This window comes from Rhamphochromis longiceps, linkage group LG4 (assembly GCF_057381845.1).
Source record: "Rhamphochromis longiceps isolate RC_006_pf linkage group LG4, R_longiceps_female_GT1.1, whole genome shotgun sequence".
NCBI lineage: Eukaryota > Metazoa > Chordata > Actinopteri > Cichliformes > Cichlidae > Rhamphochromis > Rhamphochromis longiceps.
In genome coordinates this window covers 37,574,691-37,646,534 of record NC_140560.1, presented here as the reverse complement: position 1 = coordinate 37,646,534, position 71,844 = coordinate 37,574,691, and the positions used below count along the sequence as shown (strand labels likewise).

Genomic DNA, 71,844 nt, shown 5'->3' with positions numbered 1-71,844 from the left:
CGATCAATTGCATTTTCATATATGATCGTTTGCTGTGATTATTCTGAGCTTTTATTTCTTTGCACGGTGCTTTGTTATGTCAAAGTGTAAAAATACTTTATAAAAACTTTACTTAGTAAATGTGTTGAAATTGTTCTAAATATAATATCAACAAACTTCTGTCGCGGACTCTCTGAAGCTCATCTTTGGAAACGTTGTGATGTAGTGCAGCAAAAACTATGATAACTATTAACCATAAAGATGAAAAACAAACCAGGTGATCGTGAAACAGGACTTTTACAGGTTTGATCCCCTGAACCCGAAGAACAGCAAAGACGTGACACTTAATTTTGGTGAAACCACCACTAGATGGCGCTGTGGCGGCGCTGCTGCTGTTTTAGACGAGAGCAGCAGAGTGTTAGGATGCCTGGGTCGTCGACCCAGGGTTTTTGAGTTTACGATATTATTTATACTGTCTAGTTTTTGGTTTCTTTAAGTTCTGTCTTATGGCTTATGTCTCTGTCTTCTTTAGTTGCTCTGTCTCCCCTATCACCTGCATCCCCTTGTCTAGTTCAACCATCTATGTGTATCCTAAGTTCCTATATCCCCGTGTTCAGTCAGTGTTTGTGTCTGCCCTGTTCCCACGTCTCTGTTCCCTTTGTAGTGCCTGCATGTGAGTCTGTGTCTTTGTTCAGTCTGTGTTATGTGTTTCCTGTTTTACTTTGAAAGTCCATGTCTGATGTTAATGTGTCTGGTTTTGCTTCCTCTTGTCTCGTTAGGCCTGATTTGCCCCAGCTGTGTTTCCCTCCTGTTACCCATTCCCTGATTGCTCCCTCTGTGTATTTAAGCCCAGTGTTTCTCTGTGTTTGTGTCGCGATCTACTGTTTACCAAGCTGTGTGTTCTGTCTGTCCTCCGGTATTAGTTTATTTTTTTGATCGTTTCCAGTTATGTTATATTTGAGTTTAACATTAAAACGGTTTTTGAGTTTACATCTGTCTCTGGAGTCTGCACCTTGGGTCCTTTTCCTGTCTGCACACAGCCGCACCTAACACAGAGAAGCTGCAGACTCCAGACAAACAGCTCAGAGTTTTGCACTTTAGTGTAAAAGTCAGTTTGACATTTAACAGATTTTTTCTTGTAACTACGGATCAATTATTCTTTGTTCATTGCCCATTAAATCACCTGCTGAATAGAAAAGTGCAGTTCAACCACCGATATTAAACAAAAACTGTTTAACACTGAAATTATCCAATAATCTTTGCAACATCTATAAAAACGAACATTATGGTGCAACAGAGTCTCCTAACAAAATCCTCAACATTCAGGAAAATGAAGAAGTGCAGAAAAAAGGTTTGACAAACTCATCACAGTGTAACTTAAAGCACAGTGCTGCCTCTCACTGAGGTCAGTCAAGTCTGGGTGAAACGGGGTCCATGCAGCTCGTAAGCATGTATGCAAATGTTCATTACTCAGTTGTTTTTAATCATGCTAACAGTTGAGAAGACTGATTCACGACTGCATGTGGATCAAAACATGGTTAAGGCAACAGCAACTTTGGTAAGTCCTGGAAACGTAGTCTTTGGCACAGTCTGCATCCAGAAGGCAGCAGGATCAGACGCTGCACATTGCTCCTGTATATCAGCTTGGAAATACACAAGTCCCATTTGCAGAGAACCTACATCCACCCATTTACAGGCATTCCTGTAAGAATGCAGGGATATTCTTCAACAGAAAGGGATTCTTCATGAAAAGGTGGAGCTGAGCTTCCAAAGCGAAGCCATCAAAGTGATCCTTAAAGTTTTCCGTCAGTTTTTGTGCAAATGCAGCATGTGAGGTGATGTTAGCACCCTGGATTTCTTTCCCTGAGGGGAAACGTGCACCGTCCTGCTGAAGATGCTGTTTTAAAATGTCAAGTTTTCTCTGGACAGCTGTTATCACACACAGAGCTGTTCTTTCATGATAATCACAAATGGAAATCACTGAGGTGTGATGTCAGCAACAATGTTCGTCTGCTCCTCCAGAAACTGCAGGAGCAGATGGCCTCGTGACTTTGTGGGCTTTACATGTTTTACCTCTTTAGTAAACTTCTGCAACCTTACGGGTTGTGTGAACACTGCGCCGTGTTTGATAAGCAGCAGTCGTTGAACCGGACCTTGTATGGTTGATGAACGAAGGTGCAGTAAAGGATACGCTGTGGAGTTCCCGACAGCAGTGTGATCGTGCTTTCTTCCTGCTTGATTCAGTTTTATATGATGGATTATGCATAAAATAGATTTGGGCTGAAAGGTTTATTGCTTTATTACATATTCAGGTTGTGTACCATGGTTTTAAAAAGTAACTAAGTAACTAATTACTTTTGAAAAATAAGTAATCAGTAAATTAATGGGATTACTTTTTTTGGAGAAGTAATCAGTAATTACCAACTAATTACTTTTTTCATGTAACTTGACCACCACTGGACGTAGCCCCAGCACTTAGTTACCTGACATTGCTGTGTAGGAGTAAGTCGCTCACCTGTGCTAAAATACGAAGCAGGTGATGCTGATGAGATGAAGAAGCAGAGAAAGTTAAGTTGAGCGACGGTATTCATGGCCTCTCTGTATCCCTCAGAGTGAGGAGCATAGAACAGATAACACAGTGATGTGATAGCAGGTCCGGGTTGTCCTCTTTTAGTCGAGTAACTGCTCCTTTGACCCATCAGTGGAGACAACGTTTGTCAGATTGATCTCAGTTAACATTTCTTTTGTTGCTGAGTAAATGTCCTCTCCTCTGTGACGCATAAAACATCCTCCACAAAAGCAGTTGGTGTTGCATTACCGCCAACAGCTGGCTGGGAGAGTGGACCAGCATGATGCTAACCTGCACAGCTGCATGTGGCGCCAGTTCAAAGGTCACGGCACCTTTTTCTACGTGATTTAACCAAGTACAATAAACCATTTTAACCATGTCAAACCAACACATTTGGCATTTGGTGGTTTGATGTAATCAGATTACCTTGGATCAATGTAGTATACTTACATTGACTTGAAGTGATTTATTTAAGTATGTAGAGTGAAAGTTTTAATTCATTCAACACAAGTTAAAAGCTTCAGCAGAACTCAATGAAATCCTGTTGTTTGAACAACTACTTTGTTAATCAAGGCGATTAGTGCTAGTCTTGCTTAATGAACCAATGTGGGGGTTGATGATTTCATAGAGACAAACAACCATTTGCACTTACATTCATGGGTAACTTAGAATCACCAATAACTCTAATTACACACTGCAAACCAGCCAGACTGTGGATTTGAACCCAGGCCCATCTTGCTGTGAGGCACCAGCACCAACCATCACACCACCAAGCTGTCACGCCAGGCTTAACACAACCAGGAAAGCTGTGACTGATGCAGCATTTTCTGTATGTTTTTGTCCTTGACAGGTTAAACCACAATAAACAGCAAACACATGGTGTGGGTGTGAACTTGTCTGCGTCTTAAAACTCCAGCGATTTTCCTGCAGTTTGACATCTTATGGCGCCGGTGAGGTCGGCTGCCGTGCTGGATGCTCTGCCCTAACTTCTCCACTTTTTGCAGTTTTTCGTCACTTTTTGCTATATCTGCGATAATCTTACATGGGCATCATGCAAAACACACAAATCCGCTACAGTAGAGACACTTTGGTTTCTATTGGTCTGCAGTACACGAACATTTCACCATGTTTAACTCCGGACCCAACCTGGCCAAAGGAGATCCTGAGAGAGAACAAAGGACGCGACCCTAAGCGACGGCCTCGAGGTAAAAGAGCCGGCATCAGGAACAGGCTACGGGCTCGCGCACACCGCGCACCCATGCCCAGTATCCTGTTAGCCAATATTCAATCCATCGAGAACAAGCTTGATGACCTCAGAGCCAGAATCAAGTTCCAGAGAGACATTCGGGACTGCAACCTCCTCTGCTTCACCGAGACTTGGCTGAACCCAGCGATACCAGACCACGCCGTGCAGCCGACGGGGTTCTTTTCGGTTTACCGCATGGACAGGACAATGGAGTCGGGGAAGAAAAGAGGTGGTGGAGTGTGTTTGATGGTGAACAACAGATGGTGCGACAGCACAAACATCTCCCCACTCACACGCTCTTGCTCGCCCAATCTGGAGCTTTTGATCGTTAAGTGTCGCCCTTTCTATCTCCCTCGGGAATTCACTGCGGTCATTGCCTGCACTGTTTACATTCCTCCTCACGCGGACTCGGACACTGCCTTATGTGAGCTACATGAGGCTCTCACACATCAACAAACACTTCACCGAGATGCCGCACTCATTGTTATGGGAGATTTTAACAGAGTGAATCTCAAACGGACATTTCACAACCTTCACCAGCACATCAACTGCCCCACCCGGGGCACGAGGACATTAGACCACTGCTACACCCCGTTCAAGAACTGTTACAAGGCTCAACCCCTGCCGGCATTTGGAAAATCGGACCATTCCGCCATCTTCCTCATACCTGCTTACAAACAAAGGCTAAAGCAGCAACCACCAATCAGGAGGGAGGTCGCTCGCTGGACGGACCAATCGGTGGCCGCGCTGCAGGACGCACTGGATGACGCAGACTGGGACATGTTTCGGCGCAGCTCTGATGACATCAACATGTTTACGGAAGCGGTTGTGGGATTTATCGGGAAACTAGCGGACGACACAGCAGAAAGAACTATCATCCGAACGTTTCCCAACCAGAAGCCGTGGGTGGATAAAAACATCCGCGACGCTCTGAGATCACGCACCGCTGCCTACAATGAAGGGCTTGTCTCCGGTAATATGGACCTATACAAGGCTGCGTCCTACAACGTGCGCAGCGCGGTCCAAAAGGCAAAGCGGAGCTACGGGGAAAAACTAGAGTCACAGCTACGACAGTGCGACTCTAGGAGCCTGTGGAAAGGACTGCGGACTATAACGGACTATAAACGACCAGCTTCTTCAATGATGAATGCCGATGCTTCACTGGCTGATGAGCTGAACACGTTTTATGCTCGCTTCGACGCCGCAGCAATTAAAACAACAAACGGCTGCGCGCGCTCGGAGTGCACCAGTGAAGAAAATGCATTCGTCATCACAGAGCATGCCGTGAGGAACACCTTCAGGAGGGTGAACACCAGGAAGGCAGCAGGACCAGATGCAATCCCTGGCCGGGTCCTTAGAGCCTGCGCTGATCAACTAGCACCGGTGTTCACGGAGATCTTCAACCTCTCCCTGGCCCAAGCTGTGGTTCCCGCGTGCTTCAAACGGTCCATTATTGTCCCTGTTCCAAAGAAACAACAGCCCGCTTGCCACAATGACTACCGTCCAGTAGCACTGACTTCAATTGTGATGAAGTGTTTTGAAAGACTGATGAGAGATCACATCACTTCTTCACTTCCTCCCACCATCGACTCACTTCAGTTTGCTTACCGGACTAATCATTCCACAGACGATGCCATATCTCACCTGCTCCACACATCCCTGAGTCACCTGGACACTGGCAGAGGGAATTATGTTAGGATGCTGTTCGTGGACTACAGTTCAGCATTCAACACAATAATTCCCTCTAAGCTTTTCACCAAGTTGACGGATCTAGGACTCAGCTCATCACTGTGTCAGTGGATCCTCAACTTCCTCACAGACAGACCCCAATCAGTGAGGGTGGGAAAACAAGTCTCCCCCTCCATCTCACTCAGCACTGGAGTGCCTCAGGGCTGTGTTTTAAGCCCCCTGCTGTACTCACTGTACACTTATGACTGTGTAGCCACATCAGACACCACCTCCATTGTCAAGTTTGCTGACGACACCGCTGTTGTGGGCCTGATCTCCGACAACATCGAGACAGCCTACCTGGAGGAGATTAGGAACCTGGAGACCTGGTGCCAGGAGAATAACCTCCTCCTAAACATCAGCAAGACTAAGGAGCTGATCGTGGACTTCACTACAAAGCAGGCGAGGAATTACAAACCCCTCATCATCAGTGGCACGCCAGTGGAGAGAGTGGACAGTTTCCGATACCTGGGTGTCCACATCACTCAGGACCTGTCATGGTCCTGTCACATCAACACCCTGGTTAAGAAAGCCCGTCAGCGTCTCTTCTTCCTCAGAAGACTTAGAGACTTCCATCTGCCACTGAAGGTGCTCAAGAACTTCTACTCCTGCACCATCGAGAGCGTCCTGACGGCAAACATCTGCACCTGGTTTGGGAACAGCACCAAGCAGGACAGACGAGATCTGCAAAGGGTGGTGCGCTCGGCAGAACGCATCATTCAATCAGAGCTCCCTGACCTGCTGTCCATCTACACCAAGCGGTGCAAGTCCAAAGCTAGGAAGATTATGATGGACCTCTCCCATCCCAACAATGGACTCTTCTCACTGTTGAGGTCTGGGAAGCGCTTCCGCTCCCTTAAGGCCAAAACAGAGAGAATGAAGAGGAGCTTCTTCCCCCAGGCTATTCGGGCCCTGAACCAGGTGTAGGACTGGACTCTCCCACACACGTCACCACACATTTCCTATAATCCTATAATTCCTATAATTTATAATCCTTATCTTTATAATGTCTTCTGCTATTTGCACATTCTTTACTGTAAATTTCTAAGTTAATTTGTAAATTTTTGTAGTAAATTGTAAATATTGTAAAACTTTTCTTCTGTCATTTAATGGTCGGGCATTGTACAGCTACAAGCATTTCACCCCCATGTCATACTGTGTATGGCTGTGTGTGTGTGACAAATAAAATTTGAATTTGAATTTGAATTTGAATTCTTATGTGATCTTGTGAACTTTGTGAGTCCAGCAACGAACCACTCTGACTAGATTGTATCCTGTCATCTCAACAAGAACAAATGAAGTTGCTGAGTTTCATGCAGATGCTACATGATTTAATTATGTTCACCATAGAAACATGAAATTATTTAGTTCAAATTACAAGTTTGAATCTTGTACATGTAACAACCACCCAGTAGGCTGCTGGGGGACTCCCATGATGCACTGGGTGTTTCTTCTTCACTCACTATGTGTTAATACACGTGTTTAATCATTAGTTATTATTCATGTCCAGTGTTGGGACTAACGCGTTATTAAGTAACACGTTACAGTAACTACGTTATTATTGTGGTAACGAGCACGGTAACTAGTTATTATGCCAAAATCAGGAACGCGTTACTCGTTACTGGGATTTAGATAGGGTCGTTACTCGTTACTTCGTGTGGTGGCATCGCGGAGCTTCCACAGATTCAGTAACATTAGCAAGTGGTGGAGGCCAGCAGGAAAAGAGACCTGAGGCGGCCGCAGGTCCAAGTGTGAACTGAACTTCAGGTAAGAAGTTATGACCTGCAGTCTCTCTGGGTCAGATATGAACCAAGTTTAGGTGGAGTTTATTTTCGTTATGCTGACTTTTTCCGTACTGCGTGCTAGCTAGCATGACGGAGTTTCTATACAGCTGGGTGGTCTGATGTTGAACTTTATTTTGTTCATAAGTTATTAGAGTTGCCAACCGTCCCGTCTGGTATTCAGAGAAAATATTACGCGTTTCTTATTGAGGTGAAAAGGAACAGTTTGTCCCGTAATTCAGTTACTGTCACGGTCTGGCTGGCAGACCGTGGGGATGTGGGGAAGGAGGACCCAGGCGCGGAGCTCAAAGTTCAAGCAGTGCGTTTATTTACAGAGGGTGATATCAAACAACAATAAATCCCCGTGTTTTTCCCCAGACTCCCGTGTCGTGTCCTCCAAGTGCTCTCTGCTCCCGTGTCTGCACTCCCGGTGCTCGCTGCTCCTTAAGCCTTCCACGCTCCTCCTGCGGGAAACAATAGCGGCAGCAGTCAGGACACTGAACAATGGCAGGCATACACTACACGACCAAAACCTAAACTGGGTAACTAACGTGGAGTCCCAAGCAATGATCCCGCGTCGGTGGGAGCTCCAAGACTCTCTTAAGTAGCTCCCCCGACGAGGCCTGATCAGCAGCAGGTGTGTGGCTTCGGGTGTGGCCAGTCCCCTTGCAGGGCCACACCCTCCAGGCCTGACGCCGCCTATAAACAAGTGCTCAGCCACCCACACACACACACATATACACAAGCACAGAGAAGGGGAAGCAACACCAAAATACACAACAATAACACAGGTCCATGACTGCCCAGGGGTCCTGGGTCGCCCAGTCCCAGGACCCTGACAGTTACAATGAAAAAGGCACAAAGCTGGAGTTATTCTGTGTCTTTGCTGCACAGCTGCCTCTTCTTCTCTCATTCTCTCCCCCTCCCTCTCCCGTTTCTACTTCAGTCATGAAACTGATCAATGATCAGCTGATCGGCTCTCTTGTTTGTTTATCGCTCACTTTGCGCCATAAAGAGGAAACCAGCGGATGTCGCGCTAAACAACAGCAGCACGTTTGATCAGCTGTTGTTAGAATTTATTTAATATTAATTTCTAGTATCAGCTGATGTTTGCTGGAGCCACAGCTGTAAAGCTGCTGGTCATGATATGGTTTGGATATGTGGTGAGAGGGAAACATGAAGATGAAACCAGGAGATGTCCTTACTGAACCATCAGAGCTGAACAGGTGATGGAGAAACAGGTTTACCTTTTAGGTGACATGAATGAGTTGAAGTTATGAACTGTTTCTGAGAGACAAATAACACCAGGATCCTTTTTTAGGTAGCTGACAGCTGGTAACTGTGCAGGGGCGGGTCTAGCAAAGTGCTGCCAGGGGGGCAGGTAGGGCATTAACAGGGAGAGGGGGGCACAAAGAAATACTTTTCTTTCTTATTCTCATTTAAAATGTCTAGCTTTTAAAAAATAATTATCTGAGTTTTACAACAAACGATTGATAGATTGATGCATATATACCATCAGAACAGTGTACATCACTGTCACAACAGTGTTTGTTTTCATTCAAAGGCTTTATGATTTTTCCTATAATGGTGGGCCGGTCTCTAGTCAAAGTGCCCGGGCCGATTTATTTGTCCCAGTCCAGCCCTGTATGCAGCTCATCTGCAGTCTGCTGTTACCTACATCTTCCTATTCAGAAGGCAGAATTTCAGAGTTCTGAGTACAATCGAAAGCACCACGACTGCAGTTTTTGTGTTGGATGTAAAAGGCGCACATGACACTGTGACGTAGGCTAGAATCATGGCAGCAGTCAATGACGGTCCAGGCGTGGGATTTCTCTCGTGGAAATGTGCACATTATCTTTTCCTTTCTATTGGTAGGTGGCACAGTGCACTGTGGCAAGTAAGCAAGCTAGAAGACTGGCAAAGTTATGGAAGCAACACATTAACAAGAGAATTCTGAGTAAAACCAAAGTTACTTTCCCTAAATAAATGGTAAATGGCTTGTATTTGTACAGTGCTTTACTCGTCCCTAAGGACCCCAAAGCGCTTTACACAACCAGTCATCCACACATCCACACACTGGTGATGGCAGCTACATTGTAGCCACAGCCACCCTGGGGCGCACTGACAGAGGCGAGGCTGCCGTAACTAGTTACTTTGAAAGTAACGAGTAACTTGATGTAACTAAGTTACTATTTTAAAGTAACTTACCCAACACTGTTCATATCTGGCTCTTCCACAGCACGTCTTTGATGTCTTCTTTCTCTCAGCTGGTCACATGGCTGCCCCTCCTTGAGCCTCGGCACATCCTGTGGCTGCAGAATTAGCAGCAGCTCAGGAAACAACACCTACAAAGTGTTTTCAGACCCACAGAGCTGCAGAGCATGATGGGACCCGGTGATGAACTGGAGCAAAGGTCATGCTAACATGTTTAACAGGGAGGACGGTAACAGAGGGAACGATCGGGACAGTGAGCTGCAGTCATCACAGAAACACTGTTTACACAGACCCACAACATTGTGTCAGTGTTGTGTAATCTGTTCAACACAGAACAGAGACGTGATAAGAAAACCTGATGAAACATGATGAATCCTCAAGTGTCAGTGAGAATAACAGAGAGGGAAAAGTGAGTCGTTGGTCATGAGAAGTGGGGCTCAGGAGGGAGCAGGTCACCTGACAACCGAAAGGTCGCTGGTCTGATCCCTGCTGCTCCAGCATCTCTGCTGGTCATGTTACTATGGTAACCCAGAGGAGTATTAATTTATTCATTAAATGAGACAATCAGTCAAAAGTCAATCAGTCATTTTTAATCAGCAGAGTTTTTGGGATCATCACATAAATTTAAAACCAAAAACGCTGAACAAGTTTCTACAGTGTTTCCACTTTTCCTCTCTCACTTCTTCTTCTTCTTGGTCTCCTCTCTGGGCAGACATGCTTTCACTTCCAGCAGCTGAAACATGAAACACGAGTTACACTTTGCATGTTCACAGCGATGCACGCGTTTGTAATTTTACAAGATTGTAACTGATGATGCTGTGACAACATGTTCTGTTGAAATAACTTCACCACAGCTGACACAGAACAATACAAACACATATTTTAAAGCCCCCGTGCGTCACTTCCTTCTATAGACTCTTCATATTAGTTCATCCATCCTCTGCTGTGTTTCCTCCTTTCCACAGTCCAGTCGTGACTGTTTACTCCTGCTCTTTGTGTCCTGCTGCTTCCTGTTTTACTTTGGTGAGCTCGTGCTCCTTGTGCAGTGTCTTAAATTTGACTTCCTTTGTCTCTTAATCGGTTCAGCTGTGTTCCCGTGTGTCTCCACTTCCCTGATCACCCTTCAGTATACTGGCTGTGTTTCTCTCTGTCCCTCATCAGAGCATTGGTGCAGCTGTCCTTGTGTCTCAGTGTTTTTTCTTCGGTATTTTGTGTTTTTGCACTTTTGCATCCATCTAAATAAATCACTCGTTTTCTGTTAAGGTCTTTCCTGCTGCTGTCTGCATCACTCTGCGCATCCCTCAGTCTGCACATCACTCCTGACACAGTGCAGCTTTTTTCTGTTTTTTTTACATTAGCGTTAATCATTTTAAACCAAATAAATTTTTCACCACAGAGCGTATAAAAGATGGACACGGTGCTTTCTGTATTGTAAGGTAAAGACCCTGCAGTGATACAACATATGACTGTTAGCCACCTTAAGCTAGCCTGTTACCTTGGTAACATCTGTCTTGTCTTTAGTAATTAGCTTTAAACATGATAAAGTTTGATGGTACCTTCAAGACATTTAGTCAAACATTTCTCTATGAAGAAACGTTTCAGACGATCTCATTGGGAACATAATCCGTAGTTATCAGTAGTAAAAGTTGTAGTCGTCACTAAACCCCCAAACCTCAGGGACGGGGTTATCCTCTGAGGAGCATGAATATAAAATCCCATCGTTGGTACTTCAGTCTGGACCAAAGCGACGCGCCAACAAACACCAACTCACACCGACAAACTACAAGAAGCACAAAACACATGAAGTGTAACAGAGTCTGGTTCAGATGTGTTGTAGTGACCTGTGACGCTGTGATGTGGTCCACTTGTTTCTAAAGCAGCAGAAGATCAGAACAAGGAGAATGAAGGGCAGACTCCTCAGGACGAAGATGACAGGCGATGATGAAGGAGCTGAAATTCACACAAAACAAAGTTCAGCTCTTCATTCGTTCTTTATCATCACCGTAGTTTCACTACAACAAAAGCTTTTCTAGCAGATTCACAGGCTCACATGTTTCTAAACCTTCAAACTTACAGACGTCTGTAAGTTTGAAGGTTTTCAGCTGACAGACATTCAGGTCGTTTCATCGCTCTGGTTTGGATGATTCAATGTTTATTAATCGTCCCTTCAGACGACCAAAGGCTGCCACATGTACGGTAACAGCACAGACACGTGACTAAACTTTTATGTGACAGCGTTTAATCTGTAAAAGACGACATTCACATATTTTGGAGGCGCGCTGGTCACCTGTTCACTTACTGGAGTCTGTGTGGTTGTTGTTGTTCATCGTCTTCTCTCCGACTGTGATGATGGTCCCATTTCCTTTAGCCTCAGTTAAAGATGGAATCTCCACAGTCACTTTACAGATGTACGATCCTGAATCCTCTGTTCTGATGTTTGAAATGTTCAAAGATGAGCAGGTCTTTGCCTCCTTTTTCAGAGACTCTGGAGATTGATTTATGTTGGTCTCCTTCTTAATGACTGTTTGATTTTTCAGCCAGGTCACTCCACTTCTTTCAAACGTTCCTGCCCAGCAGCAGGTGATGTTTACTGTCTCTCCCTCCATGACAGAAACATCTGGACTCTGGGTCACAACAAACGTGCCAGACAAAACAGCTGCAAGAGACACAAACCTGTGAGTCAGCACAAGAGACCAGCATTTAAACGCATCACAGTGAGTGTTATGTCATAAATAAAAAATAAACATCATCAATAAAGATGATCATATTTTCAGGTTTTCTTTTAAACGTTTTTTAAACGCAGTTGTCCTGCTGCTCAGTGCTCTGAGCACCGACACAATGAGGGAGAGTCACAGACTTCCTACATACATTCATTTATCACTTATCAATAACATCCTGCATTACTTGTCACCATAGAAAGAACATAAGTGTAATACATTTTTATTAGTCCTTTATTTATCTCATTTCCAAGAGAGACCTGGCGTCATGGCAACAAAAGTCAACACACATGTACCACATAAGTATATAACATTTAACACAAATACAACATCCTGTACAAACATGTGACAAATACACAATAAGATGAGAGCGACATGAAAACAATATTAAGCTGTTTCTACTCACTCCAACATGAGATGGTGCAGAACGAGGTGAGAAGCAGGCTTCTTAGCACGAGCTTCATGTTTGCAGACTGTTTCATTACCGTCACTTCATCTCTGAGTCTCACCCACCACACACGCAAACATACGTCCACAGCAGAAACATCCTGTGTGCTGTTATCTTTAAAACAGCTGTGCAGACCCACAGCTTCTGTTCCTCCCTCAGACAGCACTCAGCTGTAGAGAAGTGGTGGTTTCTTCTCACAGCTGATGAAGGCGATTCAAAAACACACTTTATTTTGTTCCTAATACCAAGAACATAAAATCTGATCACAGGAAAGTAGAAGAGCAGAAAAGAATGAGTAAAAATATATTTATGATGAAGACGTCTCATTAAAGTGGTGAGCTGGTCTTTGTCTGTTATCTTGGTCACTGATGGCTTCAGACACCATGAGTGACGTCATTCGCCATTAATGAGGTGAGTCGGACTCTGTCAGACTCAGGACTCCCGAATAAGTGAGCTTCTCCAAAGCCCGCTGTAATCTTGCACGCCTGCTTAAAAGAGAGCTGATATTAAATCTATTCATCTCCTGCATTTCTCTCTGATTTGGCCCAGATCACCATCTCCGTGTCGCCACCATGGGGCTTTCAGCTGCTCTGCTCCTCCACCTTCCTCCTGATGTAAGGAATATCACGTCCTTCTCTCGTTTTTAAGTGTAGACTCAAAACTCGCCTGTTCAAAATAGCTCATCCCACACAAACGCTGCACTCTGCTATTTGAAATCTGTTTTACGATTTTAGGATTGTGTGAACTTCTTGCTTTGATGTTGCTTTTATTATTCTGCTGTGTACAGTGTCATTGAGTCTACTTATTATTTCAAATAAAATGTATAATAATAATAATAATAATGATAATGATATTAATAATAACAATAATAATAATAATAATAATAATGATAATAATACATCATTGACACAAATATCGCCCCTGCAGGGATGACACCAGTTTTCTTTAAGTGCGCTGTTCCAAAAATACACAAAGGCCTCTGCTGTGACACTCACACCTTTGATAAAGTCTCACAAGTGTCAGCTTCCTTTTTATAGACATAAAAATATGGAAATGTACTGATGCATGATCTGAATTATAAATTTCTGACTGTCTGAGGCTAAATTTCCCCGATTCAAATCGAATCGATCCTAGAAATCAGTGAGAGTACCCAGCCCTAGTGACACATCCACGTCTCATAGTTGGCCTTGATAGCTGGGGATCAAACGGCCACGCCTCCATCCTTGAGCACACATTGCACCAGACTGCCCCTGTGGGTGGTGGGCCTACGGGAGGGTGGGCTCATCTCTCCTGGGTGGGTGCTACTTACCCAAGCAGGTCATACTGGTCCCCTCCATCATGGTAAGGTGGTTTCAACGTTAAATAATTACCATTTGGACATATGTGATAATAGAATACATAAATTCATATATTACTTAAATAATATATGAATTTATGTTGTGGATGGATGAAACAACATTACATATTCTACAGCTGCTATAGTACTAGTACATTTCACAATGTTTTAACAATACTGAGGAGAAGGTCCCAACAATCCAGGACGACTCAGATATAACTGCTGCAAACGACACTTTATTCTCGTCTGCTTGTACTTTTCAGCGTCTCCGTCAGCTGATCCGATCCACTGCTCTCTCCTTCGGCGTGATTAGGTGATGCTCACTGGCGCTGACACCTAGCGTCCCTGAAACCACACCCTAAACCTGCTGCTCCACCCATCCAGGGGAATGTTGTCAATGTTCTCGAGCAGATTTTATTTGTGAAGAAGTTCATGAAGTCATGCTTAACTCCACAGAGCTCTGGCTCTTTGTCGGCCTGGCTACAGAGCTGAAGAGAAACCTGGGATAATTATTTTTTTGTGATCAGTGATTTATAATAAGATGTTCTAGTTTTATGGAGAGCTTTTTTATAGAGCAACAAACTCTTCCTATTACCTGCTGCTCTATAAAAGCAACAGAAAACAGATTTCATTGATAAATTAAAGTCAACAGAAAGAACTTTGTATGAAAATGGAACATTGTTTGAATTTACATCAGTTGTCACCACAACCCAGCAGAGTTTGTTTAGTTCTCTTTTGGTACTTCTGCATATTTGATGAAGCTGAAATCTGTGGTTAGTTTTCATAAAGGGACATTTGTGTAAACCTCTCCCACACAGGCCTTTTTCAAACACGTAGCCTAAAGCAGATGACTCGTAAGCTGGAGAGGAAATGGCATCTCACAAATTTAGAGGATCATCATTTAGCCTGGAGAAATAGTTTGCTGCTTTATGAGAAAGCCCTCCACAAAGCCAGAACATGAGTTAACTTCAATAATTACTTCCTCCAAACCATCAACGTGTCTTTTAGACCCCATTCCTACAAAACTGCTCAAAGAAGTCCTGCCATTAATTAATGCTTCGATCTTAAATATGATCAACCTATCTCTAATGATCGGCTATGTACCACAAGCCTTCAAGCTGGCTGTAGTTAAACCTTTACTCAAAAAGCATCTCTAGACCCAGCAGTCTTAGCTAATTATAGGCCAATCTCCAACCTTCCTTTATATCAAACATCCTTGAAAGAGTAGTTGTCAAACAGCTAACAGATCATCTGCAGAGGCTTATTTGAAGAGTTTCAGTCAGGTTTCAGAGCTCATCACAGAAACATCACAACAAACTCATGACAGACATTTAGGAAGGACATCTCCAAGCTTGTTCCATCTGCACCAGCTCCAACTTTATACTTTTGCATTTTTAAAAAATCTTCTGTTTGGTAGCACCCTGACGTTTCTCCTTGTGTTTTATCGTTCTGTGATTTATAAAGGTTAAGATGCTAATCTACTAATAAATGTGCTCAGTGTTGGGAAGGTTACATTTTAAATGTATCCCACTACAGATTCTGTTACGTTACTCAATGAGAGTAACTATTCTGAATACTTTGGATTACTTAATATATTATCATGCTTTTTACAGCTACATGAATGAACTATTGCTGTGTGATTTATTACTGTTAATGAAGGTTACTCTCCACACCAACACCAACTAGATGTTTAAACTTTAATATAAATGAGTAACAGTAGGTGGACGTTAGGTAAGGCTGCACTTTTTGCAGCGATCTCGTATAGAAACTATTTCTGCATCGGTCACATGTTTTCTTTCTGCTTTTTTGCAAATAATAACTTCACATTATTATTTGCTGCTAGCATGTTGTAATGCAGCCTTCAGTAATAGTAATAAATTACACAGCAGTAGTTCATTGGAGATACTGAAGTGGCAGATAACCCAGGTAGCTACCACAACTAAAACAAGCTAGCTGCAGCAGGCTAACGTTAGTTTACAGCCTAATAGAAAACTGTTTTGATCTCTTCCTTAATAACAGCTGTACCGGGGGAGAAGGTTTTTATAAACCCATTAAGGCTTAAAGCATTATTAGGGGCGTGGTCTCTTTGACTGACAGGATGGCAACACAGACGACTGTAGCTGCTACCTGTCTGCAGGAGGAGACGGAGGTGATCGAGCCCAAGTGTGACAGTGTCGCTCCACCAGAAGGCTGACTGATCAAACATGTCCAGAGCTCCAGTCAGTGAATAAAGTTTTTCTGTTCCTGACCACAACCGTGACAGAGCCTAATTACGTCGGAGGTTTCTTCCTGTTAAAGGGAGTTTTTCCTTCCCACTGTCGCCAAACCTCTTCCTCACAGGGGCGTCTGATTGTTGGCGTCTGATTGTTGGGGTTTTGTCTGTATTATTGTTGGGCCTTTACTTTACAATGTAAAGTGCTTCGAGGTGACTGCTGCTGTTATTTGGTGCTTTATGAATAAAACTGAATGAGCTGAGCTGCTGTTGCTGATTCACACTCCTAAAAGCAGCACAAAGGAATTCAGCGAGTGATTCAACAGCTAAAATTTAAATTTAGTATCTGCTGAGTGGTTACACTGACCATGAATAACATCACTGTAAACATCACCACAGTGCGGCAAACCGACCACTTTAGCATTAAACTACATGTATTTTCATGGAGCCCTTTAATAACTCAGAGATAGTGTACATGAAAATGTTTAGCAGCATGTTTCACAATGTGAAACAACAACAGGATGCAGCACGTGTAGATCCAGTGTGTTCACAAAACTCTAAAAGACAGACATGTCAGCTTTAATGTCAGCTTTAAATTTAATGAAGCTTCTTGCAGTCCAAACATAACCTCTGTTCTTCCTCTCATGTCCTCTTTCTCACGTCGCTCTTCATCTCCGAGTGTTCTCAGTCTGCTCCGAGTGTTAAAAGAATCAGTGAAAACTTTAAACATGAACAGAACCTGCTCTGCACCAGCTGATGGGCAAAGCATGAGTTACCATGGCGATCTAACAAATCACAACATGCAAAACACAAACAGGTCATCAGCAACATGTGGCTGCTGTACTCCATGCTGTTTTACTGTTTAGAGTTAGATGCCATGCTAAAACCTCACATCCTGTGTCTGCAGAGCAAACAGATACACAGTTTTACCTGCAGAGCAGAGCTGCAAAGGTCGCGCTAACATGACACACAGCAAAGAGCACATGTTTCACAGGGAGGGCGGCAACAGAGGGAAGGATCAGCACAGTCAGCTGGGGTCGTCACAGAAACACTTCACACAGAAGAAACCTGCTGATTGGACGTGATACAGCAGCTCGTACACTCACAGTGTGAGGGATGCATTGAACTCTGGTCCAGGGATATTTCAACAACACGACTGGAATACTCGGGGATCAACCCACCGACTCTTCAACAACCCACCTCCTGAGCCACAGCCGCCCAAAACACCTAAAGATCACCATTATCTAACAATGCCAACGTGAAGTTGATCCAAACTGACGGTGATAATTATCTGTAGTTTCAGTTATATTGTATTCATAAATTATATTTTGTAAACAAGTTCCTGCTAATTCAGTTCACTTTTATTTATATAGTGCAAAAGCACAACAGTCTCCCCAGGGCACTTTATACTGTGAGGTAAAGACCCGACAGTAATACAGAGGAAACCACAACAATCAGATGACCCTGTGTGAGCAAGCGCTTTGGTGACAGTGGGAAGGAAGAACTCTGTTTTAACAGGAAGAAACCTCCAACGTAATAAGGCTCAGGGAGGGGCGGGGCCACGACCGCTTGTGGGTAGGATTATGTGGATTTGTTTAATGAAAGAAAACCTAAAACCACCCTTCAGTTTTCCTTCACCCCGCCATGAAGAGGTGATCTGCAGTTAATAGATGATTTCTTACTTTTCTTTCTTTTTTAATACTGTTATGTCCTCGAGGGCCTGAGGCAGGTAACAATAGTAAGACTGCAAAATAAAAGGCCAAACTGAGTCGTTTGTGACATTAATATTTATTAAAAAGGACGAACTCGCAGAGAAAGCTACACAAACATACGAGCTAAACAAAAGGACACAAACTAAAATATCGAGAAAAAACAAAGAGATGGTTCAACAAACCACAGGAAGAAACTTCTGCTGCCGGCTAACTGCTCAGTAGTAGAAACAGAAACACCACAAACCTCACAGTCAACCCACACGAACAGCTCAACACTGACCAGGCAGCGCTTCATCAGCTCTTACACTTTGTTGTACTTGCTGGGTGGAAGGTTTGTGTGTGGGGGGGCGGGTCAGAGTGAGGATGAGCTTAGAGGTGGAAATCAGACACTTTCTGTTCAGATGATTTAATGAGCAATCATTCAAACAAGCTCATATTTATTATTGAATTACACTCTGGGTGTGTTTACGTGAGTGAATAAGCTGTTGTTGGGAACTATTTCAGCTTCAGTTTGACATTTTGTGGGACAGCTGTTCGTTATGTTTATGGAATAATCAAATATAAATTTAACACAAAACCAAAAACACTGAAAAGTTTGCAAAGTTTCTACAGTGTTTCCACTTTTCTTCTCTCACTTCTTCCTTCTTCTTCTTCTTGGTCTCCTCTCTGGGCAGACTTTCACTTCCAGCAGCTGAAACATGAACCACACCATGAGCTACAAACACGTAGACACAGAACAATAAACACCTGCATGTGTGTACACCGTCTCAGACGGCCTTGTTGTGCGTCCTGTGTAGTTTCCTCATTAATAAGTTCCTAATATCTGCCCATTGCTTTGTATTACTGATCCCTGTGAGTCCAGCAGTGTCGCTGTTGAGTTCAGTGCTGCTTCCGAGTCCTGCATGTTGGATCATAATGATGCCAGCCACACAGCAACATTTGACTGTTAGCCACCTTAAGCTAGCCTGTTACCTTGGTAACATCTGTCTTGTCTTTAGTAATTAGCTTTAAACATGATAAAGTTTGATGGTACCTTCAAGACATTTAGTCAAACATTTCTCTATGAAGAAACGTTTCAGACGATCTCATTGGGAACATAATCCGTAGCTATCAGTAGTAAAAGTTGTAGTCGTCACTAAACCCCCAAACCTCAGGGACGGGGTTATCCTCTGAGGAGCATGAATATAAAATCCCATCGTTGGTACTTCAGTCTGGACCAAAGCGACGCGCCAACAAACACCAACTCACACCGACAAACTACAAGAAGCACAAAACACATGAAGTGTAACAGAGTCTGGTTCAGATGTGTTGTAGTGACCTGTGACGCTGTGATGTGGTCCACTTGTTTCTAAAGCAGCAGAAGATCAGAACAAGGAGAATGAAGGGCAGACTCCTCAGGACGAAGATGACAGGCGATGATGAAGGAGCTGAAATTCACACAAAACAAAGTTCAGCTCTTCATTCGTTGCCCTGCAGCAACCAGAATTATTGTCTGAAGGCCAAGAAAACGCCTAAAAGATTCCAGTTCCTAAGTGGATCATTTGCTATACTGGACTTCTTGACTGTCATTTTTTATTCGATCTTTATTGTTATTATTGTGATTTATTTTTATTTTGGTTTTTTCTAGTTGAGTTATTACAATGAGAATGGACAGCACCGGGCACAGGAACGAAAGAGAGGTTGGGCGTTACCAGCAGTTTGTTTGATCACCTGCACAGAAAGACAACAAGCAAAAAAGAAAACAGCACAGCGACGACCAACACAGACCAACTGACGTAACAGTAAATAATAAATACTGAATGTTACTGAGCAGCACGCAGGACTGATAGAGCACAGGTGTCAATCTCTGGCCCGCAGGCCAAATTTGGCCCGCAGCCTAATTACATTTGGCCCGCGAAGCCATACCAAATTACTATCAGAGCTGGCCTACTGGTATTATACAGCTAATGTATATATTGTTTAGTATTAAGCTTTGCTTGTTCCATATTCAGTTTTTCAGCAAAACCTGTTTGAGTCCATAAGAAAAGATTCATTCTTATATCTGGAGGAAGATTTTTTTTCATATAAATGTTAGCCCGCGACTTTGTTCCAGTTTTGAATTTTGGCCCACTGTGTGTTTGAGTTTGACACCCCTGGTTTAGAGGCTCAGCCAACCAAGACAGAGTGTCTGTGACCTGTGTGTGTGAGCGCGCTTATGTTCGTAAGATTCCTCCATGTAGGTGTCTAATAGTCCCCGCCCCCCAGGTCATGAAGCAGGCACGGAGGAGACCTGGCCCCCAGAGAACGACAGCCCAAGAAGAACCACCTAGAAAGGAGCTGAGGAGAGCTCTGGATGGGAGTCACCGAGCAACCATGATGCAGAAGCTGCATCGATGAGCCTGCGGTCTCTGCTGGCAGCCAGTTATGCTAGAGTGACCTGAGCCCTCGGGCCCAGAGACCTGAGGTCCGAGGTCCCTCCACGCCCCAGAAGGTGCCCTACCGAGCCATGTAGCCAGCAAACCTCTGCCAGATAACAGCTGGAGTCAGCACGGCCCGTTCACAACCCTCGATGTCGACATGTATTTAAAATTGAGATGTGGGCACCGGCACCAGAGATGACAGATGTCTGCCCACCCCCAAGGCACAGTCGCAACTGAAGTTAATGTGATGTCACAAGTGTGCACCACTGCCCTCTGTGGAGTGTGGGAGACGCTCCACAGAAGGCAGTGTCCATGCTCACACTGAGACGGACCTCATGTCTTTACCTCCCTAACTCAGAGTAATGTTATGGCTCGACTCATGTATGATAAGACAGCAGCCGAGCTTTGTAACGTTGGTGAAGAGTGTGTTCATTAAAGGATGAGCACTGTGGAGTTTCCAGTACCAGTGTGGTCGTGAGTGCGTCGCCTCCTCTCAACCACTGAGTCTAACCCACGTTACAGTGTGTCAGCTCTTCCTTCGTTCTTTATCATCACCGTAGTTTCACTACAACAAATGTGTGACAGCGTTTAACCTGTAAAAGACGACATTCACATATTTTGGAGGCGCGCTGGTCACCTGTTCACTTACTGGAGTCTGTGTGGTTGTTGTTGTTCATCGTCTTCTCTCCGACTGTGATGATGGTCCCATTTCCTTTAGCCTCAGTTAAAGATGGAATCTCCACAGTCACTTTACAGATGTACGTTCCTTCAAACGTTCCTGCCCAGCAGCAGGTGATGTTTACTGTCTCTCCCTCCATGACAGAAACATCTGGACTCTGGGTCACAACAAACATGCCAGATGAAACAGCTGCAAGAGACACAAACCTGTGAGTTATTATCATAAATAAAGGCGCCATGGTCAGGTTCTCTTTTACACAGATCATTTCACCACATGAAAAACATCACACCCAGACTTACAGACATTAAGTCATCACTCACGACCAAAGAAATCGATGAGAAAGAAATTTCAGAAACAACTTAGCTTTGGAGTTTTCAGTGTAATGAGATAAATACGATATTAAATCAATAAGCTGTGTTTCTACTCACGCCAACATGAGGTGCAGACAGAGGTGAAAAGCAGGCTTCTCAGTAAGAGCTTGATGTTCTCACACCTTTTCATCACCGTTGCTTCATCTCTCACAGCTCCTCTGTGGAGACCCACAGCTTCTGTTCCTCCCTCAGACAGCACTCAGCTGTAGAGAAGTTGTGGTTTAGACCACACACCTCTGTCTTCTCACGGCTGATGAAGGCGATTCAAAAACACACTTTTATATATATATAAGTATAACATCAGAAAAGAATGAGTGCAAATATATTTATGCTAAAAAAGCCTGATAAAAGCTGACTTTGAGTTGGCCTCTGTATCATACAGATGTGGTTTCCACTCTGACACAGCGAGCTCCACAGCGGCACCTGCTGGCCACTTTTAGCGACATAGACAATGCAGCGTTCTGAACAAGACTACTTGTTATACCAGATTATCAATCATTGTGATCAACACGTGTTGGATCCCAAAGAAAGAAAGCGCTGAGATGGGGAACAGCGATGTCCAGATGAAGCCTTGAAGCTTTCAACTGCTTCCAAATAAAAACGGTGTTTGTTCTGGAGATGTGCACACATCGCCCCCTGCTGGCCAAAACATTTACTGTCATTTGAACCATTTGTGATGGACTCCTGGTTCTACTGTACCAGTGTGAGCACAGGAATGGTCGCTGCCTTAAAACCACCTTAAAACCAGTATAGGAAGAAGGAAAGCCAGTGGAGGCTTTGGGGAATGTCCTCGAGTGGTTCAGATTTTATTTGTGAAGAAGTTCATGAAGTCATGCTTAACGCCACAGAGCTCTGGCTCTTTGTCGGCCTGGCTACAGAGCTGAAGAGAAACCTGGGATTAGTTTTATCTAGTTTTATGGAGAGCTTTTTTATAGAGCATCAAACTCTTCCTATTACCTGCTGCTCTATAAAAGCAACAGAAAACAGATTTTATTGATAAATTAAAGTCAACAGAAAGAACTTTGTGTGAAAATGGAACATTGTTTGAATTTACGTCAGTTGTCACCACAACCCAGCAGAGTTTGTTTAGTTCTCTTTTGGTACTTCTGCATATTTGATGAAGCTGAAATCTGTGGTTAGTTTTCATAAAGGGACATTTGTGTAAACCTCTCCCACACAGGCCTTTTTCAAACACATGTTTTAAAACAGATAACTTGTAAGGTGGACAGAAATGGCATCTCACTAATTTAGATTTTGTTCATTCAGCCTAGAAAATAAATTTGCTGCTTTATTCATAAGAAAAGTTGCGAATCCAAATCCAAATTACCTCCTCAGTTCTGCAGAGGCCTGGTAATGAACTAATCATTTGATTCATGTGTGTTGACCCAGGGTGAGATCTAAAACCTGCCCTAGAGGCCTTGGGGTTACCACCCCTGCCTTAGGCAGTATCATTAGAAGACATAGCATACATTTTCACTGCTATGCAGATGACACCCAGCTCTATCTGTCCATGAAGATAGCACATATCAATTACTTAAGGTGTGTGAAAGTCTTAAAGATATAAAGACCTGGATGACCTGTAATTTCCTAGTTCTGAATTCAGACAGAACTGAGGTCATTGCACGTGACCCTAAATGTCTTAGAAACTTGGTTTCTAATCAGATATTTCTTGGTTCATGGATGAATTGATTCTATGCTTGAGTATTTTGAGGTTGTTGTTTTATCATTTTACCATATTAGAGAAGCTACTGTGTGAACATTGGATTGTCACACTAAAACCTCATGGTTGCAAAACTAGCAGTGGAAACAGAAACAGCAGCTACACGGTTCTTTCAATTGTAATTTGATTAAATTCACTTCAGTTCATTAAACTTGATTTGAATTTAACTGAACTGAATCGACAATGTTGCGTAGAGATCAGGGGCAGAACTCCTGGACCAGACAGGGTGTGTTCCAACTACAGGGAACTCACACTCCTCCTTCCTAGTGGGTGATGGGATCCCCCATGCTGCCCTTTGTCACCGATTCTGTTTGTAATTTTTATGGACAGAATTTGTAGGTGCAGCCAAGTGGCGGAGGGCTTTCACCTGGGTGGTCTCAGGATCTCATCTCTGCTTTCTGCGGATGATGTGGTCCTGTTGGCTTCATCAGGTGAAGGCCTCCAGTTTGCCTTGGAACGGTTCGCAGCAGAGTATGAAGCAGTGGGAATAAAGATCAGCACCTCCAAATCTGAGGCCATGGTTTTCAGCCGGAAAAGGGTGGAGTGCCCACTCCGGGTCAGGGATGAGTTCCTGCCCCAAGTGACAGAGTTCAAGTATCTCGGGGTCTTGTTCACGAATGATGGGAGAAGGCAGCAGGAGATCGACAGACGGATTGGTGCAGCGGCTGCAGTGATTACCGGTCTGTTGTAGTGAAGAGAGAGCTGAGTATAAAAGCGAAGCTCTCAATTTACCGGTCGATCTACGTCCCTACCCTCACCTATGGCCACGAGCTGTGGGTAGTGACCGAAAGAACGAGATCTCGGATACAAGCGGCAGAAATGAGCTTCCTCCGAAGGGTGGCTGGCCTCTCCCTTAGAGATAGGGTGAGAAGTTCGGCCATCCGGGAGAGGCTCAGAGTAGAGCCGCTGCTGCTCCACATCGAACATTAAACCCAGACTGGAACATTTCCAGAATTGCATGTTCATCCAGGAAGGACTTTAGTTGGGTAGTTTAGATAAAGAAGGCATCATAGAGAAGTTTGACAAAACAGAACAGTTTACATGTTTTCATCAAGAAATGGACAACCCACCCATCCATCCATCGCACGGCAGCGCCTTGCAGGAACGCACAGTTTAGTAACAAAGTCAGTTAAAACAGGTCAGAAAACACTGCATCACCAATTTCCAAGTTGATGACGGATACAACAAGATCCAAAGTGTGCACATGTTCCTCAGAAGAACTATCTACTGATTGAAATAGATTAAAAGAGTCCACTAAATCTAAAGAGTCCTTCACCAGAGGCTTCTTAGGACAACAAATGTGGATATTAAAGTTCCCGACAATTAAAACTTTGTCACATCTTAGCACAATTTCCCCCTAGAGATCACTCAAGAAGTCACTTGAACACAGTCGCTAATCCCATGGGGATTTTAAAAACAGAGTCACATGGTCACAGTTCTCAGAAGGTTCTGGACTCACCAGGAGACATCCAGGATTCAGTAATGATTGATATGATTGATCTGGCATTCACCAGACCCATCCAGAGGGCAAATACATCCAAAACAGCAGAGGTGAGGGGAATGCACACCCGATGCCACAAGTTCTGGAGATGTGCTCCTCACCAGCGCAGGTGTAGTGGGTAGGAGCGTGGAGGTAGAATCGCTGGATACCAGTCAAAGACAGGTATCCAGCCAGGAGTTCACCGGATCCAACTAGCAAGGATTTCTTTTGGGCCAGGATAGCTATGACTTCACAGTCAGAGCTGCTGTCTGTCACACTTCATCCAGGGAGGTGATCCTGGAGGTTGGTAGATGAAAACCAGTATCCCTGTCATAGTCTGTGTGCAGGCAGGCAGGAAAAGGACCCAAGTGCAGGACTCTTGGAGGCAAAAGTGAACCTAAAAAACCCTCAGCTTTATTGCTGGCCAAAATACAAAACTGAAATAACAAAGGAACGGAGCACACCGGCAGAAATGGTGGTACGACATGACAACGACCACTGAAGGACACACAGTATAAATACAGACAGGAACACAGGGGAACGAGGAGCAGGTCAGGAAACACAAGGCACAGACCTTCAAAGTAAAACAGGAAATCCATAGACAAAACTCAGAGGCACTGAACTAAACTTATTTTACACACTAGAGATAACAAATTAAAATAATAATACAGAAAACATTGAGTCACCGACCCAGGGCTGTGACAATCCAAGAATGGGATGGAACAATCTGGCCCCTCATGGTGGAACTGTACTAGTTTGACAGCAGACAGATGAAGCTCCAGAACTGTTTGCCAATCGTACACCAGCAGAGACTTCACATTTTGCAGGCCACACAGAAACAACAACAAAATGCAAAGTGGAGAGGGGACGCCATGGTAGAAAGCACGTGTTACACGTGGTGTCATCTTTACTGCAGTTGTTCAGGTCAGAGAATTTATGTGATCAAATTCTGTGATGATACAGCCCGAAGAGCTTAGAACACGGGTGTCAAACTCCAGGCCTCGAGGGCCGGTGTCCTGCAGGGTTTAGATCTCACCCCAGGCCAACACACCTGAATCACATGATCAGTTCATTACCAGGCTTCTGGAGAACTTCAAGATATGCTGAGGAGGTCATTTAGCCATGTGAATCAGCTGCGTTGGAGCAGGACACATCTAAAGCCTGCAGGACGCCGGCCCTCGAGGCCTGGAGTTGGACACTGTGGCTTAGAAAGAGAGCAAAACATGTTCCAGAATGTAAAAACTGTGTTTAGCCGACTTTCTGCACTCACAGGACACTTTAGCTGATGAAACTATTAACACATGGTGTGTTACTACGATGTCTTCATGCAGGGATGTAACTGTGAGGTTAGGGGTGAGGAACCAGACGTGTGGAAATACACTTTACTTGACGCACTTTTTTTCACCCCTCAGACTGGTGAAGTGTTGTGAGGAGGAAACAAATAACTGATTGTGATGTAGAGGTGAGACAGAAACGCCAACATGAGCTATACTAAGCTATCGACGTGCTCCAGGATTCCTATTTATGATGAAAATCCAGAAAACATGGGTAAGTGAAGTTATCCTACTCAGGGTGGAGGATCACTGGGTGGAGTTTAGTTTGATATTTGGGATAGTAATTAATTCCTGAAACAAACCAGCAGCAGCTCATCTGGACAGATGTTTGGTTCAGAGATGTTAGATTGTTCCTTTATGTTCGGTTTGAAGCCTGATTAGTACCGAGCAGCATTTAGAGACGTTTTCACTGGAGACGAATGCAGTGACTGAGTGAGCTGCTGTAGACGAGGGAAGTTTATTTAGAATCAGAATCGCTTTATTAATCCTGAAGGAAATTATGGGTTACAGCAGGCAGCACGCTAATGGTGCATGCACACTTACAAAGGAACCCTCTGAACAAACTTTACACAAACATCAGACTGGGAGACGTCAGAGAGGTAGGCTGACAGGAAAAAACAACGAAAATACATAACATGAGGTGAGAGGAGGAGAAAAACACTCCACTCAGACTGAGCTCCTAGTGGGAGAACAGAAAAAACACCCCAGCTCAAAAAGCACATGACTGTCGATGCACCCCAGAGACACAAGACAGCAACAGGGGCGGGTAAAGGTGAGAGCCGGTGTAGACGGCGCGTCCGGTCCTGCAGCATGTCTGCGCTGGTCCAGTCGACCGCCATCTGCCCGGGAGGAGACAAGCATCGAAGGCGTTTGGAACGGGAGGATGAGTGTGTATCAGTGTGTGTGTCCTGAGTTTAGCTGAGACCGTGTCCTTCGCCCTGCCGGGCTAAGTAAACAGTCCTCCAGCCGACCCAGGTGGCCTTGCGTCGGGGAGGAACAGACTAAACACCGTCGTTATCAGGGTGAATTTGTTTTGTTCAGCCTTGAGGCCGATATGGCTGCATGGACAGCACAGTGACTGAATGCCTCATCAGCCTGTTTAGTTTCAGATCTGTGTGTTACCATTAATGATCTCATATATATTTGGACAGAAGCCATTTAATGATTCATGAACAATTCCTTTAAATTCAACATGTATTCTGATGATAACATTACATTTAACACAAGTTCACATCGATCCATATGAGGACTCGACCGGCTCTCTTCAAACTCTGTCAGCATGCTTAACTAACCATAACTCTGATAGTGTTTGGGACCAATACAAACAGCACTGCAGAATTATTTCTACAAGAAACGAAATCAGCTTCTCAGTATCTTGCTGAGGTACAAAATCTGTCAGTTAATTTATATTTCTGTGATGTCAAAACGATGCTTCAGTGCCCTAAATTCAAAATGTCAAACTATATATAGCAACAAAATAAAAAGAGTTCATCTCTCCAAGTGAGACCTTTAAACAGAGCTGCACCAACCTTTACAAGCAGATGTAGACAAGAAGTTAAGAAGGTAGAATTTTGTGGAATCGACTCTGGAGTTTCTATTCTCAGTTACAAATAAACCAGCCAGTTAAGAGAAGTAAACTGAACCGTGTATTGTGTGTTCAGCCCTGTGATTTGTAGCAGCTCTCATTTCTAGAAATCTGCTGAAATGTATTAAGCTGCCCAAAACCATGAATCTCCAGAGTTGGGACCAGGAAGCAGAGTTGCAGTCGCCTCTCTGCAGCTTCTCTCCTCCTGTTACCCCCAAACCCCGTCCCCTCAGGGCAGGGGTGTCCAACTCGAGTCCTGCAGAGGTACCGTCCTGCAGCTTTTAGACACATTCTTGTTCTGACACACCTGAATCAAATGAATAGCTTGTTGCCAGGTCTTTGCCAAACAAGAGGTAATCCAACCATTTGATTCAGCTGTGTTATAGAGATGCATTAAAAAGCAGCAGGACCGCAGCTCTGCAGGACTGTGTCAGCTCGCACACCTAAAAAAAAACGAAACCAAAAAACTGCAAAAACATTAAAAAATACCAAAAAAATCACAAAGAAAGAAAAATATAACGTCCTGCACCAAGTGATAAAACAGTGAAATATGGATTATTGCATCAGGCCTCTCTCTTCTAAATGGTGTTGGCTCTTTCTGTGGTAGTGGGTCACTTCCTGTTACAGCACACAGTGGTGTTTTTGTAGCCATTTCAATGAAAAACGTACTGATAACTTCTTATTTCATAGTGTAATCATCACGTACTTTTTTCCAAAGCACAGTCTCTGTTGATTCGCTCTGTTTTAGGGATTCACTATGGTAGTTTATCTTGTAGCCGACTTGCTAGCAGCTTGGCCTCTTCATCAGTCCCTCCTGCACTTTTGACACCCCTGAGTCAACTATCAGACTCTTCCAATCACAGGATGAGGAGGAGGAATGGCAACAATCCTAAGACCGGTGTTTACCAATCTATATTTCACTTCAGAGAAATCACACCACCAAAAAAACTCTGGATCATCTGGATCAGAGTTTTCTCAGACTGACTTTTTCTTTTCAAATATTTATCTATTGCCATTACGTGCTGCGCTCTCTCACAGCATGACTATTATTTCATTTCTCTTTCATCTTCTTCTGTTTTACTGGCAGTTTGCAACCCATTTAATTAGAGCAGGTGGTTGTACTGCCCTCTAGTGGAGGGATTAAGTTCAGATGAGGATTTATTGGCATGGCTCAATGGCCCGAGAATAGGGATTGGGCTCAAGCGCAGAACCAAAACCGGAGGCTGAATGACTTTTAACAGTTTTTTTTACGTGTTTAGTTTTTAGAAAAATTACTTAAAAGCAACATTTTTAATGTCAAACAATATCCACGTCTGACCAAATGCAGCATATCTGCTTTAAAGGGTTTAACAGCTTTTCGATTAAACATTTTGGGTTCAAAAGATGAGAAGTGACCCACATCAGGGTTGAGACTGATAGATCGATGAATTTGAAGTAATAACTGTATTTGAAGTGAGTGATCATGCTAATTCTCACTGACGTTCTTCCAACAGGTGAGCTGAGGATCGTCCTGTATGGACAGAGTGGACAGGGTAAAAGTACTCTAGGAGGCATCATCCTGGGCAACAGAGAAATATTCACTTCTAATAAGGACTCAAAGAAGTGCCGTAAGGAAAGAAAGACCATCACGGGTCGAGACGTGGTTGTTGTTGACACTCCAGGTCTGTTTAAAGTAGCTGATGATGGAGAGGAAGTGGTGGAAGAGATCAAGCGGTCCATCAAACATGCTGAACCTGGTCCTCATGTGTTCCTGTTCGTGGAGAGGTTTAAAGAGATCTCACAAGAGAAATTAGACGCACTGAAGACTTTTCAGGACACGTTTGGTAAACAGGCAGTGGACTACACTATAGTGGTGTTCACCACTAAAAGGAAGGAAATCGACGCCGCTTTCAAGCAGGAAACACTGAAATCCCTCAGAAGATTAACCGATCAGTTCCAGCAAAGATGCTTTGTTTTTAACATTAGAGACGAACAACAAGGGTCTCAACTCGACGAGCTGCTGGGGATTATAAACAAGATGACGGGAGAAAAATGTCAACCTTTCTACACGTCTAAGATGCTCCAGGAGGCTGAGGAAGCTCTGAAAACACGAAAGGAAACAAAACCAAAGCCAGAAGAAGAGTGGCGCTCTTTTTATGACCGGTGTGGTTTGATTGGAATGGCTGTCGGCTGTGCAGCAGGGTATTTTATTTGTGGTGGCGAGCTGACGCCTACAACAGGAGCTGGGGTTGGAGCTGTAGTTGGTATGATGCTGTTCGTGGGAATAGCGTTTTTAGGCGTACTTGCTAAAATTAAACTTCAGGCATGATGCAGATAGATTTCAGACAGCGTCAGTGATTTTGTTGCTTACGCTGATCTGACCAAATCTAGTCTAGAAACCATAAAGATGTATGTTTAGGTATTTTACTTTATTTTTGAGTAAAGTTCTTTATTCTAAAAGTTATTTGTTCAGTCGGCTGCTGATTGGTTGAGCTTTTCAAAACGAGTTAAACGCAGTTAAATGTTCTATTCCAGGAACAGTTCATAAGACAGAACCAGCGATTTGCAGCATAAACAACTAAATATTTTCTAGTTACTGCTGTTGCTTCAGTGTACGTGCAGGGAGAGGGTTCAGGGTTCAGCCTGGGTTTGCTTGAGACACACGTCAATAAATAAGCAACAAGATGCTTCAAATAATATTTCTCAAATTTTGGCTTTCACAGTCTTTCCTTTTGGGAGTCTGAAGCAGTTAAAATAGGATAAAAAGAGGTGGACGTGAATCAAAGCACTTTTACAGGACTGTTTCCTGATCCCAACTCTGGCAGAACTTTGACGGCATACTGAGGGAGGCTGGGAGTCCGAGCGGATGGTTGGTGCCTATTGTAGTGTTAATCCCCAAACCAGATGGTGTGCACCGAAGGTGAAGGGAGCCATCAAGCTGAAGGATCCTGTTGGGCTTGGGGACTTGGAGGCAGCTGCACATACTGGCAGAACAAGCAGAACAAGGCTCGGTCAGTGGCTGAACCAAAAACTGGATGCTGGAAGATTTCAGTTGGGCCACAGAACAAGACTTTCGACTTTCTTTGCGTGTCTTGAAGCATTTATAGCAAACCGTCAGCCAACTAAAAAGGGGAAAGCAGTGCTCTGCTCGCACAGTGTATAGCAGGATAGGATGGTGTTAACCTCAACTGAGGGTAAAGTCGGGCAGGTGAAGGAATGCTTTGAGGACCTCCGTAGTATCCCCAGTCTGGGGATAAGGGGGATAACTCGCCCCTCGCTGGTCACTGAGATAGTCAAACATCTCCACTGAGGTGACCAAGACTCAGCTCCTAATGGCTCTGGATGTTATAGGACTCTTGGTTGATACGCCTTCGCCCATGGAGATCTGAGGGGGTGTCTCTGGGCTGGCAGGCTGGGGTGCTGCAACCACAGGGAGATCGCACACCTCAACCTCCCTGGGATCTAAGACTCAAAGCTACATACAGAATACAGGAAGACTGGACGCCCCCTGGGTGAGGTGAGCAGACCCAGAACACGCTGAAGAGTTTTCATCTCTGGATGAGATCGATTAGGTGGCTGGAGAAAGGTGCTTCAACTTTCACATGCTGTAAAAAAGTTTGGTGTTGTAAACATATATATAAACATAATCCATTACCTGTATTCTAATGCATGTAAGACAGCATTTATACTCACATACACATGTAATCCAGTATTTGTACTCTTGTATCAGTATATGTTAGAGCATGTTCTGTAGTCCAGAGCATGAGCACATATAACACAGTCACATCTGTCCTGATGTGAACCCACAGGCTCGTGCTGAGGAGTTTGGTAAACAGTCTAAATGATGTCTGACTGTTATTGTTATTGTGTGTTGTATTAAGTACCAGCTCTGCTTTGGATTTTGTGCCTGAACTTGTTGTGCAGGAAGTCCTGACCTTGTGCCTTTGAGCAGCAAACACATGTGAACATGCAGACAGACAGTGGGACGTGTCTGCAGACGTCTCCCTGTGTTAGCAGAGGAACATGTCCGTCTCATAGATGGACCGAGATCAGAGGTCAAAGGTCATTCTCCTGTACATGTCGGACTCGTTTCACTTGTGGCCTTTGTATAACCTCGTGCATGTAATAAAACAGAAGTAGGTTCTTGATAACCTGCTGAAAGACAGACGTCTTCTTCTCTTTGTGTCCTGATAGTCTCTGAGCTCCAGGAGCTCTCCACAGGAGAACGCTCTCAGATGTCCTCCTCTGGGAGATTGGACGGGCTGACCTGTATCGTTCACAGCTCAGAGTGCTGCTATGGAAGCACCTCAACCTGGTTCTAGGATCTGGTTTGGAGGTGTGGGTGGGGGGGATAGGGGCTCTCTACAGTCTAGAACTTTCCATGTTTCTCTTGAATGTGCTGCTGCTACCACTCAGTAAAAGAACCCCACTGATAATTGATAATTATGGACCTTTTTTCTTTCATCCCTCATCAACATATTTGAAAAAATGTTTATAAACAACTGAATGAATATTTTTAACTTGTAGACTTTACGATAAGAACCAATCACAGCACAGAGAGAGCTCTGAGGATCAGCAGTGACTCACAGACAGTTTCAGTTTCAGTTCTTGTTGATCTCACTGCTGCGTTCGAAACTGTTGACGTGATGATCAAAATGATTGTTTATTTTAGTATTTTCATGCATTATAAGCCATAAAATCCTCTCTGCACTGTTACAAACCCTTCGTACACTCTTAAACACACTTTAGAGACAAATCTTAGATATTCAGTGAAGAGTCATCACCTGAGTAATATGGCATCTGTGAAGCCTCTTAAATGTGTGAATAAATGAGAATACCTTGGTGCATAGACTGGATCAGTGCTGTGCTGTTCAGCTATAACATGGTATTTATATTGTTATTAATGTTTTAGACTAGAAGATGCTTATTGCACCACAAAAATGATTAAATTCTAACAACATTCAAATAGCCATAGGCAGCATAATAATACATTTCACACAATATAAATTTACTGATAAATCTGTGGTGACCTCCAAAGGCGAACCGCGATGTTGCGTGGGAGTACTGCACGTCATGCTGCTGAGCTGCATCGATGAGATGAACTACTTGGCGTCTGTTTTCAGAGCTGAGCAGAGACAACATGGGAACATTTTTGTTGTTCCAAAATGTCAGAAACAGATTTGTTCATAGTTGTCATCCTTTTCTCTGAAACTCAGGGAGCGAGTCGGAACTTCGGTATCATTTTGACAGTGATCTCAGTTTTGATTTTTACATCAATAAGGCCACCAGACTGGCTTTACATTACTTAAACTATAAAAGGATATATATATATATATATATATATATATACGGTTAGAAAACTCCACCCATCCATTTTTCCCCGCTCCCCAGCCAGCTCCTCAGGCTTATCCAGGGCAACACTACAGCGTTCGCAGGCTGGCTGGGAGATGTAATCTGTCCAGAGTGTCCTGGGTCTGCCCAGTCCTTCCACTGGGACATGCTTGGAACACTCCGGAGGTGCCGAGGAGGCATCTCCGTCAGAGGCCCAAACCACCTCAGCAGAGTGTGAGAGCTGGAAAAGTTTGGTTTACAAAAGCTGTTCTGGCAAATGGCACGGGGACTGCACTGATTTTAGATCACTTTAATAGTTGATTGCATACTGAGCACTCAAAATAATAGAAAAGGTGTTTGTGCAGACTTAGAGGAAGGCGTGCAGGAACGAGTGTAACAGCAGCTCTCACAGAGAGCTTCAGGCGAGGGACACCAGACAACAGATTCAGATGTTGCTGATTTGTAGCAACATCTGAATCTTACGTTAAAAAACTGCTTTATCATCAGAGAATTTAATCACATAGTTGTTCATATGATGATTTCTGCAATTGTTTGCATATATTTGAAAGAAACGAAGGCTTCTTTGTAACCTGTGTGTGTGAAAGACTTTCACCTGCTGTTGTCTTTTATTTGCACACGTTGCTGTTACTGGTGAAGCTGGTCTGGACTGGTGCTGAGTGAAATGCATATAATGGTTCCTGGGTCAGTTTGTCATCTTTTGTCTTTGAGTTCAGGTCGTCCGTCTGTTTGGCGCTGTTAGTGTTGCTGCGTCACTGTAAATGCACACGTCATTGCATGTGTTTGCTTCTGCAGGCCATGTGATGTCAGAGTGCTCCGTAGCTACGAAGCACGATTTCGCCATAATCTCCTCCTCGGCTCTCCTCCCAGGTTTCAAACAGGCTAAACTTTATTAACACAGCCGCTCTTCTCCAGTCTTTATGACCAAACTGTGTGACGACATCATGTTTTTCTAATGTTTTGTTTATTCTTTCTGTGAACAATCAGCTGCTCTGCTGACGGCACAGTCATCAGCGTCATTGGTCTCTCGTGTGAAACTTTACCATCTGATAACTGGTTGTCCTGATCTCCGGTTAGGATAAGTGAATCCAGACAACAGAAAGCGATACCCTGCACACGCTGAGCTCACTCTGAGTGCACGTACCTGTACTTTGATTTGTGCTTTTGGTTCTGAGGTCGAATCTTTCTGCACACATCCAGGCAGCTCCTCCTGGGTTTTGGAGCCTGCACTTTGAGTTTTTGGTCTTTCTAGTTCTATTTGTTAGTCGTTATTGTGCTGTTTGTTTTTCCCGTCTTTGATTTTATTACTTTTTATAGTGTTTTGTGTTGTGAGTTCATTAGTTTTGCTGTCCCAGTTTCTGTCTGTTCATATTCCTGGTGTAGAGGCTCAGCCGACGCTTGAATCCACGGAGGTGTTCGATGGTTGGGGTGACGCGGTGCCACTGTTATCAGTGAAACTCTACTCATCCTGTCTGTATAACATCTTTAATACATTCCTGTATTTGTTGTTCAACAGTATCCAACATCACGTAACATAAATCACAAACCGTTTGCTCCGTCCGACCAACAACACCTGACATTAACTACGTGTGTCTACCTTAAATACAGTCACATAAACACACCATACTGTAAAAACACAAAAAGTTTCACACATAAGGTAACATCACAAAATGGTTCCTACACCTGGCTTCATAGTCCTGGTTTGTATGCATCGTGCTGTCAGTTCTTCCTGTCTTCTTTGGGTAACTTGGATCTTTGGGCTTTGCTGTTCCAACACGTGAGGTATAAGAACAGGAACAGATGAAGTATTTAGGTCCCAGTGACACAAAACAACAGAAGTTAAAAATATTATGTATATGTAGAAAAACAATGCAAGCTAGCAGGGGTATAAATAAGACAAGGATACAACATTTAAGAGGAAGATATAATTAAGGTGAGGATTGTTGGATAAGCAGAAGAGAATGAATGGATGAATGGACAGACTTGGCCAGAGGCACGTTTGTAATGACATGTAATGAAAATTGTTACCACAAGGAGGCAGCGTGTGACCAGTTTGTGTGCCGATCATTGTTTTAATCCATCAAGTATCTCGGTGTCCACATCTGCTCAGACCTGACATGGTCTGCCCACATCCAGGTGCAGTCCAGAAAGGCCAGGCAGCGCCTGTACCACCTACGACAACTGAAGAAGCTCAGGGTCTCTCCAGAGATCCTCAGGACTTTCTTTACAGGCGCTGTGGAGAGCATCCTCACACAGACCAGCTGTGTCAAGGATAAAAAAGCTCTTCGTAGACTGCTCCATACGGCAGAACGCTTTCCCTCTACACGACATTTAAATCAGAAGATGCTGAACCAGAGCTGCTCAGATATGGAAGGACCCATCCAGCAATAAACTGTCCCAGCTTCTGTAATCAGGCACCATGCAGGCTAGAACAGAGAGGCTCAAGAGGAGCTTCTATCTTTGCCCCCCCAAGCTCCATCAACCATAAGTGACTGAGACAGGACTCATTGTTATCACATCCTGATCTGGCTTCACTTTCACACCCCACTCTCACAATGTACATTCTCGAATTTCGAACTGCAAATTTCCAGATTGTTTTATTCTATTGAATTTACTTGATGTATATAATTCACTCGCTTACTGCACATAATGTCCTCTTTGCATGTATTTACTATAATGTTCTCTGTTTCTGCACAGGAGCGCATCAGGTCACATTTCACTGCATGTTGTGCTTGTATAACTATGCAGGTTGTTTCTTTGAGCAGCTTTGTCCTGATCCGCTGTTCAGAGGTCTGACTGGTTCTGTAGATTAACAGACTAACATGTGTCGACTTGTTTGCGTTCTTCTGTGAGATGCTGCTTTTGGCCATGCAGCATGTTGTGGCTTGTTTTACCAACAGGGGGCAGTGTCTTGTCAGTGGATGGTTTTTATATTCCCTTTGGCCTGCGCCCATGTCTTTACAGGACTTTAGATAGAGCAGCATCAGCCCTCTCTCACAGATGCTGTGTCAGTGTGTCACACTGTGTTGATGCTATAAGTAACTTTAGAAAGTTTCCAGCTCAGGATTCCCTGCAGATGAGTGAAAAGTCACTTTTTATGGTATTTCTCGAATACACAGATCCCTGAAAATGTCATTCCCATTATCAGTATCATACCCAGTAAAGCTCCCAGTAGAGCTCCTGATGTAGGTGTCAGCTCACCACCACAGCTAAAATACCCAACAACACTCCCGAGAAATATTCCCAACAATCCGCTCTTCTCAAGAATAGCCAGTCTGTTTTCTGATGCTTTCCTCCTGCGGTCGTCTTTGCTTCGCTCCTCGTTCGCAGCTTTTTCAGCCGCCTGGAGCATCTGAGGCGTGTAGAAGAAGTCCGAGTAATCTTGTCTCTCCTGAGTTATCTTCTCCAGCAGCTCGGTGACTTGAACAGGGCTCCTGTCAGCAATGTTAAAAATAAAATATCTCCACTGGCACCGTTCAATCAGTTCCCTGAGGTGCTCATTGTCTTTCATGCCCTCTTTTATGTCAGCTTCGTTCCCTCCCGGATCGTTTTTGTGGGTGAACACCACCGTAACGTAGGCCACTGCACGTTTGCCAAAAGTGCGTTCAAAAACCTGCAGTGCTTTTAACTCTTCAGATGTGATGATTTTGAGCCTTTCCACCAACAGGAACACATGAGGACCAGGTTCAACGTTTTCAGTGGCCCACTTGATCTCTTTCACCACATCCTCTTCACTTGATCCCATTTTAAACAGACCCGGAGTGTCCACAACAACCACGCTGTGACTGTCAGAGTCTGTCTTTCTTTCCACGTGGCAGGTCTTTGTGCGCTCTCCATGAGGATCGCTCAACGTGAATGCAGCACTGTCCCCCAGAATGATGCCTCCTAGCGTACTTTTCCCAACCGTCGTCCTCCCGAACAGGACGATCCTCAGCTCTGGAAGCTCCTGCTCATCTGTTACAAAAAGGTTTGCATGTGAGAAAAGTCCCACTCTTGTGTCTAACTGTGGAATCACTTTACCCCAAAATGCATCCGCTGACCACAAATTCATGAGCAGTTTTCTCAAAGAGACATTTCGAATGACCTTCATAGGCCACGTGCTGCACTGACATCGATATGCATGTAATAGTGCACACATGGAAACTTAATAATTCGATATACGCACAAAAATAAAAATGCATCTAAATTCATTCATTCACAATGAAGTGAAAACAATCGGAAATATTTTAGTTTCAAAGACTTTTCTCGGCAGATCAATCAAATATGTGCAAACAGTCTGGATTCAGTGTTGAAGCTTCTCCATGCAGCTTCTGGGTCAGATCCGGATTGGTCGAGAGCTGTTTGTACCTCAGAGCTCCAACATGAGCACAGTTTGTGGGCTTTTTAAGGACTCATCACAGATTCTCAGTCAGATTAAGCTTTGGGGAGTCTTCCGGCTATTTGGGCCCAGGCGCTGATACTCAGCATGAAGAAGGGTCAACACTGTGAATGCTGCCTCTGCATACATTTGATTTATTTTCTAATGAAGGTTTTGGAAACTTAACATAACAAACACCATCACTAATAGGGCCTGTAATCTTTTTTCCTTCATGGAAAACCCTACTATGCTAACAAGTTAGCATTTACAGATTAAAATGAAAAAACAAACTGAAGTTTCAGACACGACTGAAGTTGTTTAAAGGATTTGACTCAAAGGACTGAACATCTGTCATGCAGCATGCTTGGATTGTCCATTATTTACTGTGAAATAAAAGGTGATTACAATAATTTTATTAGCTGGTTACTCGGCAGTAATTCTTCAAACTAAACTCTCACTGACTGCACTCGGATATGAATGCAGACTGGAGCTAATCTGACACTAAACTGAGCCAAACAGCAGCCTGAGTATCCCTGCAGGACAACCTCACCTTCATTCTCTGGATCTTCATTGATCATCACCGAGCTCTCTGAAGGCTCAGTGCTGCCCATGTCTTCATCTGGCTGCTTAAATTTCCATCTCACCTCTATTTCACCATCCGCTGCTCGTTTCCTCACATACAGCACTTCAGCTGTTCTAGGGCAGGAAGTGTGGCACAAAGCAACCAATCAGAAGGCTGAAAAAGAGTGCATCATGCAGAGTGCATTTCCACAGGTCTGCCTTTTCACCCATAACAGTTACATGACTCCATGAAGACATCACAGTAACACATCTGTTCACAGTTTCATTTAAACCCTAACAGTGGCAAATTCAAAACAAAAGTTTCACATTATGAAAAATGATTTTGTCTTTTTTGACAGTTATGTTTGCATTTTCATATCTGTAAGACAGATTTACAGCTGGAAACAGAAACAACCTGCTGTCAAAAGCAACACATCTATAGAAAGCACAGACAACACCTTATTAAACCTGGACAAATGTGAATGTAGAAGAACTATTTGTTCATTCATATAAAATAAGACAACCCTAAAAACATGCCGGGTTCTGGGGTGAGTTTGATGGTCCTTCCTTTCTCTTTGGCAGAGTCACTCTCCCAGGCTCGCTCACTTCTTCCTCATTGCTTCACTTTGTAAATAAATATGTTTTTTCTTGTATCTTGATGTCTGAGTCTGCTCCTAGTTTCCAGTTAGAGTAAAATCATGAAAAAGTTACCAGCAGTTACAGTGTGTAGAATCTCACAGCCTGATGTCAGTAGACTGCAGATTGCAGTGAAACGTTTTCTTACTCCAACCAGTTTAGGTGCATAATCCTAGCTGGGTGGAGGCTATAGGACAAACATGTTTTAGACAGCCAAGATAGATCAGAAACAATAAATCTGGTTTGTACCCCATGAAGGCCAAGGCCAGCTGGCTTGTTTCTACTACTGTTTGGACCAAACCCTGAGTTTTTCCCTGTTTGTGGAATGCTGTCACTCTGCTGTTGGTGCTGGTTGTGCAGCATCTGCTTTCATTTACTCAGGAAAGGACATGAGACAAGCTCACTATTGCGGTGAGTTTTTGAGGATATAGTTAACTTTTCTTCTTAAAAGCTGCTGTTTTCGCCACAGCTGCTGTTACACTCTTTTGGCTGCTGTTAGCCTCTGTTAGCTGCTGTTACACTCTGTTGGCTGCTGTTAGCCTCTGTTAGCTGCTGTTACACTCTGTTGGCTGCTGTTAGCCTCTGTTAGCTGCTGTTACACTCTGTTGGCTGCTGTTAGCCTCTGTTAGCTGCTGTTACACTCTGTTGGCTGCTGTTAGCCTCTGTTAGCTGCTGTTACACTCTGTTGGCTGCTGTTACACTCTGTTGGCTGCTGTTAGCCTCTGTTAGCTGCTGTTACACTCTTTTGGCTGCTGTTAGCTGCTGTTACACTCTTTTGGCTGCTGTTAGCCTCTGTTAGCTGCTGTTACACTCTGTTGGCTGCTGTTAGCCTCTGTTAGCTGCTGTTACCCTCTTTTGGCTGCTGTTAGCTGCTGTTACCCTCTTTTGGCTGCTGTTAGCCTCTGTTAGCTGCTGTTACACTCTTTTGGCTGCTGTTAGCCTCTGTTACGAGCGTTGGTGAAAAATTCTTTGAAGTGGATCTAATGTTGTTGGACTCTGACGCAAATAATTGCTAATACAATTTGAGAATAATTAAACTGTTTCTTAGAAGTTTAGTATTTAGCATACTGGAGTCTAACATTAGCTGGTATAATGTTAGCTTATACTCAGCTAAAGTTGTTGTTTGGCTAGCTAAACTTTTTTTGTAGTTAATATAATCAAAAATGAAGAGTAGATTGCTATAAGTATATATTCAGTTACTACTGTTTGAAACTGTATTTTGAATCTTTTTAATGGGTGGTATATAAAAGAACCGGCCCAATGAGCTGAATGACTTCCGACCGGTGGCACTGACGTCACATCTTATGAAGACTCTAGAGCGGCTCTTCCTCAACCTCCTCCGACCACAGGTACAACATGCCCAGGACCCACTACAGTTTGCATACAAGGCGGGTGTCGGAGTGGAGGATGCCATCCTGTACCTCCTACACAGAGCCCACTCACACCTGGATGGGGGAAAAGGCATGGTCAGGATCCTGTTTCTTGACTTTTCCAGTGCCTTTAATACCATCCGGCCCTGTATGCTTCAGGAAAAACTGAACAGGATGGAGGTGGACCCCTGCCTGGTCACTTGGATCTCCGACTACCTCACCGACAGACCACAGTACGTCAGGCTGAAGGACATCACGTCTGACACTGTGGTCAGCAGCACAGGAGCACCACAGGGAACTGTGCTGTCCCCTCTTCTCTTCACCCTGTACACCTCTGACTTCTGCTACAACTCTGAATTATGCCACATTCAGAAGTTTGCAGACGACACAGCCATCATGGGGTGTATCTGGGACGATGAGGAAGAGGAGTACAGAAGTCTGGTGAGGAACTTTGTCGCATGGAGTCACACAAACCACCTGCAACTCAACACCTCAAAGACTAAGGAACTGGTTGTGGACTTCGGGAGGTCTAGAGCAGGTCCACTGCCGGTTCAGATAGAGGGGGAGGAGGTGGAGGTGGTCAACAAGTACAAGTACCTCGGGCTGTGGGTGGACAATAAACTGGACTGGTCATGCAACACAGAGCACCTGTATAAAAAAGCCCAAAGCCGACTGTACTTCCTCAGGAGGCTGAGGTCTTTTAACATCTGCAGGAAGCTCCTGAGGATGTTTTACCAGTCGGTGGTTGCTGGAGTACTTTTCTATGCTGTGGTGTGCTGGGGGAGCAGCACAGCAAAGAAGGACTCATCCAGGCTGGAGAAACTGATCAGGAGGGCTAGCTCTGTGGTCGGCATGAAGCTGGACACTCTGGTGACAGTGGCAGAGAAAAGGACATTAAAGAAACTGATGGACATTATGAACAATGCTGGGCATCCTCTGCACACGGCCATTAACAACCAGAAGAGTCTGTTCAGTGACAGGTTGCTTCTCCCCAAGACAAGAACTAACAGACTTAAAAACTCCTTTGTCCCACACGCCATCAAACTGTTTAACTCCTCTCTGGAGGGGAGAGGGAGGGGAGACAGGAGGACAAAGGAGGGGGGAACAACTAAGCTGTAGTGCCTCTTCACCTCACTGTGCAATACCTTTGTAAACAGTCAATGGTGCAATAGACCTCAATACTTGAAATGTGCAATTCACTTGTATTTTTATTTTTTATTCCTATTTATTCTATTTATCCCCTTCGTATATTTTATTTATATTGTCTCTGTATTTATATATGTGTGTGTGTGCGTGTGTGTGTATATATATATATATATAATATTCTGTAACTCTGTAACTTCTGTCGGTGCTGTGCTTTTTTGGAAATCGAATTTCCCAGAGGAACCCACCCGAGGGATTAATAAAGTTCTATCTAATCTAATATCATTTTAATGGAAAACAAATAATAATAATAAAAAAATAAGTACAAGATTTTTCAAATAAAATAAAACCAGACTAAAGACAGTGCATTTCTGCATTACAGCAGTACTTGATACTCTATTTAAGAAAATCGAAGAATTAATTAATGGCAGGACTTCTTTGAGCAGTTTTGTAGGAATGGGGTCTAAAAGACAGGTTGATGGTTTGGAGGAAGTAATTATTGAAGTTCACTCAGAAAGATCAATTGGAGAAAAAGAGTCTAACTTAACATCAATGGTACTAAGAGTAGCTGTAGATAATATTACATCTGTGGGATGATTACTGGTAATTTTTTCTCTAATGATAAAAATTTTATTTGTGAAGAAGTTCATGAAGTCATTACTAGTTAAGGTTAAAGGGATGGTTGGCTCAACAGAGCTCTGACTGTTTGTCAGCCTGGCTACAGAGCTGAAGAGAAACCTGGGGTTGTTCTTATTTTCTTCAATCAGTGATGAATAGTAAGATGTTCTGGCTTTGTGGAGGGTTTTCTTATAAAGCAGCAAACTATTTCTCCAGGCTAAATGATGATCCTCTAAATTTGTGACACGCCATTTCCTCTCCAGATTACGAGTCATCTGCTTTAGGGTACGTGTTTGAGAATTATACCACGGAGTCAGGTACTTCTGATTTGAGACCTTAGATTTCACAGGATCAAATAGCATTATAGCATTAAAAGATAATAATAACAATAATACTAATAAAAATAATAATACTTTGTAAAATTATACAATAGTAAAACCAATCACCCTTATAATCATTTACAATGATGTCATCAGTAACAATAATAATAATCACAGCAGCAACTTGTTGTGTATTGTCATGATCACTTTTTGTTGTTGTAGTTTTTCTTTGTTTTCATTCTTTCTGTTTTGAGTCTTTAAATGTTGTTGGGCTTCTTTTTTGAGTCTCTGTACTCTTGTTAGCTCTTACAAAAGGTCTATAAAGAAATCAGAATAATCTTTTGTTGTACAGTTTTATTTTTATTATTTTTATTGCTGCATTTGATATTTTCTTCTTTCCAAGTTTTGTAAATTTGTATTTTGCTTTGTTAAAATCTTCCCGTCACATCACAGCTGAGTCATGTCAGAAAATCAACCGTTTTGTTTGAATCATCTTTTATTTGCTGATTTTGCTGTTAATGTCTGATTAATTTCACACACTGATTGATACATTAGCATTTTAACTTTACTGAATCAGAAAGATAAAAGAACACACGAGGAGAAGAATGTGGCATCACCAAACACAACGATCACTTTAAAAAAAATTACATAAGTGTTTACAGAAAAATGATAAAGGTGGAGTCGGCACAGATGGAGCAAGCATGGAAATGTCCTTCCTCTAAAGCATGGTGATGCATTGGTTGCATTATTGATTGCGGTCTGCAGAGAAGCTGAAGGTATCAGATTAATAAAGTGCAGTAAAAATAGCTGAATATTTTACTCTTTTATAGAACTCAGCTGCAGTTTTATTACAGCACAATAAATGTGGATCGTTTTTAATGGGTTTGTTGCTACAGTCTGAAGGCTTAAGGTCTCGACTTACTTCCCTGCTTTTTGTTATTAAGTGAGACAGTTTTCAAACTTTGTTGCCAGCCAGACATTTGCTTGTAGGGCTAAGGTAACAAATTCCGCTGGCAGCACAGGAGACAACAGGGCTTTAGCGACAGTGGCCACATGTTGGTCTCCAGCCCCCATCTGCCTCTGAGTTTTTGACTTTTGGATTTGCTTCCTTAAGACTTCCTGTGCATGTTCGAACAGTTCCTTGGTGTAGTTTCTTAGCTTGTTATTTTGTACCATTTCATTGATTTCCTTCACCAGCTGCTTTTGTTCTTTTGTTTTATCTTTTTCATTACCTCTGTTGTTAATAACACAGTATTTCTGTGTTTTAAATCCCACTTTCTTAATAAACTTCCTTATCTGGTTTCTCTCCCTACCAGACAAGTCTCCATCGATATGCGTGATCAGGAGGAAGAAATAACGCATGACCTCTTTACCAAAGATCCTCCTCAGGACTTTCACTCGTTCCACATCCTGTGTCGTAAAATCGTCCTCCCAGCTGTGCACGTACAGGAACACGTGAGGCCCCTGCTTAGAATTGAACTGAAAGGTGGATGCAATGATCTTACTCAGCACCTCCTCCTTAGATTTGCTGGTGTGGCACAGGCCGAGAGTATCAGCTAAAACCAGTCTTTGGTTTCCAAACGGCGCCGTCTCGGTTGTGCACGGCGCTTCATCTGAGGCAAACAAGCTGTTCGTCACAGCAGCTTTTCCCAGGAATGTGTTCATGATTGAAGTTTTCCCAGCTCCAGTCTTTCCAATGAGCACGATCCTGAGCTCCTCTGGCACTGTTGGAGAATCATATCACATATCAGCACTGCAGCACTTACTCTGAACAACAGCTGATGTTTGAATGACGCTTCAATTGTTCCCAGCTTGCATTTGTTTTACTGACTTTGCATTACAAAGAAATTAACTTTCAGATGTTTTTATTATCTTAATTATCAGCATTATAGACTCATTAGTTTTCATGTAAACCACAGTCAGTCTCATTTTACTCCCACACTTTCCCATCTTAATTTTATGGTGTCTCGCTGATAAATTTAAAGTTCAGAAACACTTCAGATAAATATGATAGCAGCATATTGACCATTTGTACAGTTGAATGTTTTCATTTTCAGAAAATGTACTTCATAAAGTAACAGTTTCATTGTGTACTGCAGTAATTGTTGGTCTGGTGCAGGGCAGGCGTTTAATTAAAAGCAGGTATATTAATGCATAGAAGATTTAGCCTAGAAAGCTGCTTTTTATGTTAATGTCACTTATAGGAGCTGCATAAGACGTTTGTCCTACCTTCTGGTTTACTCCCCTGGGACCCTATAAAGAGAATTGTTAAAGATGTTAAAACCCCAAATGTGTACAAGTATTAATTTTATTATGGTACACACTGCATATTTCAACAGATCCAGAAGTTCTACATGAGGATTTTCTGACTAAAATGGCTAAAAATACATAAATCTGGAGCAGTTTGCACCTGAAGCCTTTCTGTCATGCTGCTCAGCAGAACTTTCATTTCATTTCATTCATTTCATTTATTTATTCATTTTCAGGCACAACAAATACCTATATTGAACATAAAATACACAAAACAAAAAACAAAACTTGCCTGAAAAAGGAGTGGGACGAAGAAAACTTATTAAATCCCACCCCTATACTCACTCATCAAAAAACAAACAAACAATAAACTTCCCGCAGCTACGCCCATCATTGCATACAGACCCATCAACAGCCCCGGGCAGATACAAGCATCTAAGCGGCAGCTCGCAACCAACAATTAGAGCCTTCATAACTGAATACAGAATATATAAATTATAAATTGCATTACCACAGGTAACAGGCAGTAATAACTACAAGTAACGAACACACATACATATATATCTACACACACAAGTACATATATGTACATACATACGCACACTTTATTTTTTATAAACTTTATAACTTTGCCACAATTATTTAAAAACTGAATTTAGTCAAAATGATATTAAATGTAATAACATTACTATTTTATAGATGATAAAGTTTTAGGGTGCTCGGAGTGATCATGTAAGCTGCACTCAGCACTGACTGCACATAACAACTTTTCTATTATTTCATGTCGTCAGATTAACTGAGAACTGTTCAGGATTCAATTTAGAAAAAAGAGAAATCTCTACATGTTACACACTTACACAAGTAATCAAGAAATTATTACAAATATTAAATTATATGAAAGAAGCAACAAATGAAGGCGATTAAAAAGCCGAGTGACCTTTGATGTAATCAATGAGGCGTCTGATGACTAGAAACTATTTTAAAAACCAGCGAGCTCGTAGACTAAACAGGGAGTGTTGGACTGTGTAAGTGTAGCTTTCTCTGTTACAGATGAGACATTTGTGTTGTTAGTACTGCTGTTAATAACACATGAAAACGTAATAAGAAAGAAAAGAAATGCTCTGCTGGTTTATTTACAACCTGTATGAAATGTAAAATGTACGTACCGCCCATCTTTGTCCTTTGTAAAAGCAGTGTGTCGTTGATGTCGTTGAACAGTTTGCCATCTTTATATTCAGCAGTGTGCCGCGTCCTCCCCTTAATGACGTTCGACTATCGTCTGCTTGCCAATGAGCCGACTTCTCAGAAACCAGAAACCAAAATATCCGTGCGCAGCAAACGATAGAACCAAACAAAAGTTTGACGACTGGAGGAATCGGGGAAGCTCCCTCTCTTACAGTAAAATCATGTTTGAGTATCGAAAAGGCAATCTGGAATGAGAACTTTCCAGGATGCTGAACCTGGCATTTTGACCGTTTAGCCACAGTGGGATAGAGGAAGTATTTTTTTTGTGCAGCAGGATTACCCACACTGTAAAAACGTCAACTTGATTAATGTTGAATTAGCACATTTTCTATTGTTCGCCTAACATTTTATAACTGAATTAGTTATAAAATTAGTAGTTATAGAGTAAGTAATACCATGTTCTTAAAATTTCTGATGCTAGATAATTGACATTGAATTAACAGATAAATTTAAGTTGAGCCAGCTATTTACCTACAACCAGACCTTTAGCTTGTCCATTTCAGAGCGCATAGAGGAATGGCGCTAATGTCTTTGACAAGAGAAAGAAGAGCAAACCATTACGCTGCCTTTGGTAACTAAATGCTAAATTTTTCTGTTTTAATATAAGCATCTTATAAACTTTAGTTAGTTCTAATTTCTTTGTTGTTAATGGGCACCAAAGAAAAAAAATATATAAAAAGTTCCATAATCAATTTATTTCATTTTTATTTATAAAGTACCAAATCACAACAACAGCTTCCACAAGACAAAGGAAAAAGAGACAAACCCAACAATCATATGACCCCCTATGAGCAAGCACTTTGGCGACAGTGGGAAGGAAAAACTCCCTTTTAACAGGAAGAATCCTCCAGCAGACTCAGGGAGGGGAGGGGCCATCTGCTGTGATTGGTTGGGGTGAGAGAAGGAAGACAGGATAAAGACATGCTGTGGAAGAGAGACAGAGGTTAATAACAGATATGATTCAATGCAGAGAGGTCTGTTAATACATAGTGAGTGAAAACAGGTGAGAGAAGAAGTGCTCAGTCCATCAGGGGAATCCTTGAATCCTCAGATCTTTTGCAGCATTATTGAAGCAGGGTCACCTGGTCCAGCCCTAACTATATGCTTTATCAAAAGTTTGAAGCCTAATCTTAAAAGTAGAGACGTCTGTCTTCCTAATCCAAACTGGAAGCTGGTTCCAAAGAGGGGCCTGAAAACTGAGATCAGTTGGAGAGTGAAGTGCTCTAATGGGGTGATCATGTCTTATGAGTAGGGTTGTCAATTTTAATGCATTAATGCAGATTAATCTGTCATCACGATTAACCCATCCAGAGCACAGAATGACTCAAAATCCCTGAAATGTCAACACATTTCAGGCAGTTTGTCCAAAGCTGGTTGTCTGTGCTCCAGATGGGTTAAATGCGTTAAAAAATTTTAATCGCGTTAATCATGATTACACATTAATGCGTTGACATTGACAGCCCTACTTATGAGGTCTTTAAGATAAGATGGGGCCTGGTTATTCAAGATATAATATATATATAATATATATGATGTGGATGATTTTAAATTTGATTCTGGATTTAACAGGGAGACAATGAAGAGAGGCAAATGCAGGCAAAATCTGCTCTTTCTTCCTAGCCCCTGTGAGTAGTCTTGCTGCAGTATTTTGGATTAACTGAGTCATGTTTGACCAGGACATGTCCTTCAATGCACATATTAAACAAATATGTAAGACTGCTTTCTTCCATTTGTGCAACATCTCTAAAGTTAGAAATATCCTGTCTCAGAGTGACGCTGAAAAACTAGTTCATGCATTTATTACTTCCAGGCTGGACGACTGTAATTCATTATTATCAGGAAGTCCTAAAAACTCCCTGAAAAGCCTTCAGCTAATCCAAAATGCTGCAGCAAGAGTCCTGACAGGGACTAGAAAGAGAGAGCAGATTTCTCCTGTTTTGGCTTCCCTTCATTGGCCGGGGAATCAGGGGATTCCCATGATGCACTGGGTGTTTCTTCTTCACTCACTATGTGTTAACAGACCTCTCTGCATTGACTCATATCTGTTATTAACCTCTGTCTCTCTTCCACAGCATGTCTTTATCCTGTCTTCCTTCTCTCACCCCAACCAATCACAGCAGATGGCCCCGCCCCTCCCTGAGCCTGGTTCTGCAGGAGGTTTCTTCCTGTTAAAAGGGAGTTTTTCCTTTCCACTGTTGCCAAAGTGCTTGTTCATAGGGGGTCATATGATTGTTGGGGTCTTCTCTTTTTTCTTTGTATTGTGGCAGCTGTTGTTGTGATTTGGAGCTGTATAAATAAAATTGAAATAAAAATTGAAGTTATTTTTGGACTGGACGGACCGAGACATACCAGTCTGTCGTGGTGAAGAGAGAGCTAAATGCTGAAGCGGAGGTCAAAATTTACCGGTCGATCTACATCCTCATCCTCACGTATGGGTAGTTACCAAAAGTATAAGAATTACATCGTGGATACAAAGGGTGGAAATGAGCTTTCTCCAGTGAGTGGCTGGTCTCTCCCTTAGAGAAACCGGGTGAGATACTCTTCGCTATTGAAAGGAGCCAGTTGATGTGGTTCGGGCATCTGATAAGGATGCCTCCTGGTGTCTCCTGTGTGAGATGTTCTAGGCATGTCCCACTGGAAGGAGGCCCCAGGGCAGACCCGGGACACACTTGAGAGATTATGTCTCTTGGCTGGCCTGGAAATGTCCTTGTGTTCCCAAGGATAAGCTGAAGGAGGTGCCTAAGGAGAGGGATGTCTGGACGCCTCTTCTTGGGCTTATGCTCCTGTGACATGGCCCTGGACAAGTAGAAGAAAATAGATGGAGAAAAAGAGTCTAAAAAATATCAGTAGTATTGAAAGTATCTGTATATATGTTACGTGTTACGAGATGGTTACAGAGGGCTTTCCTATCGATACACAAACTTTTTATCCAGGCTACATAAAGATCTTTTGAATTACTGAGACATCATTTCTGCTCCAGCTTGTAGTTTTTCTGATTCAAGGTGTGTCCTTGAGGGTTATACCAGGGAGTCAAATACTTCTGATTTGAGACTTTTATTCTTCAGAGGAGCTAAAGTGTCCAGAGCCATGTGCAGTGTAGATGTTGAACTATTAACAAGATAATCGACCTCTGTGGAGGCAGAGTTCAGGTAGCTTCCCTGCACTGTGCTGGCGCATGGCATTGAATATCAACGAAGGAATTATATCCTATAGGAATTATAAACTTAGTTACAGCACTTTTAGAACGACGTCTACTGTGATGAAATCTATTACTCACAGCCGTGTAAACCTTTATTGTAAATTTAAATGTGATTTGGAATGGAATTTTTTTTCCCTCAGTTTTCAGGAAATACTGAAAATGTTCATTTACTGTGCCATATGTAGGAAAGTGATCCAGTGTGATTTTACATACAACAACAACAACAACACAACAACAAAACAAAAAAAACGTTTTTTGAGTTTTACAGCTAGCCTGGACACGGACGAGTAAGAGGCTTTCAAATGAATTAAAAGTCTGTCTGGGTCTTTGGTTGATTAATAGGCTGGTGTGAAAAATTGCTGCCACACCTCCCCCACGGCCTGTGCTTCGAGGTTTCTGGTAGTTAGAATGACTCGGGGGTGTTGATTCATTTAAACTAACATAATCATCCTGCTGCAACCAGGTTTCTGTAAGACAGAGTAAATCGATTTGTTGATCAATTATTAAGTCATGTACTAACAGAGACTTGGAAGTCATTGTTTGGTGACCTGCTTTACCTGTTGAGCTACCGCCCCCCACCCCAAACTCATCACGCTACACTTGATGAACCCTAACTGTGACTGTGAACACGATAACCACTGTGCACCAATCACACACTGCTCTTTATTTTAAATCCATCACAGTACTGCAAACCTAAACTGCTGAGTATTTTAATGCAGCCTTTAGATAACAGCCTAGTTTGTTTTGCAGCACGTTTCACAATATGAAAAACATTTCACATGCAAAGACCGATATCTGATTTAAAAACAGGAATTACACTGGTGTGAAAAAGTATTTGCATCCTTGCTGATTTCCTGTTTTTTTGTATGTTTGTCACACCTACATGTTTCAGATCATCAAACAAATTTAAATATTAGACGAAGATAACACAAGTAAACACAAAATGCAGCTTCTAAATGAAGATGTTTTTTATTGAGGGGAAAATAAACCAAACCTACATGACCCTGTGTGAAAAAGTGATTGCCTCCTAAACACAATAACTGGTTGGGCCTCTCTTAGCAGCAACAACTGCATTCAAGCATTTGCATTAACTGGCTACCTGGAGTCTTTTACAGGACTGTGGAGGATTTCTGGCCCACTCATCTTTGCCAAATTGTTGTAATTCAGCCACGTTGGAGGATTTTCCAGCATGAACCGCCTTTTTAATCATGCCACAACATCTCAGACAGATTCAGGTCTGGACTAGGCCGCTCATTTTGCTTTTCAGAGGTGCGTCAAGAAGCAAAACAGATGCCTGAAGCCTTTGTTTGGATGTTTGTGAATCAGTGATTGTGTTACCTACTTCCTTCTCTTTCTCTGTTATGTGTTAAGCACAGATTACTCCATACTCACAAAATGTTGGGAAGTCATTTGAAACAGTGTCTCGGTACTAACCCTGGCTAACTGTGCAGATTGTGATCTCTTCCTGCTGACATGTGGTCTTTGCTGTGTGCCAGATCAGCATGTTCAGGACGGTTTAACACGCCCTGTTTGTGACCCAGCCAGTTTTTTCTTCTTCACAAATGTGCTCTACAGGTCTGTGTGTAAAACTGAAAGAACTGTGTAGCTGTCACTTCCTGAGGTGCCACTTGCTTTGTAACCACAGGGTGAGGTTTTATGGGTATGAGTCCAATTTTCACACAGCATGTTCTTAAAGCAATGAAACACCATGGTTTGCAGCCACGTGTTTGTGATATGTGTAACTATGTTTCCACACTTGGAGAAGGACTCGGCATTCAGTGTGTTTGCAGGCCTCAGGGTGTGGAATATTATTTATTTTCCATGCAGTGTGGATGTTCCTGTACAGCAGGGTGTGGGTCTTCATTGTATCCATCACCACTCAGTTCTGGTCATCTTTAAAATGTCTGTCCTGTCCTTAGACGGCATTAAACGGGCAGTTGGATTGCACCAGCACCTTTGTTTTTATGCCAGTATACCTCATGTGTTTTCAACACGTCAGTTTCTTCACTTTTTCCTCACTTCTCTTCATTCTTTTTATGCTCTGCTTCACAAGCGTGCAGTACTTCCTCTTTCATGAGTACTGCACTGCACTCCTACAGATGCAAAACATCACAGCTGTATTTCACCGCCTGTAACCTTTGTAAAGTGTGCCTTACATTTCCTGTCTAAACATCTCTGCGCCCCCTCAGCGCACACATGAGGACTGAGACAAGCAGCTTATCAAGACAACATGATGACAGGAAAAGTTCATAAATAACCATAAAGAATAATGGAGAGAATAATCTTCCTCTGATTTTGGTCCTGTTTTTCATTCTAGTTTTTACAGCTGAACCTGAACTAGCCTGCCTTCCTCTCTGGGACGAGCCCTGTATGTGCACCGTGGTTAAACAGTTGAAGCTGCTGCCCTGAGGGCTGTACCATGAAGCTGAGTTAATGGGTTAACACAGATTAAAGTCAGAGTTGTCAGTCTCACAAGATGGATGTCTTTTAAATTATCAGATCACCATGGTAACCTATACTGAACACTTGACCTAGTTCAGAGCAGGCTCTGCTCACAGTTTCGGTTAAATTAATCTGGAAGCCATGTTTTCATTGAGTCTTTTATGACTCACAAATGAAACTCCCCTAGTGACCACTTGAGTCTGACTCCAAAAGGGAGCAGGAGTCTTTCTGAGTTTTAATCATATCTTCAAACGGAGATCGGAGTCTGCACAGCAAGAAGGCAAACTGCAAACAGGCGGTGAATCCAAAAAGGCTGAGGAGGAGGGGCTTTACACAACTGTTCCTGTACAAGAGGCTGATATTTATCACCTTGGTGAACTGCAAGAGCTCGTCTCAGGCATCTTAACCGCGAGTTTCTGTTTCATGCAACATGCAGCATGCAGAGGTACAAGTACAGAACTTAACCCCCTCTGTTAAAACACTGATGAATGCACATGAACTTAAAATGCCACGTTTTATTTTCACTGCAGTCCCCCCCTTTGAAAATTCAAATTCTCACTTGTAGCAAATAAAAATAACAAGCTTATCGTTAAATTAATTACATTGCAGAGGGGAATTAAAAGATAATAATCATAAAAATACAAGTTAGCTTTAGTCTGATTTAATTGTGTAAGTAGTAACTAAATTCACGTGTGTGCAGGATGCTGTTTTTAATCAGTTAGCTCCAGTTTAGCCTCCCAGTTCAGGCCCACTGTGGGTCTGAAGCTGCATTAGTCCAGAGTCACACAGAAAGATGGAGCCTCGAGATTTTATTCTGAGCTTAGAATAAATCCACACTGCCTCTGTCTTTAACTGACGACAGATTTACTTTCAAAAGTAAGTACTGAACATTATGTCACTTATTTATGTGTGAATATTTAATAATGAAGAACATTAAAACATGACTGTTAGCTGTGTTATATTGCTGCCTCTGTTCGGTGGTGTCGAGCCAAACGGACTTTAACGTGTGTTTGAACGAGCTGACGGTTCACTCGTTAAGCTGAAAGAAAGATGCTTTAATCACAGCAGTCACACATGTGTCCACTGTACCATCTGGAACTCTTCTTGTTTACACTCGTAATAACACAAACACTAAATCCTCCTGTTTGTAGCAGTGTGTACACCTGAGACTGTCACCTGTCTGTCTGTCCTGAATCAGTCTTATTAGGTAATGTTCAAATAATTTTATCATTCCAGTGTTTTCAGTGTGGTAGAAAGTACTCAGGGCCTTCAAGTTACACACTGTGAAAGGCAGCAACAAGTTTAATGTTCAGAAACATAAAGTAATAATGGATTGGATTTATATAGCGCTTTTCAAGGCACCCAAAGCGCTTTACAATGCTACTATTCATTCACTCTCACATTCACACACTGGTGGAGGCAGCTACAGTTGTAACCACAGCTGCCCTGGGGCAGACTGACAGAAGCGAGGCTGCTATATCGCACCATCGGCCCCTCTGGCCAACACCAGTAGGCAAGTAGGGTAAAGTGTCTTGCCCAAGGACACAACGACCAGGACAGAGAGCCCAGGGATGGAACCGGCGACCTTCCGGTTACAGATGCGATTCCCAACCCCCTGAGCCACGGTCACCCCATCAAGTATGTATCAGCAGCAGAATGGAGCTAAAATAAATGTTTGTTTCAGTTCTATGAAGCTTTGAGGATTTTGGATCAGTAGCTGCTGTGTTTGTTGCATCATGTTGCTGTAATTGTTTATATGCTTTATATATTCAGAGCTAAGTTGATCTATAGTGTTACATCATATTCTATAAGGATGTTATGTGTTTGTAGACTTTCTGCCCAGTTTGACCCATTTAGCAGACGTCAGCCTGTTTAAGGCTCTGATGTCTATTCTGTGTGACTTACAGCAGTTATGACATGGTCTGATTTTCTCACCCAATAAAGGAATATTTCATATATCAGTCTACTCTTCATTTTATCAGACACAGTTATCACAGCTCGTACATTTGCTTTTTCCACACATATATAAGCATTGAGCCAAATGTAATAATGCCAACATATTAAAAGAACAATATTTGTCTCTTATATATAATACACCTACATATACACTGTCACAGATACTTGTCTTTGAGTGATGATTTAAGGTGATGGGAAATATAAATAACTGCAACTTGAATCTTTGACACAGAGTTCAAACTCACTGCTGTAATATATCCTGTAATATATATATATCATAATAATCTGACAATACATATAATACCGCCGCACGTAGTACGCGAACTGCGCGTCCTCCGAAGCCTGCGGTCGCTGGATGGGGACACAGCCACCGAATCAGACAGCTGCTGTAGGCTGAGCAGGAAGAGGAGGAGTCAGAAAGAGAACCCGCCAGGGAGCAGGTTCACTTCACACAGTCTGCTCTCTTGATGCAAAAACAAAAAAAATCAGAATCAGAAAGGGTTTTATTGCCAAATGTTGAGCGGGTTTACAACATTAGGAAATTGCTGCGGTGCTTCAGTGCAAACATACTGTTATAAATACTGTTATAAATTAAGCTTAAATAGACATGAAAATAAAAATAAGAATAATAATTAAAGTGCTAACTAGATAGATATATACATGATATATACATGAGTGCAGGTGGTGATCAGTGCAAACATGGAATGATGCAGTGAACACAGCGTAGGGTCATGTGTTAGTGGTGGGGACAGTCATGTGGTTATTGTTCATGAGTCCAACAGCAGAGGGGAAGAAACTGTTCTTATGGCGAGAGGTTCTGGTGCGAATGGACCGGAGCCTCCTGCCTGAGGGGAGCAGGTCAAACAGACTGTGTCCAGGGTGAGAAGGGTCAGCTGAGATCCGAGCTGCACGCCCCAGTGTCCTGGAGGTGTACAGGTCCTGCAAAGATGGGAGTCTGCAGCCAATCACCTTCTCAGCAGAGCGCACAACACGCTGCAGTCTCTGTTTGTCCCTGATAGTGGCTCCAGCGTACCACACGGTGATGGAGGAGGTGAGGATGGACTCGATGATTGCAGTGTAGAATTGCATCATCGTCCGTGTTGGCAGGTTGAATTTCTTCAGCTGCCTCAGGAAGTACATCCTCTGCTGGGCTTTCTTAATGACGGAGGTGATGGTGGGCTCCCACTTCAGGTCCTGGGTGATGGTGGTACCCAGGAAGCGGAATGAGTCCACAGAGGTGATGGGGGTGTCAGTCAGGATGATGGGGGGGAGTGGAGCTGTGTGCTTCCTGAAGTCCACAATAATCTCCACTGTCTTCTGGGCATTCAGCACCAGGTTGTTGTGGCTGCACCAGGACACCAGACGTTCAACCTCCCTCCTGTAGGCAGACTCATCCCCGTCCGAGATGAGTCCAATAACGGTGGTGTCATCTGCAAACTTGATTAGCTTGACAGACTGGTGGGTGGAGGTGCAGCAGTTGGTGTACAGGGAGAAGAGCAGGGGAGAAAGAACACAGCCCTGAGGGGAGCCGGTGCTGATGGTCCGGGAGTCCGAGACATTCTTTCCTAGCCTCACATGCTGCTTCCTGTCCGTCAGGAAGTCAGTGATCCACCGGCAGATGGGATCAGGCACATTCATCTGGGAAAGCTTGCCTTGGAGATGGTCTGGAAGGATGGTATTGAAGGCAGAGCTGAAGTCCACAAACAGGATCCTGGCGTAGGTTCCTGGGGAGTCCAGATGCTGCAGGATGAAGTGTAGGGCCATGTTGATGGCGTCATCTACAGACCTGTTGGCTCTGTATGCAAACTGCAGGGGGTCCAGGAGGGGGGCCGTGAGGGTCTTGAGATAGGAGAGAACCAGGCGCTCAAAAGACTTCATGACCACAGATGTCAGAGCCACGGGTCTGTAGTCATTTAGTCCAGTGATCCTAGGTTTCTTGGGGGGGGGGAAAAAAGAAAAAGATCCTCAAAATAATCAGAGAAAATGACGTCATTTTAGTTTAAAGAAGCTTTTATGTTTGATAAAGAAAAAAAAGCTATTATTGTGGGTGAGTTTAACATCCATGTAGATGCTAAAAATGACAGCCTCAACACTGCATTTAATCGGTTATTAGACTCAACTGGCTTGTCTCAAAATTGAAAAGAACCAAGATATTTAGACTGTTAATAAAGTGGTAGAAACTCTGTATAAGGCCCAGGTGGATGTTAGATGATAACAAATAAAAGTTTTTTCCAGCTAGGGTGAATATGGATAAGCATCAGGCTTTCAAATGAATTAAAAGTCTGTCTGGGTCTTTGGTTGATTAATAGGCTGGTGTGAAAAATTGCTGCCACACCTCCCCCTCGGCCTGTGCTTCGAGGTTTCTGGTAGTTAGAATGACTCGGGGGTGTTGATTCATTTAAACTAACATAATCATCCTGCTGCAACCAGGTTTCTGTAAGGCAGAGTAAATCAATTTGTTGATCAATTATTAAGTCATGTACTAACAGAGACTTGGAGGAGAGGGACCTAATATTTAATAATCCACATTTCACTGTTTTACTCTTTGGTTCAGATGTGGATACTGTATTGTTCTTTCTTTGTGATTGTTTATGTTTAAGTTGTTTGTTGCTGGTTTTTAGTTTGTTTTTTGTCTGTTTGGGAGCTGACACAGTTTCTATGGAGATGGGTTTTTGGGGGGGTAGCAGGAGGAGAGAAGCTGCAGAGAGGCGTGTAAGACTGCAACTCTGCTTCCTGGTCCCAACTCTGGATAGTCATATTTTGGGGGGTTTAATAAACTTGTCCATATTTCTAGAAATGAGAGCTGCTCCATCCAAAGTGGGATGGATGCCGTCTCTCCTAACAAGACCAGATTTCCTCCAGAAGCTTTGCCAATTATCTATGAAGCCCACATCGTTTCTGGGACACCACTCAGACAGCCAGCAATTTAAGGAGAACATGCAGCTAAACATGTCACTCCCGGTCTGATTGGGGAGGGGACCAGAGAAAACTACAGAGTCCGACATTGTTTTGGCAAAGTTGCACACCGATTCAATATTGATTTTAGTGACCTCTGAGTCACATAAGTGGGTGTCTTTATCATTTTCTTTTAAATGTATGTTTGTCTTTATAATTCAAGTAACAATTTGTCAGTTGAACTGAATTTCTTAGCCTTTTCCCCCCCATCTCTGAAACACTTTAGTCTGGTTTCAAAGCACTACATAGCACTGAAACTGTGCTTTTAAAAGTTTTTAATCATCTTGTATTAATTGCTGACTCTGGAACTCTGTTATTTTAGTTCTTTTAGACCTGAATGCTGAATTTGATACAGCAGAGCATGGTATTCTAGTGTCTAGACCGGAGAACCCTGTGGGTATTAAAGGAACTGCGCTTGAATGGTTTAAATCTTATTTAACCAGCACCAATCTTGACAGTTTTTCTGTCAGGTTTGGTGGCTCTTCATCCACATCCAACCCCCTTTAATGCAGGGTGCCTAAAGGATATATCCTTGGTCCAGTATTTTTTCCCTTTACATGCTCCCATATAGGTTCTATTTTCAGAATCAGAATCTCATTTCACTGTTACGCCAATGATTCTCAAATCTACTTAAAAAATTCAGTTACAAGATGTTACAGTCCCTGATAATGCATTGCTTTAAATGGAGAGACTCTTTTTTTTTTTTTTTTTAAATGACATCAGAAACAGCAGTATGCGACATTACGTGATGGCAGAGCTTCAGTTCATCCTTTGTCATTTTTTTTTTTTTTTAAATAAATAGGACAGGGGGAATGAATGAGAGAAAGAGGGGGAGAGAAAGAAAGAAAACCAAAGGGGAGAAGAGACGGTGAGAAGGGGGGGGAAGAGAGAGAAAAAGAAAAAGAACTCCTGGGTCACCTGTATGGAGAAAAAAAAAACAAGCAAAAAAAACAAACAGAGGAGACAGCAAACAACAAAGAGCAACATAATAATAGAGAAAACAAAGCACCATCACAATAAACTAGCTAGTCATAGATATCAATATTTACTAAATAATAAACGATATTGTGCAGCACGCAAGATAGACAGCGCACAGTGTGCTTTGAGGTAGCAGCCAAGAAAGCTTTAGTCCGCGTCTGTGAATACCCATGTGTGCATACCTGTGTGGATCAGCATGCTTGCATTCCAAAGGTTTCTCCATGTAATGATCTGCTAGGGAGTGTGGGGGGGCCACAGCCCCGTCCTCCAGGGTGTGAAGCGGGTATGGAGGAGATCAAAACTCCAGACATCCAGAGGCCCCCAGAACACAAGAGACCATGGAAGACCAACAGAGGGGCAGCCGCGCCACTGTTCCAGTAAGAGCTGAGGAGAGTCCCAGATGAGGGCTCGCCCAGCAGCCGCGGAGCAGAAGTCAGGGGGAGTTGCAGTGACGCGCCCGTGAGCTCCGCCGGCCCCCAGCTGCGCCTGAGTGACCGAGCCCCAGGCCGAGAGGCCGGGGGCACCCCACCTCCAAAGGGGCCCGAGCGAGCCCCAGGCCCCAGGCCCCGACAAGCGGCCGCCAAGGAGTGAGCCGGTGTGTACCCGGACGCCCACCCCCAGACACAAAGAACCACCAACACACCGACACCTGAGGGAGTCCGCCACCAGCAGGGGAAGTGGTGGTGGGTGGAGATAGGCCTCCAAACCTTGGAGGGCCTGAGGTGTCCCCAGAGAGGTGGCGTCTGATACCCAACCTGACATATAGACACAGACATACAGGCACACACAGACACAAACATCCATTCCCACCCTCATGCTCTCATATGCACTCACTCCACACTCAACCAACGTGGAGACAGACATAAAGAGACGCTGTACACACAATCACACTCCCCAAGCGTACTCTACAAACCGGGTCTAGGTACCCTTGTCCCTGGAGGGGGGAATTGCACCCAGACCCAGGTGGTGTTACCCTTTTCCCTGCGGTGGGGAGAGGCAGACCACCCTGACTCCGCAGCAGCAGGGAGGCCCCACACCCCAGACCGCAGTCGGACGGCCAACTCCTCCTACTAGCCCTCCCGCTCCAGCAGGCCGCAGAGAATGGGGGTGGGAGAAGACTCCAAACCTCCCTCCACCCGCTCATTGTAGTGTTGATGCATATGTGTTCTAAGGTGCAATTAAAACCCAGGAGGGCATGGAGCTACCTGCCATGGAGCAGCAGGTAAGCGCATAGTCCCTCCTGCTAGCCCTCAATGACTAAGTGTATTTAAAATTGAGAGGTGGGCAACGACGTCAGGGGTGAGGTATACACCCTGATGGTAAATTGGACTCCGTGATTGTGCCCACCCCCAAGATCCTATATGTATGTGTAATGAGAGTGTGAATAATGTGAATGTCTAAGTTGTGGGATAAAATTGAGGCAGAGGCAGCCAGAAGGGGACGGGGGGGGGGGGGGGGGGGGGGGGTAGCCTCCTCTGCACCCTGGCGACATACCCCTACTCCAAGGCCCTGCATGTGTGGGTGGTTGTGGAGGAGCGGGAAGAGGGAGGCAGCTGGAGATGGGGAGGGAAGGAAGGGAGGGGCAGGTAACCCCTCCCTGGGGCCAGCTCCCCCGCTGACCCCAGTAGGCACTCCCACCCTCCGCGACCCGCCAGGGAAGGGGGGCCCAGGCCCATCAGACCGGGGCCCAGTGCAGTAGCGCCCTCCGGCTCCACAGAGCCCTGGACAGTCCACCCAACCCCACCACAGAGAAAACTGCACCCACCCCACCATCCACACATCTTCCAGACTACATAAGACGGTAAACGCCCAGGCTGAGATCTTCCTCCACCTCTCCTGTATCTCCCCCTCCTGCAGAGAGTTCCTGAAGAGAAGAAAGCTCCTGCAAGATGTGACCATCCCCCCCACCAGATGAAGAGCCCCCCAGGCGGTTCGACGCACCGGCGGCACCCTGCTCCAGGGCCGGGCCCCCATGCACCCACCCGCCCACAACCCCGGCAACACACCAACCAGGACCCAAGCCCCCGAGGCCCGGCCCGGGCCCCAGCCCAGAGACGGAGCGCCCCCAGAACCTCACGCCCATCCCGGACCCACCCAGGGGCAGCCAGGTTGCCAGGTCAGTAACCCACGTCCGTCAGCACAGACCCTCCCCTAGCCCCGCTGCACGCAGCCGCGAGGAAACAGTCACCTGAGAGCCAACAGAGCCCCCAACCGGACGTGACCGCTACCCCGGGTTGAGCCCCCCAAGGAAGATGCCTCCGGGGAACCCCCTGACGCCCTAAGCCTGTCCCTACCCCCACACCAATCACAACAGTGAAGGCGGGACCAAACTATGACCCCCCACCCCCACTAGGTGATGGAGCTGATAAAAGGGGCCCAGAGCAATTGATCTGATGTGGTGGCAGAGGCTGTATCAAGACTAATGTAATCTAATAGATAATTTCTATATTGGTTAGAATTAAGATTATTTTTATTTTTCCAGTTCATGAGGACTGTTTTCTTGGCTATGCATAGGGCAGTGAAGATCATATGGGCGATATTCTTTTCTGAAGTGACATTATCTAAGCTGCCCAGTAGACACACTAAGGGGGAGGTTGGAATGTTACATTTCAGACACTTTGATAAGTCTTCACATATCTCGCGCCAAAACTTTTGCACTGGTGGACAGAACCAAAGAGCGTGGATGTAATGGAGAGACTCTTGAGGGATGGCTGTTATGAGGAAAGGCAGCCCAGAAACACACATCTATGTGTGCCTCAACTTTCTGTCTTTTACCCAGGCTAATCTGCCATTTTCCTTCCTTGGCTAGGTTTAAGGGTTTCGATCTAGATTATCATTTTAAATTTGGGACACATCATCAGTAGTGGACCTTGGATTCATCGGGTGTTTCGGCCATTATCACTAGACACACTAGCCCCGGAGTGTGTCACTGGTTTATCTTAAATTGTTATTTCTCTTCTTCTTTCTTCTGTTTTGGTTTCCTACAGCTTGTTTTCTATTTCTATCTACTGCAACTGATAAATACTTACCTCTTTAGCATTTATGGAGCCTGTGTTTTTTTGGTCTTGTCTTTGCTGTCTTGACAATATAAAATCATGGTTGGCATTACATTTTTGAATATAAATGATCAAAAAAATAAAAACAAAACAGAGATTGTACACAGCAAATCCAGCATGTCCAAATTAACACTGTCGGATTTGATTTCAACACTATTAAAGTGTCTATATGGGTCCACACCAGAGAGTGTTAATTTAACTCTTTTTGGAGAGTTGGTACGTTAACTCTGATTTAGTGTTAAACACCAAATCTGTCTGGAGTTGATAATTTAACACTTGGTGTTAAGAGTTTATATATTAACTCTCAAAGAGTATTTTAGTTTAACTACGTAAGAGTTATCTTCTAATTCATTCTAAAAAGCGGGAATTTTACTGTTCTGAACTTCTAGAAATTTCTTTTGGAAATAAACATTTACTAAAAAGATGCAATGTTTTTGAAAAACATTTATTCTGAACTGTGCACCACAATTTCAAAACATTTTCTGAAAGATGTAACAGTGTACATGTTCTCACTTTCATTAGAATTGTGTTTATCAAAAGGTCTGACATGGTAAATGCAAATAACAGCATCTCATCACTTATTTCTTCAATACAATATGCATGTCCTTCATTCATCCCTTTGTGGAACTTCAACGCACTTCTGCTCTCCCCCATATTCCATCTTCACAAGCATATCCTGTGCGGAGATTGAATAAAAATTAGTTGACACTAATTAACGGCACAAATAATCCAGTAAACAATTGCAGCACAGTAAAAAAAAAAAAGGAATCCTTTTTGAGCCATTACTTGTGTAAAGTATTTTCCCAAAAGACAAAGACACAGGCAACAGGTAATACTGAACTAAATGTAAAACCTCAACCTTTTTCATTTTTACCTAAACCGTGTGCACAAAACTCTGGAGGGATCTATGCTAACGTAGAACCCAGTCAGGACGTCAGCTACTGCTGTTTGCTCGTTTTTTGTTTTTTTTATGGGCGATCGTTTTCAGGCTTCAAGTAGCACCATTATACCAACATTTCACATTCTACACATTGTTTTAGGTGTATTTGACCAAAAGTTTGACTGAAAATTCACATGCAAGCTTTTTTTCAAGGCTGTGGTATTTGCCTGCAAACAATACCTTTCAGCTAGCTAAAACAGAATATTATGCTATCAGCGAGCAACATGGCTAATGCCTTTCACACAGCTTTGTCTCAACTCCAAAGAGCCACAGAAGTAAAAGTTAATAGAAATAATTGAAACAATCTTTGAAAAAATGACTTACCAAGCAGGGCAAACAACTCAAATATGTAGAGCAAAATGTTCTGAAACGGCTTCACTTCAGCTTCGATTGGAGCCGTGCTGGGGGCGGAGTCTGTGAATTTACTCTGTTGGTGTCATAGCCCCTGTAGGAGTTCAGAGTTAGGAGGTCAAGAGTTAATGTTTCCATTGTAACACCTCCAGATTTGACAGAGAAACACTCATTTTTAACACTCGATTTTAACTACTATCATTTTACACCTCAGAGTTACATTAAAAGAATGTGACTCTGCTTAGAGTAAAATTAACTCTACTTTTGCAAGAAGACTATTAATACCAAAACATTTAACACTTTTGAATTTGCTGTATCTGGACCTTTAGACCTTCGTCCTTCTCTTAAGGATGACCTTGGCCCTCTGGAAAAGTCCAGAACTCCTGTTGCAAATAATCTGCCAGTGTTCTTTGAAGGCAGTTTTTTTATTTGAGAAGCAAATAAATTCTGTTGTAAAAGTCAGCTTTTTCCACCTCAGAGTGTTGTTTAAGTGTGTTTATTAAGAAATCGATTGATTGATTGAGGTGAGGTTGAATGAATTATCTGGTGATTATATTATGTATACACTTCAAATGAATTACATTATGACATTAAGTCTTTGGGGAGTAGTTCTTATCTTCACTTTCTAATTTGTACGACTAGTTAAATATAAGAGAAGTATAATATGTTAATCCTGTGGGACTAAAATCTCTTTTGGGCATTCACAGAACTCTTGCTTAAGATAAATGAAACATGTTGCCTGTTTGATTTATTTATTGTCTTACTGATTGAGAAACCAAAGTCCAGATTTTGGTTTTTAGGTGTAACTTTATCCTTGCTGATGATGAATGCTTAAGTGAATCTCAGGGGCTGTGTTTAGCTGACAAGTTGGAGCTGTCACAGAAAAGTACTGATGCCCTCTGGTGGTTCAACAAAGCTGCTACACTGAACACATACACTGCTTTGAATTGTGAGACATCGAGCATTTTGTGTATCTACCTGAAGACACAGTTTTTTCTTTTATCTACAGACATTTAAACAAATATATTATTTGGTCGAATATTCAACCCAGTAATAATGAAATGCCATCATGATCAGTTAATGAAGCACAGGAGTGGCTGAGGGATAGTAACGTCAGATATCTTTATTGTTCATATTCAGTGATCTGCAGACAAACCATCACATAGTTTTTGTTGTATCGGGGACATTTTTTCTAATAGAACAAAAGTGTGAGTTTATTTCTGCATGAAACAATTGAATCATAGGAATAATTTAAAATACTCTTTCCCAAATTCCTGTTTGAACTCCTCTTCACTGTTTAGCAGTTAATGTCAGGCCCAAACTGTGGAACAGACTTCCACATTACAGAAGATCCAAATTTCCTTCATTGTTGATGATTGTTTTCTGTTTCACGATTACCCCAGACCTGCTTCTTCTCCCACACTATTGGTTTGAATAGAATCAAACTTACATACAATGCTCATCTAATAGGTCTTCACTCAAACTGTGCTCAGAGTTATATTTGTCACTTTTTGGACAATAAGTTGTGAATTCTGACGTATTGTGCTGAGTGAGCTTCTATATCACTGACCTCCTTGTTTTAATGTCGATGCATTTTAATTTCCACTTTGATGTTCTTTGTCTTGATAAACCACTAAAAACAAAAGATCGTCTGAAGGTTATACCAAAGAACAAAATAAAAACCCGTCACTCTGTTTTCTCCATTATTAGACTGTCTACTATCGGTTGCGCACTTCCACTGTCATAGTCGCTCGACTACAGTTTGAGATGGCGGAAGTAAGGGTAACATCATTATCTCTGTAAGTAAGAGTGGGACCCTCAGCTCTTCCTCTGACAAACCCTCGCTGTTCATTGTTTTTCATAATGTCAAACAGACAAGAATTACATTGTGTGTTGATGGGAAAGACTCCGATTCCATGCCAGATGTAGTACAGGTTATAATCGAAAGGAACAGAGAACATGCCAGCAATTTTCTTATCAGCTCGCTTTGTAGATTCATTGTAAAGATCGTAGGTGACGACTCCAACACATCCGCGCGCTGCGCCAGCAGTCTTAGAAAACACAGCGCTGCCATATTCAGAAGTGCGCAGTGTTGAAGGCATGGCAGTGTCATATTGTCCACTCTCCAAATGCACTCTGGACAGAGAAACAAAAGACATCTCAATGAATATGTCAATTTTGAAATGAAGGGCAGCGGTCATGAGACAGGCGTGTACCAGGGTTACTTTGGATTAACAGAAAATGTTTGGCTACGGTTGCCACAAAGACTGCACAGAGCAAACATTTAACAGTCACGCAGTATAAATACTTCCAACACGACACTTTCCATATCACATCCTGATATACAAAAAGGTTTAACAAATTTCCCACAATGTTTATAAAAAAATAGTAGTGTTTGGCTTTTTGATATATTTGGATAAATAAACATTTGATCCTCCACCATTTGGTTTTAGAACTTATGAAGCGTCTTGGATGAGAGGCCTTCAGCCTGTGGTACAGGCCTTCAAGCTGGCTGTAGTTAAACCTTTACTCAAAAAGCATCTCTAGACCCAGCAGTCTTAGCTAATTATAGGCCAATCTCCAACCTTCATTTATTAGATAGAACTTTATTAATCCCTCGGGTGGGTTCCTCTGGGAAATTCGATTTCCAAAAAAGCACAGCACCGACAGAAGTTACAGAGTTACAGAATATATATATATATATATATATATATATATATATATATATATATATATATATATATATATACACACACACACACACACACACATATAAATACAGAGACAATATAAATAAAATATATGAAGGGGATAAATAGAATAAATAGGAATAAAAAATAAAATACAAGTGAATTGCACATTTCAAGTATTGAGTCTATTGCACCGTTGACTATTTACAAAAGTATTGCACAAAAGGTATTGCACAGTGAGGTGAAGAGGCACTACAGCTTAGTTGTTCCCCCCTCCTTTGTCCTCCTGTTTCCCCTCCCTCTCCCCTCCAGAGAGGAGTTAAACAGTCTGATGGCGTGTGGGACAAAGGAGTTTTTAAGTCTGTTAGTTCTTGTCTTTGGGAGAAGCAACCTGTCACTGAACAGACTCTTCTGGTTGTTAATGGCCGTGTGCAGAGGATGCCTGGCATTGTTCATAATGTCCATCAGTTTCTTTAATGTCCTTTTCTCTGCCACTGTCACTGTCACCTATATCAAACATCCTTGAAAGAGTAGTTGTCAAACAGCTAACAGATCATCTGCAGAGGTTTATTTGAAGAGTTTCAGTCAGGTTTCAGGGCTCATCACAGCACAGAAACAGCTTTAGTGAAGGTTACAAATGATCTTCTTATGGCCTCTGACAGTGGACTCATCTCTGTGCTTGTCCTGCTAGACCTCAGTGCAGCGTTCGATACTGTCGACCATAATATCCTATTAGAGCGATTAGAACATGCTGTAGGTGTTACAGGTACTGCACTGCAGTGGTTTGTATCATATCTATCTAATAGACTCCAGTTTGTGCATGTAAATGGAGAGTCCTCTTCACACACTGAGGTTAATTATGGAGTTCCACAGGGTTCAGTGCTAGGACCAATTCTGTTTACATTATACATGCTTCCCTTAGGCAGCATCATTAGAAGACATAGCATACATTTACACTGCTATGCAGATGACACCCAGCTCTATCTGTCCATGAAGCCAGATAACACACACCAATGAGTTAAACTGCAGGAATGTCTTAAAGACATAAAGACCTGGATGGCCGCTAACTTTCTGCTTCTTAATTCAGATCAAACTGAGGTTATTGTACTCGGCCCTGAAAAGCTTAGAAATATGGTATCTAAGCAGATTCTTACTCTGGATGGCATTACCTTGGCCTCCAGTAACGCTGTGAGGAACCTTGGAGTCATGTTTGACCAGGACATGTCCTTCAACGCACATATTAAACAAATATGTAAGACTGCGTTCTTCCATTTGTGCAACATCTCTAAAGTTAGAAATATCCTGTCTCAGAGTGACGCTGAAAAACTAGTTCATGCATTTATTACTTCCAGGCTGGACGACTGTAATTCATTATTATCAGGAAGTCCTAAAAACTCCCTGAAAAGCCTTCAGCTAATCCAAAATGCTGCAGCAAGAGTCCTGACAGGGACTAGAAAGAGAGAGCAGATTTCTCCTGTTTTGGCTTCCTGTTAAATCCAGAATTCAAAATCCTGCTCCTCACATACAAGGTCTTAAATAATCAGGCCCCATCTTATCTTAATGACCTTGTAGTACCATATCACCCTATTAGAGCACTTCGCTCTCGCTCTGCAGGCCTACTTGTTGTTCCTAGAGTATTTAAAAGTAGAATGGGAGGCAGAGCCTTCAGTTTTCAGGCCCCTCTTCTGTGGAACCAGCTTCCAGTTTGGATTCAGGAGACAGACACTATCTCTACTTTCAAGATTAGGCTTCAAACTTTCCTTTTTGCTAAAGCATATAGTTAGGGCTGGACCAGGTGACCCTGAATCCTCCCTTAGTTATGCTGCAATAGATGTAGGCTGCCAGGGATTCCCATGATGCACTGGGTGTTTCTTCTTCACTCACTATGTGTTAGCACGATCTGATATCGTCGTGTTGGTGTTGTTCCCAGATCAACATAGTAAATGTTGTTGCAGGATCAACATTGCAAGTGGCCAATCAGAATGTTGTGACGTCATACTTTTGCGACTTCGGGAAAAAACGCCGTAAAACAAAAAACTGTACTTAAGCTGCGAGAAACCGCCTCTGTCCGCCAATCAACGGACCCTAACCCTTTAATAAATGGTAAGCAGAATTGATATTGTCCTTGCAACATTGGAATTTCATAAATGCACGAATGGCTTGGCGCGCAAAAGAATAACGCCACAAGAATGTGATTGGTCACTTGCAATGTTGAACCTGGAACAACATTTTCATGATGATGTGGGAACAACACCAACACGACGATATCAGATCATCCCTATGTGTTAATAGACCTCTCTGCATTGAATCATATCTGTTATTAACCTCTGTCTCTCTTCCACAGCATGTCTTTATCCTGTCTCCCTTCTCTCACCCCAACCGGTCGCAGCAGATGGCCCCGCCCCTCCCTGAGCCTGGTTCGCCAAAGTGCTTACTTTTAGGGAGTTTGTTGATTGTTGGGTTTTTCTCTGTATCTATTATTATAGGATATACTGTACAAAATAAAGTGCCTTGAGGTAACTGTTGTTGTGATTTGGTCCTATATAAATGAAATTGAACTGAATTGAATTTGACACAAGGACTGTAGAACCTGGGAGCTGATCCACCAACTGCTCCAGACTGAAAGGTCTTTGAGCTCAAACAAGGAACAACTAACAACTTCTGAGCCTGGAGCTGTCATGGTCCTGGGACTTTGACCCAGTATTCTGAGTCATGAGTTTTGCCTTTGGACTTATGATTTACATTTAGAACAGAAAAATCCTTTAATTGTCCCACAAGGGGAAATTTGGTCATAACAGCAGCAAAACCCCCACAAATACACACAGAAACAAAATTTTTACATATTTACATCATGGACAGTAGTTACCAAATCAGAGTACTGTACAGTTATTAAAATTAGAGTACAGATAAGTGGCAAACCCAGGTTGTAGTGTGCAATCAGAGCAGGATACTGAAAGATGTTTAAATAGTTAAGAATATTTAGAATAACTGGAAAAGTGCAGATTGTGTGTTGTATCTGTGCATTAAAAAGTAGACATGTAACTTCCAATAAGTTAGTGTATATATAAGCTGAGAGAAGTAATGTGCAGTTATAACAGTAGAAGTTGTTATAACTGTGGTCTCAGATGCAGAGAAATTAAACGCTTGGATTTAGAATTTAATCCGTCTGTTGAGTCCTACATCTGTGTCCACGCCCTGTTCAGCACACACCCGGTCCCATGTTAGCAGCAGTACATTATGTACGTGTCTTTGTGTAGCTTGTCCATTTAGTGGTGTGTATGTAGGCACAAGAGTTTTGAATCCAAGCACAGAGAAACTGTTGCACATGCAGCAGGGCAGGCTTTGTGAGCTTCCAGCAGATTCTCACTCTCGTGGGTAAATTTGCTCTGGAAGCTCAGTTCTGCTCACTAAACAAGTGCCAAGTGATTCCATCCAATCAGCAAATTCCTAGAAAATAACATTTTTCCTCAACCATTCCCAATTTGCATAAAATTCCAGTTTCAGGCAACATTTAAAAATGCAGATCCCTACACCAGCGCTCTAGAGCGTGGCCAATTTGATCGCATTTTCAATGGTGCGACTAAAAAAAATCTTAGGTCGCACCGGTGCGACCAACTGTTCGAGTAACAAAAAAACAAAAAGTCTCCGTGTGGTCAACAACAGACACAAATGAGAGCAGATTCCACACAAAGATGTAAACACAGAGCGCAGACCCGACGCATCAGAATCATGATAATAAGAGTAAATGCCCAGGTGTCCCCTCTCCTCACTGCCTTTCAGCAGCTGTGCAGCAGCAAACAGGTCGTCAGAGGCCGATGTGATGATTAAGTTTAACATTGTCTACAATATTACCAGAATGCCAACGCACTTTAAGCACAAGCACACGATCGTTAGTTAATCATTTACAAATGAATATTGTCTGTATGGTCAGCAATTCCCCCCCAAAAGTGCACATGTGAAACTGCGGTGTGAAGCGGTGCGGTTGAAAAATCTGAGTGCTCCAAACTTTTGTGCCGGTGCGCCGAAGAAAAAAAATGTAGGTGCACCAGTGAAACAGTGGCAAACAGTTAGTCCCGAGCCCCGCCCTAAACACCACTCACAGTTTGTCATTCTCACTGCTCTTAATGCAGTTCTCACATCAGTCATAATTCATTGTGTGAAATATGTGCATCAACATATTTCTCAGTATGCTTCTCATCTGAACAGCACAGCTCTCTCACTTTCCTCAGCACTGTTTGCATTTCAATCAAATCACTTCAAACGTTATTCAGACGTGTATGAAAGAGCAAACATAGCAACACATGAACAGCAGTGAATTTGCCTTTAAAATAAACACGTTCTAAGAAGAGTTTTAGGTAAAACAAGCAGTAATTAGATTTTTATTTTTGTGTCACACTTTTCTACACGAGGCCAATATTTTTCCAAAGTCAGAAAAGTTTTGATAAAAGCCTCAAAAATGTAATGAAAGGATCTGAATTCAGTGATCAGAGATGAAGTGATTGACTGAGTTTTCATGACAAATAGGACAAAAATTTTGATTGCTGCAGTGTGTTTTGCACAGGTGAGTGTGTGTAATGAGAAACTGAGAGCTGCATGAAGACGTTTCTGCTGTGAAAGCTGCTCCAAGGCGAACGATGAACACCCCTAACATGCTTTATATTGGTCTTTGTTAGTCATTCACACTCTGTTCTACATTTTTTATGATGTTTTTACCTTTTAATTAATTTCATGTCGTTCATGTCTCTATTTTTAATCTGCTTAATAGTTCTGTTATTAACAGCATGTCAATGATCTGTGAAGCACTTTGAACTAACCAGCAGAAAAAATGAAATGTGAGTGATTGTGTTTGAGTAAGGAGTCACCTGGGGTTGCGCAGCGAGTAGTTCTTGCTGTAATTGCTAAAGACAACTTCACACTGTCGAGAGTCAGAAGCACCCATGACGTCTGCAAGCAGAAGAACAAAACGACTGAGCCTTCAGGGACTCAGCTGGATGGTGACAGATGTGAGGAGGTTTTTCTTTCACATCAACAATTGTGCACTGTGGACACATCCTGCCTTCAGATAATTGGTGCAGTAGCTGTAGCTGTGTCTCAGTTCAGGAGCTGCACTGTTTGAAGGACCCGGCTGTGAAGGCCGGAGTGAGCGGCTGTTTAATGTAGCCTAGAGCTCTGGTCTACAACACCAAGCACTGCTCAGGTTGCCGACACAGGTCAACGTTACATTCATTGTATTAGTAAATGAAATGTACTTATTTTAAAAAATGACAGCAGTGAAACTTAAATTTCAAACACTGAGCTTCAGTATTTACATTTCATATCATTTGATATCTTCTTTATCTCAAAGGCAAATATCTCTTACAGCTTATATACGGATGAATTGTCTATGAAAGAGACAAATGTTGTTCCTTTACTGTGTTGATGCCTCAACCTGAAAGCTTAAAATGCTGATCACAAGCCGTGATTAATTGTATAGCAAATATTCCTTTGCTGGGTGAGAAAAACACGTGTTATCATAACTGTTTGAAGTCATATATAAAAGACGTCAGAGCCTTAAACAGGCTGATCTTTGTTAAATGCATCTCACAGAACTTTAAACATCTTTATGAAATACGATCTAATGCTGTAGATCAACTTACCTTCAAAAGAATAAAGCATATATATAAATGTACAAGCATGTAAACATCTACAGCAGTAATCCAACATACTGTAATACTGCACAGAGTACTGTAGTACTGCACACAGTACTGTAATACTGTAATACTGCACAGAGTACTTTGTACAGTACTGTAATACTGTAATACTGCACACAGTACTTTGTACAGTATTACAGTATTACAGTACTGTGTGCAGTACTACAGTACTTTGTACAGTATTACAGTATTACAGTACTATGTGCAGTACTACAGTACTTTGTACAGTATTACAGTATTACAGTACTATGTGCAGTACTACAGTACTTTGTACAGTATTACAGTATTACAGTACTGTGTGCAGTACTACAGTACTTTGTACAGTATTACAGTATTACAGTACTGTGTGCAGTACTACAGTACTTTGTACAGTATTACAGTATTACAGTACTGTGTGCAGCTTGTGCTTCTTTGTCTCTTGATCTCAGAATAAGGAAAAAGTTGGAAACACTGAATCTTATTTGATCTGCATTCCAAACATAGTCTAGATTAAACAGCCCTGTGTTTTTGTGAGACATGTGTGGCATCCCATAATGATCACAGATCCATCCTGGACACCCCACTGAAAACTTTCCGGCTTCACCACTGATGAAACTTCGATCAGGTTGTGGTCACAGTTTCCGCCTCTGCTGCTTTTTACTGAATGTTTCTCCGTGTTTTTATGATTTCCACCCTTTGAAAGTCATGATTACAAAGTTCAGATTCTGTCTCTCATTCTGTTTCAACAGTCCAATCACAGTGAGGCTCACACAGTCTGAAACCCTACGTTAGAAAATGCAGTGAATCAGAGGAAGCTGTACGTACAAGACTAAATTAAGACTAGTTTTTTTAATATCAAACAATGAAAAATTGACTTACAATAACGTGATGAGTTCAGATAAAAGCAATAAGCAGTGTCCACATGGGTCGTCCTCCCGGTGTAGCTGTGTTACTAAACAGTCCTCTTTTTATACCCTGAAAGTGAAAGTACAGGGGGCTGAAAGGACGGATGCTACTGAACCATTTAGGATCCGTCTTTCACACTGAAAGAGCTGGGCGTCACTTTCAGAGAAACTGCCTCAAATAATTTCTCCTCTAGCATTTTCTGCTGTTTTAATTGTAACACATTTAGTTGGCAAATAGATACTGTAACAAACTGCAACAGAGGTGTGTGTGTGTGTGTGTGTGTGTGTGTGTGTGTGTGTGTGTGTGTGTGTGTGTGTGTGTGTGTGTGTGTGTGTGTGTGTGTGTGTGTGTGTGTGTGTGTATCCTGGTGCCCACAAGTGTGAAGGCATTTTTGAGTTTGTAGTTTTAGTGTCAGGGTTACAGATGGGTTATGGCTAGGTTTAGGTTCAGGGTTAGGCATTCATTGTTGGTGGTTATGGTTAAGGAGAGGGGCTGGGGAAAGCGTTAGATGTCCCCACAAGATATAAAACCCAACAGAGTGTATTTGTGTACGTGAGAGAGAAGAAAGACGGAGCGTTTTGTTGGTGTCTTAAAGCTTTGTCAGTTACTCCAGTCGGGCTCACGTGTGTCCTCTCTCTAACAGATTGTGAACATTTGTTCTTCGGAGAGCAGTTTTCTCCATGCAGCCTTTGTTTCCTGTGCTGTTTTTAACCACAGGGTGCGGTGACAATCATTATCTTCTTTAAGCAGTATTATAGCATCAAGCAGCCACATGTTTGTGGTGTGTGGCGAGTTTGCCTGTGCATGCTAAGCGTGTGGATGAGTACAGGATCGTGTGAATAACAAAGCGAAAGACCAGACACTGGGATAGATCTCAGGTTTGTGGCAGTGGATTCTTTTAGACTGATCTAACAGGAAGGAAGATTTTTTTGAATCAACAAAGTCAGGTCTGCACGCACAGTGTGGGCGTACCTGCACAGCAGTGTGTGGATCTTCTTTGTATGGATCCGCTCTTAATTTTAGTCTTTGAGTTGGTGTCGGTGATCCACTGTACATGTAACCGATGTGTTCCTGTGTTGTCTCTGACAGTGAAAGGTAAACAGAAAGACCTGCTATGACCAAATATGAACAGTTAGGACGAGAGTTTGCTCAACACACTACAACCTCCAAGCTAGCAAGACTGTTCATGCTAGCATGATCAGCGCCTATACACATACACAGCACACACGTACCACATACTCAGCATTTAGCAAAGAGAGGCGCAATGATGACAATAGTGAACTAAAACACATGATCAGAAACATCAGGGTGGATAAAGATATCATTAGGACAAGAAATGACACCGACCTCTCCCACAGGGGAAT

The 71,844-nt window shown here is 42.9% G+C and overlaps 4 protein-coding genes and 1 long non-coding RNA gene across 5 annotated transcripts; 1 reads left to right on the top strand and 4 right to left on the bottom strand.

The window, feature by feature from the left end:
• The first annotated feature begins 26,072 nt into the window (after window positions 1-26,072).
• On the top strand, window positions 26,073-29,821 carry LOC146672320 (GTPase IMAP family member 4-like). Its single transcript, XM_085405024.1, has 2 exons — window positions 26,073-26,139; window positions 29,004-29,821. The coding sequence occupies exons 1-2, from the start codon at window positions 26,073-26,075 to the stop codon at window positions 29,816-29,818; spliced, it is 882 nt and encodes a 293-aa protein (XP_085261150.1). The 3' UTR covers window positions 29,819-29,821.
• A 4,493-nt stretch (window positions 29,822-34,314) lies between these two features.
• On the bottom strand, window positions 34,315-37,827 carry LOC146672319 (GTPase IMAP family member 5-like). The gene is made up of 2 exons (XM_085405319.1): window positions 37,746-37,827; window positions 34,315-36,792 (listed from the first exon to the last, which is right to left on the bottom strand). Exons 1-2 carry the CDS (start codon window positions 37,804-37,806, stop codon window positions 35,927-35,929), a joined length of 927 nt encoding a protein of 308 aa, XP_085261445.1. The 5' UTR covers window positions 37,807-37,827; the 3' UTR covers window positions 34,315-35,926.
• Window positions 37,828-42,504: 4,677 nt separating this feature from the next.
• On the bottom strand, window positions 42,505-45,266 carry LOC146672318 (GTPase IMAP family member 4-like). Its single transcript, XM_085405023.1, has 3 exons — window positions 45,260-45,266; window positions 44,073-44,096; window positions 42,505-43,567 (listed from the first exon to the last, which is right to left on the bottom strand). Exons 1-3 carry the CDS (start codon window positions 45,264-45,266, stop codon window positions 42,783-42,785), a joined length of 816 nt encoding a protein of 271 aa, XP_085261149.1. The 3' UTR covers window positions 42,505-42,782.
• Window positions 45,267-60,354: 15,088 nt separating this feature from the next.
• On the bottom strand, window positions 60,355-61,487 carry LOC146672317 (uncharacterized). The gene is made up of 2 exons (XR_014911624.1): window positions 61,189-61,487; window positions 60,355-60,600 (listed from the first exon to the last, which is right to left on the bottom strand). It is a non-coding gene; the product is annotated as an uncharacterized LOC146672317 (long non-coding RNA).
• A 1,320-nt stretch (window positions 61,488-62,807) lies between these two features.
• LOC146672316 (uncharacterized) lies at window positions 62,808-68,844 on the bottom strand. The gene is made up of 2 exons (XM_085405318.1): window positions 68,768-68,844; window positions 62,808-63,351 (listed from the first exon to the last, which is right to left on the bottom strand). Exons 1-2 carry the CDS (start codon window positions 68,842-68,844, stop codon window positions 62,934-62,936), a joined length of 495 nt encoding a protein of 164 aa, XP_085261444.1. The 3' UTR covers window positions 62,808-62,933.
• Window positions 68,845-71,844: the final 3,000 nt, after the last annotated feature.

Bases quoted from the DNA above. Each gene is read 5' to 3' on its own strand.
- LOC146672320 (XM_085405024.1), top strand. From the start codon at position 26,073: ATGAGCTATACTAAGCTATCGACGTGCTCCAGGATTCCTATTTATGAT. The intron at 26,140-29,003 runs GTAAGTGAAGTT...TTCTTCCAACAG, and splicing joins TGAAAATCCAGAAAACATGG to GTGAGCTGAGGATCGTCCTG.
- LOC146672319 (XM_085405319.1), bottom strand. From the start codon at position 37,806: ATGGGCAGCACTGAGCCTTCAGAGAGCTCGGTGATGATCAATGAAGAT. The intron at 36,793-37,745 runs GTGAGGTTGTCC...TTTTTGTAACAG, and splicing joins TGAAGATCCAGAGAATGAAG to ATGAGCAGGAGCTTCCAGAG.
- LOC146672318 (XM_085405023.1), bottom strand. The intron at 43,568-44,072 runs GTAGGACAAACG...ATTCTCCAACAG, and splicing joins CCAGGGGAGTAAACCAGAAG to TGCCAGAGGAGCTCAGGATC.
- LOC146672316 (XM_085405318.1), bottom strand. From the start codon at position 68,844: ATGGGTGCTTCTGACTCTCGACAGTGTGAAGTTGTCTTTAGCAATTAC. The intron at 63,352-68,767 runs GTGACTCCTTAC...TTCTCTGTCCAG, and splicing joins TACTCGCTGCGCAACCCCAG to AGTGCATTTGGAGAGTGGAC.